At 35.7% G+C, this 72,089-nt stretch overlaps 5 protein-coding genes across 5 annotated transcripts; 3 read left to right on the forward strand and 2 right to left on the reverse strand.

Moving 5' to 3' along the window:
• Positions 1 to 4,778: 4,778 nt before the first annotated feature.
• Positions 4,779 to 6,981, forward strand: LOC122309000 (transcription factor MYB8-like). The gene is made up of 3 exons (XM_043122320.1): positions 4,779 to 5,009; positions 5,392 to 5,521; positions 6,055 to 6,981. Exons 1-3 carry the CDS (start codon positions 4,880 to 4,882, stop codon positions 6,527 to 6,529), a joined length of 735 nt encoding a protein of 244 aa, XP_042978254.1. The 5' UTR covers positions 4,779 to 4,879; the 3' UTR covers positions 6,530 to 6,981.
• Positions 6,982 to 13,108: 6,127 nt separating this feature from the next.
• Positions 13,109 to 16,939, forward strand: LOC122311032 (U-box domain-containing protein 11-like). Its single transcript, XM_043125377.1, has 4 exons — positions 13,109 to 13,563; positions 14,746 to 14,862; positions 14,933 to 15,382; positions 15,604 to 16,939. Exons 1-4 carry the CDS (start codon positions 13,234 to 13,236, stop codon positions 16,672 to 16,674), a joined length of 1,968 nt encoding a protein of 655 aa, XP_042981311.1. The 5' UTR covers positions 13,109 to 13,233; the 3' UTR covers positions 16,675 to 16,939.
• An 8,517-nt stretch (positions 16,940 to 25,456) lies between these two features.
• On the forward strand, positions 25,457 to 28,037 carry LOC122309366 (uncharacterized protein At1g66480-like). Its single transcript, XM_043122838.1, has 2 exons — positions 25,457 to 26,197; positions 27,757 to 28,037. The coding sequence occupies exons 1-2, from the start codon at positions 25,553 to 25,555 to the stop codon at positions 27,817 to 27,819; spliced, it is 708 nt and encodes a 235-aa protein (XP_042978772.1). The 5' UTR covers positions 25,457 to 25,552; the 3' UTR covers positions 27,820 to 28,037.
• Positions 28,038 to 30,153: 2,116 nt separating this feature from the next.
• LOC122311889 (putative 1-phosphatidylinositol-3-phosphate 5-kinase FAB1C) lies at positions 30,154 to 38,941 on the reverse strand. The gene is made up of 11 exons (XM_043126654.1): positions 37,254 to 38,941; positions 36,044 to 36,841; positions 35,781 to 35,934; positions 35,274 to 35,618; positions 34,346 to 35,077; positions 33,895 to 34,226; positions 33,675 to 33,801; positions 33,375 to 33,539; positions 31,700 to 33,238; positions 31,307 to 31,573; positions 30,154 to 30,610 (listed from the first exon to the last, which is right to left on the reverse strand). The coding sequence occupies exons 1-11, from the start codon at positions 37,844 to 37,846 to the stop codon at positions 30,356 to 30,358; spliced, it is 5,307 nt and encodes a 1,768-aa protein (XP_042982588.1). The 5' UTR covers positions 37,847 to 38,941; the 3' UTR covers positions 30,154 to 30,355.
• A 7,188-nt stretch (positions 38,942 to 46,129) lies between these two features.
• On the reverse strand, positions 46,130 to 54,829 carry LOC122310405 (nicotinate-nucleotide pyrophosphorylase [carboxylating], chloroplastic). Its single transcript, XM_043124298.1, has 8 exons — positions 54,771 to 54,829; positions 54,551 to 54,690; positions 54,239 to 54,372; positions 53,680 to 53,747; positions 53,559 to 53,593; positions 48,019 to 48,067; positions 46,664 to 46,748; positions 46,130 to 46,564 (listed from the first exon to the last, which is right to left on the reverse strand). Exons 1-8 carry the CDS (start codon positions 54,827 to 54,829, stop codon positions 46,346 to 46,348), a joined length of 789 nt encoding a protein of 262 aa, XP_042980232.1. The 3' UTR covers positions 46,130 to 46,345.
• Between the last annotated feature and the right edge of the window lie 17,260 nt (positions 54,830 to 72,089).

Genomic DNA, 72,089 nt, shown 5'->3' on the forward strand with positions numbered 1-72,089 from the left:
GGCACTGTCGCTTTCAATACAGCTTTTTAACATTCATCTTTCTCCATGGACGAGCTAGCTAGCCATGTTCATCAAACAGTCCAAGCTAGCTAGGTCAAAAAGTTCTTGTCAATTTCTTTGGTACTTCTTAATTTGTTCTTGTTCTTTCTTCAGAAGCTAGCTGCAGCATTTCTAGCTAGAAACTTAGAAAGTAAGTAATTATATACCATGGCTAGACATGAAGGCAACATAGAAGATTTGGCAGCTAGGTTAAAAAGTTCATGAGAAACATAGAAGATTTGGTAGCTAGGCAAATATGCATGTCGTCTGAGGTGGTCCATATCTAACCCATCCCACGTATAAAGTTTTCTCGTACGTTCTCTTTGAGTACTGATCAGTAGTACAGGACCACAGGCTGTAGGTTAATTTCTTGTCTTCTAGGTACAATAAAACCTCCCCTGCATACTGCAGCTAATTAGAACCTTAACAAAGTATTGAAGAGGTGCTGTCGGTTTTTGGTTCTTTAGTAGATGATGTAAAGTTTTTCTTTAATGGTAAATCTGATTGGAATATTCAGTTTGCTTACAGAGAAAAAAAGATAGTGGCACACACTTCAGCTAGTAAAGCTTAAACTTTGATAGAAAAAATAGTTTGAATAGAGGATGTACTTTGTAGCAAGGAGTCTGGAGATTGATAAAAGATCGATGTAATACGTGACTTTGATAAATGAAATATTGAGGAATTGTTTCCGAAAAAGAAAAAATATACAACCTTAACAAATTAAGACCCCGTCATGATATAATATATATATATATATATAGTAGTAACAAATGTTAGAATTCTTTAATTTTTATTTTTTTTTGTTAAGAGGTAGATGCAAGAGTTTGGCTAGAACTAGGTGATTAAGTTGATAAGTTTGGATAGAACTAAGTAACTAAGATGATAGACATCATCTTATGTGGGGTTTCATAATTTGGATGAATGTAAAATACTTTGACTTTATTTAAAGTTATTTTGATTTTATCTAAAAGTTGTTAGGAAGTGTTTTATGTAAGTCAAGAGTGCAAAAACTGAGTTTCAATGGTTCTATAATTATTTAGAGAAGAGTTTAAATGGAAAATTGCTAATGCGAAGAAGGTTAAGTGTACTCAAGACTCAGCATCCCGTCAAAAGAGTCTCTCACGACAAAGTCGCTCTGTCAGTAGAATCATACTGCAATTTGAACTGCTTTCATATTGTTTATTTGAGGGATTTTATTAGTTTAAATATGTAGAGATTCAATTATGGATATTTTTTAGAATAATTTTCTGATGTATATTTTGGTGAAGAAATTTTTTGAAGAATTTTTATATTATTTCTCTCAAAGTTGAGTGTAATTGTTGATCTAAGATTGAAATAGCGTGATCGTGATTTAGCCACTGAAATTTCAGTAGAGAAGTTAATGTTTGAAGATCGTCATAAGTTTGGTAGAGACAAACAAGCCGTTTGCCTAGTCAAGTAAGAGTGTCAATTGACAAAAATTTTGTAATTACAACTTGATTGTAATTAATTTTTAAATAATAAAATTGACATTTTTAGATTTGGCAGCCTTATAAGGATTTTCAATTTTGATGTTATGCAATTAATTTACTTTATATTATTTCTGATTTATTAAATAATTGCATGATTGAAGACTAATCAATTTGTTGAGTAAATTGGTAGATCTTTGTATTAATATTATGGGACATTTAGGTAATTTCAAGATGTAGTACATAATAAATTAGTCTTGAGTTTTGCAGTTTTATATCATTAATATATGAGAAATAATTTGGTCATAAATAAATTATATAAAAATAATTATGTAAATTGATATGATTTAATATGATTTATTAAATTATAAAATTATTTTTATTATAAAATAGATATAATGAAACATTTTAACCGGTCATTTTAAAGGTAAGGTTCAAGATGATTAGTCGAAGTTTACGTACATGTAGTACTTGATCCAATGTCAGCAAAGGGCAGATTAGATGGAAACGTTGAAGGAGTCCGTACACATTGTAACTTTATAGACGACATTTATATATTTATTTATATTATATATATAAATATTATATTCTAGTTTTGATAGATGTTGCTCATGAGATTTGATAAACTTGTCCGTACCCTCTTACGTATATACACACGTATGTTAACGGCTTATCTGTCCTAGGAAATAATCCCATAATAAATATTATGCCTGCAGCCCATTAATTAAGGGTATTAAATTGTGTTAACGGATTTGTTCGTGTTATGTTAAAATATATATATATTATATTATATAGCTCAACTCTAACAAGACTCGTTAAGTTTATCATATCAAAATTTCAAACCCTAACACGACTCATTAACATAATGGACCATATCGTGTCAATCTATTTTGATCTATTAGTAAATATTTTGAAATAGGTTAACACGATAATATATAATCCGTTTCAAATTATTTATATAAATAGATTGAATATGTCCGAATTAACTAATTTGACCTTATTAAATTTAGCATAATTTTATATAAATTTTAAAATCACAATATTTATAAAAATTATAAAACTAACTGCAAGTCTAAAATTACAATCCAAATAATAAAAATATCGAAATTGAAATTCTAACAATTTTACTTCTAAGTATAAGGGTATAATTATAATTTTAACTTTCTTAACGTGTCATAACGGGTTGACCTGCTATCAACCCGTTAAGCAATCGTATCTTAACGGGTCAATCCGTTTTGACCCTAACCCGTTAAGACTAAACTCTAACCCGCTATTATCGTATCGTGGTCGTATTGAATTAACGAATCGTGTAACATATTGCCACCCCTATCATTAATCGCCATGAGCAAAGCATGCAAGCACCACTTACTAGATCTGAAAGTTACATGCAGACAAGCCCCACTGTCGATATATGGGGGAGACGATACATACGATATTCGACAGATCATATATCGATTTTTTATCACTCGTGACATTAATTAAGAGTACTACCAGACTGATAGTACCCGAAAAGCCTGCATATATCCTATCTTGATTTTCTTACTCTATATATATATATATAAATATATGTGGTCCATATATTCTACATCTAGTACTATACCCTGGCTTGTTTATTTTTTTGGGTGATTATCTCTATTTTTGAGGTATATCAGTACATAAGAAAGTTCTTTTTTTTTTTTCTCCTTTTTCAAAGAATGGTTTACATAAATAATTGAACCACCCATCACGTACGGATCATGATGAGATTCAATTCTTTGCCAATGTCGATGCAGCTAGCTAGGTTTCCATTAATTAGATACAAAAATACTTAGTTATAAGCTGATGAAATAATATATATATATATATATATAGTTTAGATTATAACAAGAAAATCTCTCCAACTTTTTTATCATATGTCAACGTGTACTTACTCCTGATCAGCTTAATTCCATTAATAGTTAAATTATATTCAACGTCCAAATTAATAATTAAGTACTTCAAGTTAATTGCAAAACATATTTGAAAATGTGTGGAATTAACGTGAAAAAATTATAAGAGAGGTAGTAATGATGCCAGGTGATGATCAACTTATCCACTGACCGACAGGAGATCATGCATATACCGAAGAAGCTGACAATGCAAGATGAAATTATCATATGCGGCTTTTTTTTTTTTTTTTTTGTTTTATAAATTTGTTTTATTACATGCGAAATAGTTCTTAGAAGGAGTAGTATTTTGTCATAGACATTTACTAGAATCTTCATGATATTAGTGGTGGACGTTGGAGCGAGGTACGTAGCACATATCATTCAATTAATATATTTGTGGGGTCAAACGTCAAACGTACATATATATATATATATATGGCCAAACCAAGAGCTAGCACGGGAGGGGCATGCAGGAGGGCAGTTTGTTAAGTTTTCATGATAGGTAGTCATGATATTATAGATCTGACAAGTGTGGAAAACTATCAGTCAACGCAAAAGCATGTGATCTTAAATATTGTTGATCACTGAATAATTTCTTCATCTACTTTGATCTTCTCCCCCCAGTTTTTGCAATTCATATATCTATATATATATTGGGAAAATCAATACGAGTAAAAACTAAAAAACTCCATGGTTTTTGGTACATCATGCTGTAAAATGAGATAACACCGACACAAAAAAAAAAAAAAAAAAAAAAAAAAAAAAAAAAAAAAAAGAGGACAAACCGTAATAGTCCCTGTTCACCCTGTTTAATTTGTAACAATTAATTACTAATTAACGAGGGATAAGGAGTAGTAGTATTAATTATTATTGAGAAATATTAAATTTTACATTTTTTGTAGATAAGGTTTTGGACATGTTTATAAAGTTGGAGCAAATCTTTTTCTTTGAACCGGTTTTATAAGATGAGTTAGACCCATAAATTTTTTCATAATATCAGAGTCTGTACGTGAGAGAGAGTATTAAATAATAAATTTCACATTATTTATGAATAAGAGTTTAGACATGTTTATAAGATTAAAACAAATCTTTTTTTTAATTAATTTTATAAGATGAATTAGGCTTCTAAATTTCTTCAATTATTAGGTAATCATATAAATCACAAAAAGTTTTGTGTGTATATATATATATAAAAGTGGGGGCGGGGCAACTAACCTACGAGGCTTATACAACAATATTAATGTCAAAGTACTGTCCCGTGCATGATATGATATTCTCTCTCGGCCAAGTGCATGTATGTTCGTTCACGCATGGGCAAACCACCGGTCAAAGTCAACTTTGTTTTCTATGCACACTACCACCCTATATACTTGCGTTTCTCATCCCCAGCCACAATGTTCTTGGGCTCTCTCTCTCTCTCTCAGAATTTTTTAACGTCATTTCTCTTCCAAGCTGCTGCTTGTGAAGCAAAAGGGCTTCTGTATAATGAGGAAGCCTTGCTGTGATAAGCAAGACACAAATAAAGGAGCCTGGTCCAAGCAAGAAGACCAGAAGCTCATAGATTACATTCGAAAACATGGTGAAGGATGCTGGCGTACCCTCCCTCAGGCTGCAGGTATGTTTCCCAGCCATATCGATTAACAGCTCACGTACGTACAGCAAATATATATACATTATATATATGTATTACAAAAACAAGAACTTCCTCCCCCGGCCTTTAATTTGTTATTTCTCGTAGCTGCAGCAAACTAATTAAATTCATCTCGTACGAATCTTAGATTAAAATATTCTGAACCGTTCATGAGCATGAAGCGCGGTCCAGTACTTCTCTGTTTCTTTGTTTAATGAAAATCTAAATTTAGATGTCCCGTACTTCGTCGTTAGAGAGAGAGCGAAATGAACAATTAATTAATTATATGGGTATTTTTCATCAAATATATGCACATATTCAAGGTCTTGACTGTCGAGTTAATCTCCGTATAATTCATGTTGATCAGGCCTCCTTCGCTGCGGTAAAAGTTGCAGGCTGAGATGGATAAACTACTTACGGCCAGACCTTAAAAGAGGTAACTTTGCTGAAGATGAAGAAGATCTTATCATCAAGCTTCATGCACTCCTAGGCAACCGGTGCGATACAGATCTTCTACTTTGTCTTCATACGGCCCAATTTTGTTTCGATTTCTGCTCTTTTCGGCTTTTCATAATGGATCATAATGATAGTATCCCTCTTCATTTTCAACCCTCATACATTTAGTTTTTATTTTTATTTTTATTTTTTTTCTTACTATATAAAAAAAAATATATTAATATATTGATATTTTTTATTTTTTAAAATATTTAATTATGTTTAAAACATATTTAAAAAAAAATTACCTTAGAATTACACCAAATTGAGGGTTATATTATACATTAAATAAGTTTTTCATAATTGACGCAAATATTGCACCATATAGACATTGCAGTCCTGCAGAAGTACGTAACGTGTAAAAAAACTTGTACACTATTTTCTGACAAGAAAAAGAACGAGGAAAAAAACTTTCTCATGCTACTAATTACTATTTTTATTATTCCAAAAATATAACCATCTTCTACGAGTTATATATATATACACACACATGATTGAATCATGGGTTTGAATGGTGGTAAAATGTTTTGATCAGGTGGTCGCTTATAGCTGGAAGATTGCCGGGACGTACAGACAATGAAGTAAAGAACTACTGGAACTCTCACATAAGAAGAAAGCTGATAAACATGGGAATTGATCCAAACAATCATCGCTTGAGCCAAAATCTGCCTCGCCCTCAAAACCTGATCAGTACATCTTCTGATGCAAAATTATCTGGTTTGAAATCATGTGTTGCTGAGCCACCTGTCACGAAATCCCGAGGCTTCGACATCAATGATAATATTTTTGATCAAGTATCCGACGCTGGAAGTTGCTTGTTGGAGGATGATAATTCGTGTAGCTTGCCGGATTTAAACCTTGATCTGACAACCAGCATTCCTTTTACTCCAGTACTTATTGATCATGATGTCGAAGAGAGACAAAAACATAATCATGAGTCTAACGCATCAGAGCCAGATCAAGAAGATCTTCACTTCAGTCCCTCTCCTACGCTTCTTCTATTTCAATAATCCATCCCATTCTTTTCTGTCAAAGCTTTCAAGTACTTGGGATTTCAAATACGATTTATGGTTTCACTTCGAAACCAATTCTTTAGAAAGAGGCGCCATGCATATATAACGCGAAGCATTTGGCTGGAAAGGCCAGCAAACAAAGATACATGGCAGCTGCGAATTAAGCACCTGAAATGATCAGAGACAGCCCCATTAAGAATGATCGACGAAGCGCAGCGAGCTAGCTGCAGGCATATAATTCATGATCTCTTCCAATACTCTTAACAAATCCGTCCCATAATTTTCAGCCTGCAGCGCAAATGATTGTCGTGCACATAGGTCGACACGGGGTAATTAATAATAAATAATATTTTTGTATGTGTTCGTCGGTGTAATAATTATATGTACATGAGCCATTTAACTTATGTATTATATCTCATGTATCTGCATTAATTTTATGACTTTGATTATCTGATTCCGGCCACTACTGTGGATGGGGCTTCTAGCTCCTTTTATCATGCACTGATCTATAACTTAAATGAAATGATTGGACGTGATGGAAACAAGGTAATCACAACATGCAGGCCGATAGAAGAGTACTGATATTCATTGATCTAGCTAGTGATCAGTGTAGTATATACCATAGTATTCAAGTACAAATTTTATACAAACACAATACAATTAATATTAGATAAGCAATTACAAAAGCACGCCACTGAAAGCTGATAACATGACCTCGAGCTTGTCATAGTACTCTCATGGACCTCAAATATCCTCATCTCTTTTTGCCATAGGAAAAATAATTTGAACAGAATATATATTTATCCTTTTGGTGATTTCCAAAATCCATCAGCTCCACCATTTTTTATTTTTTAATTCAATTTGACCCTCAACTCAAGAGCTACTATAAGAGTTCATGTCTACATGCTGCAGCAGTAATTGCTCTTTAATTCTACCCTAAATTGTAGAGTCTGAGATCTTACTCAACCTGTACATGAACTTATGATTCAAAATCGGTCATGTAGTTCTATCTACTATATATGAAGTCTGCAATTGTCACTCATGACATGCTGCAGCTGAAACGACGTAAGCAGTCCTGTCAAAGGATTGCGCACCAACTCATGAAACCACTAGTCTTACGGTGGCCGGCCACTGATATCTTGATCCATGTAATAGTCTATTTCCCAAAAGAAATTACTTCAATCGTTCCAACTTTATTTTCCTGTTTTTTCTTTTAACATGATTCATTGGACTGAATGTTTTGGAAAGATTTTGGGATGTCAGCCCACATGATTTTTTCTGCCCTGGAATATTAATTCTTGAAAAAATGAACAAGCATGCTACACTGCCTTAAAAGTAAGTAGGACTTATATATTATTGTGTGTATGTGTGTATTTAAAGATGTATTTCATACAAGCAACTGCAACCCCGGCCTTAAATTGGGAGTTGTATATGAATGTGTGGGCCGGAAATTTGTCAATATATAGGCAGTTGCCTTGGAGATGAGGGAAATTACCTAACTACGTACGTACTAGAATATTCCGGCTTACCATCGATATTATTGTACGTTTCTAGGAGTGGCAGTTGCATATATACATACCGACTGATAATATGTTGATCATAGAGATCTGCTCTCATGCACCATGTTTTCTCACCTAAAAGTCTTCCACCAATTACACGTATGTAATTATAATGGCCGTTTGGTGTTCTTATATATACATGCAGGATATACGTACATGCAGCTAGCATATTACATACAGCTCCCAGATTTTTTTGAGTAGTACTCCTATTAATAATGGTGATGGGGGCATTAATTATAAGGAAATCTAGTTGCAAAATTCATATTGTAAGCAGGTGAACTTTATAGCACTGGGACGTAAGTAGGTGCATGGACATCATCATGCACAGATACACCAGTACTACTACTTGACAATTCATGTTTTGTTGTAGGGAAGAAGAAATTTGTGATCAGTGCTCATTCTAACTTATATATATTGACTTAGCTTGAACTTTTGATGGGCTTTTGTCCCAAAAGATCACATTTTAAGATGAAAATAAAATTTCATCCCTAAAAGTTAAATTTGTTGTAGTGCTCGACCATAAGTAGAAGGTTTGCCTTGCGTCTTGCTGCCCTAATTAAGTAGAAGTAATGCTAGATATAGTCTTAAGATGTGTAACTCTTGTGTACTTCATTTAAAAAAAAATAAAGTCTATTATTAAAAAAATAATTTTGTCATGTTGGTTCCAAATTTACAATTTTATAATATGTAAGTCTCGCACGCTTCTTTTAAAAAAATTGATAAATATAATATTTACATAAAAAAATAATTTTTTTAATAATAAGCTTTACTTTTCTTTTAAAGAAAATACACGTGATCTGCATACTTTAAAAAGACGGTATCTAGCTTTACTTTTTCTTAATTAAGTGGTGTTAATATTATATAATTAAATTTAACTCTTCATTAAAGGTGATTTTAATATGATGTCAGAACCATTAATTAAAGTGAATTTTGAAGGCGTGTTAAGAAATTTCACAAAAGTATCTATTCAACTGATATGATTTGCATTTAATTTTTACAAACTCCATATTTTTTTCATCAGCCTACCTAAATACCAATTTAACAAGCAAGAAAAAAAAAAAAAAATTGGTCGGAAAGCTTTGCGATGCAGAAACCATGGGCCAACCATCTCGTACAAGTTGATGACCCAATCTGAACCATTTCATCCATTGAGCCCGAAGAGCAGCCTGCCCCCATCTCCCACATGCAGCAAGACGAGGCCCACATGCGAATCCCACATGCATCTCATGTAATGTTTCCCGGTTTTGGGATTTTACCACAATCTGGTAAGATGAGTTGCATTTCATGTGAAGGAGAGATCATGCATTTTCAACATGACAAATATTCTCTGCCACGCCTTCAAATTTTATGTTACATTACGAGTATTAGGGGGTGACCTTGTGGCTTTGAAGGCAATAACATTGTCTTCAAACAAGGCTCCAAAAACAATTTGATTCAGGCTGACTCAATTTGAATTATTTGGAAACTGAACAGTTTTGGTTTATTTAAAAACTGCTTCAATTCACTGATTTAGATCAATTCTAACCGATTTCACGTTGATTCCAACTGATTACCTGATGGATCAGTTGAAGGCCATAAAAGTGAAACCATTTCATCTATCACTTCGAATAGTTTACAAAAAGATCGAGAACTGCTACATACACATACAAATAAATTATACAAAAAAATTATATAAAAGTAAATTTACAAACTGAAGTAGTTTCATATGATCCGTTAGATCTACTTTACAGTACTAAAAATAACTTTATAATCTGATGTACTGCATCAAGCTACGTCAATTTGTAGATTTATTTTTGTGTAATCCCTTTGTGTCTAAAGTATTTCTCTTACAAAATAGATGAAACCAATACTTCTTTATTTTTTTTTTTAAATTTAAGTTTTTTCTAAAGGACTGAATTAAAAGAATTTTGATGCACATATAGTAACAATATTTAGAATAAAACTAAATAAATATATAAAAGAGGCTTGAGTTAAATAAAACATTAAAAAAAACCTATATTTCTAAAAAAGACTTCTCATCAATCATATTAATGTTGGTTTGGCGGCCTGGTTTGTCATGATGAATATGATGTGGTTGGATGTTTTATTAATGGACATCCTCCGATCCAAGTCATCATGAAAAAGTGAATATATAATGCCAATAATTGCCGTCCAAGATGATAAGTAGCGGACAAACAATTCCGGTTGTTGAATCCAGTACGTCTCTCGTGCGCGATCGTCTAGTTTACATCCAGATCACATGTAATGCCGATCGATATTGTACAGGTTCATTATAATTATATATAATGAACATGAAAGTAATTAAGTACTACGTTGACAATGCCAAAAACATATCAACAACATTAATTGTATCTCCAAATATTGCATGAACAACTTATATATAATGAGGTTTATATAATATCTCAAATTGAGTACTATTATATGAAGGTTGTATGTGGCATCAAACTGATTTGTACAATCTTATAATATGCCAGCTCCACTTTCTTTTTGAAAAAAGTGAGTTTGGATTGGTTTAAATGGTAAAAATCTTAGTCTTGTTGATATGATTCCTTCAAGTCTAAAGTTTGACAAATTCTCTTGTGTGCAAATAATTAATTCTCAGGATCAATGAACTAGGTATTTGTCCCTTGAATTACCTAATGTACATTTACAGAAAACTCCTTGCCTAGAAATGTATCTATCGTTATCCTTGTATTTGAAAGAACAAAAATTCTATGTGCAGTCCTTTTTGTGCACTCGTTTGTGCACTCCAGTGATATGATTGGTTGGATATAAAAAAAAAATTAATCCAGCCAATCATATCAGTGGAGTGCGCAGGGAGTACGCAAAAGTGACTGTATGTAGCATTGCTCTTTGAAGAAATCCTTATCCTTTTTAATTTTTGGATTATGAAAGAAAGGGTAATGATTTATATAGTTACAGGGTGTGCAAACCGGCCTTATGCAATTAAATTTCTATAAACAATTGGAAAGATTTATAATTTACATAGAAAAAAAAATCACATATTAACGGTGATCTATGTTTTTTTAAAAGTGAATAGGCAAGATTTGCTTACCCTAAAACAATATTGAACTAGCATTACTCATTAATTTATGTATAATTATCTTTTAAGTGAAAAAGTTAAGGTAATCCCTAGCTACTTAGCTGGCTAGTCCCCTTTGATTCGGTCTCTAAAGTCCGAAAGATGTTTTGATTGCAAAACCAATATATGATAATACCCCATCTTAAAATGAAATTTATGTTATTGTTTTTAATTTCATGTTTCTTGCTAGTTAAGAGAAGAGATTCTTGAGAGTTATTTATGGATACAAATTTGAAAAAGGCTAGGTGCATGCATCCAACGATACATTCCTTAATCTTAGGCTAATTTGGTCTGACTTCTATCGATCATTGGAAGACGAGCGATTTAATTTATTTGAGGACGAAAATGATAGGAAAATATTAATTTATTTGATTTGCATCTTGTTATTGGAATAGAAAATAGCTTAAGGTATATACATAATTGAAATCGAACTTTGAATCAAGACCCAAAGTGAAGAAGAGGTCAAGAATCAAGACGTACCTAAAGTGTCACATAAAAAAAAAAAAAAAAAAAAAAAAAAGACCTAAAGTATCTAATTACATGCACTTAATATATGATCGTCTATTCACTGATTAATTAATACGTATGCACATAATCAATCGTGTCAGTTATTAAAATTGTGAAAATATTAAAATTTAGAAATTGTATTAAAAAAATTTGATAAAATGGACTGACACTACTCAAGCACATAAAATATTGTACATGAAATTGTACATATACGTAGTCGTAGTACTTCTCTTTTATCAAAGAAGATAACTTCCACCATCCACAAAGCTAATTAATTAATTTTTCTCTTAATAAATCTTCTGTTCGTATCGAATTGTTTAGGTTCTTCGTGTTTATTGATAAGGTACTACCATGAAAATAGCACATTGAAGGAGTCAACACGATGCGACTATAAAATAAAAATGGATGTGCATAATTATTTACGTAGTAATTGCATAATATATTCCTTTAAAAAAAAATGATATTTGCAATGTGCAAGTGTGTATATTTATTTTTTTATTTTAAATCATTAAATATAAGATTTATATGAATTATTTTTTTTAACGATAAACCCTATTTTTAGAAAAAAATGAATATGTTACGCTTACACAATCCATGAATGTATCTAATATTACTTTTTTGTTTTGTTTAGTAGACTCTATTTTTTTATTTATTTTTCATTGGAAAGATCATTGCTAAGCTGAAAAATAGTTGTGCAATTTGAATAATGAAATGATTTTAGATAAAAATTAAAAATTGAATAAAATATTGTTAAAATATTATTTTTTAGTATTATTATTATTTTGACTTTTGAAAAAGTTGAATTGTTTATTATATTTTGTGTGAAAATTTAAGAAAATTATAATAATGAAATGAGATAAAATACTTCTTATATCTAAATGGGACTTTAATTATAAGAGTAATATTATACACTACACTACCATCAAAGTATATAATACGTGATACATTTATCACTATTAGATGATAAAGAATCATATAATAAAAGATCATTCAATGATGATAAATATAACACATATTATATAAAAAAATGTAAGTGAGATTATAGTATGATATATAAAATATACTTAATTGTCAATATAATAACTAAAAATAAAATGCAGATTTGTAGGTTGCGTGAGCACCGTTACCAAATGTAGAAAACAATTAATATAAATTAAATAGATAATTCAATATTGATTTTACAGCCCGACAAAGGACTTAACAGCCAAAAATATTATAAATATTATTATTATTTTCTCCTTTCGGTTGTTTTTAACTTCTGAATCCAAAGAAAATTAAGTTCGTTGTAATACAATTCATAAGATTCCCTAAAATCCAACTGTATTTTTTTGTTTTCTTCCCCGAGAATCTCGCTGTCCTCATCAACTGACGTTCACTCGCTCTCTTTATCCGTGTAGCTCACTCTCTATCTTAAAACAAGCGTAGACTGTAGAGAGCCATAAGAGTGAGACCGCAAACGTGCAAGAACGTGTCCCATCTCTCAGTCGCACGCCAAAAACAGGTAGTACTGGGAGGTTCCGATTCCAGTCACCTGCGCCGCACTTGTCTTTAATATGGCCGGCAGCGGGATCTCCGGCGTGGTACTCCTCGACCTCTTGCGTGACGTCTTAACTGCTGGGCCCGCCGCTTCCGGCATTGCAGACGACGATGCATTGTTACTGTTCAGGAAGGACTGTACCGATCTGGTCCGTCGGATCGCGTTGCTCACGCATTTGCTCGAGGAGATCAGGGAATTCGACGGAGCCGGCGGCCTTTCTCCGCCGTTGGATGCGTCGACTTCTTCTTCCGCCTCCTCTTCGTGGTTATCAGATCTGGTGGTGGCTCTCCGGGTCACCAAGCACCTTTTGTTGCTCGCTGGAAACTTCCGCTCCAGTAGCTCTTCCGTGAGTTCAATTTCTTATTTGTGTTCTTTTTTTAAAAAACATCTGTTTGGTTGCTCGGAAAGTTGTTATAGCAGTATAAAATTGAAATTCGGAAACTTGGGAATGTAGTTCGGATGATGATAGTGTGTTCGGTCGATGTGGAATCTCGTGTTCTGAATTTTTGTTTGTTTGACTTTCCTACATTTCATCGGTAGCCGAACGAATCATTGCTGTAAGTTTCGTTCTGGGATACGTGGATCTATGCCATGCTGAAAAAAAAAAAAAATGTAGCTTGTGAAAGTAATAATGTGATTGGTATCCGCACGATCCTCTGGGAAAAAATAGTTTTGGATTGATAACAAGTTACTTGCACAGTTGCATATTCTGAGTTCTACTTTTTCTGTTGTTAAGATTATTTTTGTCGTGCCTTTTAATTGTTTAGATGAAACCATGTTTTTGGATCTTATGGATCACACTCTCCTGAGCTAAAGATAACACTCATGACTGTTGGTTTACGTAGTTGTCACGCATTTTTTGGAACCACTAATTATTGTCTGGGTTTCAGAGTGGCAACCTGGACTAGGACAAAATTGATTGTGTCTGTACTCGATCAAGGAAAAAAAGTAGAAACTATTTAATCATTTCTAATTTTGGGGAAAATTCTATAAGAAAGTATTGTTAGGTACCAGGGCAAATTCAAAATCCTTCGAATAAGAAAATATTGTTAGGTACCAGGGGAAATTCAAAATCCTTCGAAGAAGTGTTGTTGGTCCTGCTGACGTTAAGCTATATAACATGAAATTTCTAGCTGGCCGCCGTCTGCAGGTCAGTGGCTGGGTTAGAATCAACAAGTGAGGCACATAAACCAGGCGAATGTGTTGAAATAAAATGATCGGATGAAAAGGAATTGTTAAATCTTGGTCTGGCGGCTGTTACTGATGTAGTGTTTATTGACTGGGTGTTGAATTGATTTGGATAGACAAAAGAGGAATTTATTGGACATATGCTAATTCTGTGTATTTTACTGTAATGGGAATAAAATACTTACTTATCTTATAGTGAGTAGTTTTCATTGAAAAGGGGATGATGCTTCATTTGTCATGCAAATAAACCATTACTCTTGCTAAGACTGTATTGCTCTCACGTGTATCCTTGAGAGAATGTCAAGGTACCTCTCTGAACTTTGGTATATCATGATTTAAGGATGGAGCTGCCAGGAGAATTTCCTCCCAATTTCAATGTGTGACATGGAAATTGGAGAACACATTAAGCAGCATACCTTATGATCATTTTGGCATCTCAGAGGAAGTTCAAGAACAGGTAGGAGTTGAAAAATATATGGTGCTTTTTTATCAACTAGACTTGCACTTCATATTTTTCCTTTCACTAGGTGGAACTGGTGCGATCACAGCTGAGAAGAGCCACAGAAAGATACGGATCTTCAAATTCCAAAATGTTATCTCTGGCCTTAGCCCAGATGCTGGATGAAGAAATTTATCAGGGGCAATCAGTTGACAGGGTGATTGAAAGTTTACATATTCAGAAGAGTGGTAGTATTGATGACGATGTTATGACAAAGCTAGATGCTATTCCTGAAGGTAATGGTTCCAAAAGACGTCACGTGAAACTGATACATCAGAAATCTGAAAGGTTCAGAAACTCTTCTGATCCTTCTGAGGGCTTTCTAGCAAATAACGATGAAGCTGATGGACAAGACGATTTGGCTACTAACAATTTAGAGCTTATCAAGAAGCCTGATCCAGTTGTAATTCCTGAAGATTTTCTTTGCCCTATATCTTTGGAACTCATGAGGGATCCAGTTATTGTGGCTACCGGACAGGCATGATTCACATCAAATGCCTTTCCAACACATACTCGTTTAGAATAGATTACTCTCTCTCTCTCTCTCTCTCTCTCTCTCTCTCTCTCTCTCTCTCTCTCTCTCTCTCTCTCTCTATATATATATATATATAAAGTTTTAGAGGAGATTGGCTGAATTTATATAACTAAGTCATCTTTCTTATATCTGCCTCCTGATATGTCTTTCTCTGGATTCCGCAGACGTATGAGAGAGCTTTCATACAGAGATGGATAGATTCTGGGAATGCAACATGTCCAAAAACTCGGCAGAAGCTTGAAAATTTTACACTTACTCCTAATTATGTTCTGAGAAGTTTAATAACTCAGTGGTGTATTGACCACAATATTGAGCAGCCAACTGGACTAACAAATGGGAAGATTAAAAAGAGTGATGGATCATTTCGCGATGTTAGTGGGGACATAGCAGCCATTCAAGCTCTAGTCTGCAAGCTCTCTAGCCAGTCCACTGAGGAGCGTAGAGCAGCTGCAGCTGAAATAAGATCACTGTCCAAAAGAAGCACAGATAACAGAGTACTAATTGCAGAATCTGGAGCAATTCCAATCCTGGTCAACCTTTTAACAACAGAAGACGTGTTAACACAAGAAAATGCAGTTACTTCCATTCTTAACCTCTCTATATTTGAAAACAATAAGGGTCTTATAATGCTCGCCGGAGCTGTTCCTTCAATTGTACAAGTCCTTAGAAATGGAAGCATGGAAGCGAAAGAGAATGCAGCCGCTACTCTTTTTAGCTTGGCTCTTGCAGATGAGAACAAAATAATAATAGGTGCATCAGGTGCGATCCCAGCTTTGGTGGAATTGCTACAAACTGGTAGCTCTAGAGGGAAGAAGGACGCAGCAACGGCATTGTTCAATTTGTGCATTTACCAGGGGAACAAAGGCAGGGCCGTGAGGGCAGGAATCATCACAGCATTATTGAAGATGCTTACAGATTCAAGCATTTGTATGGTTGATGAAGCTCTAACTATAATGTCAGTTCTTGCTAGCCACCAAGAGGCAAAGGTTGCTATTGTAAGGGCTAGCACTATTCCCATTTTGATAGATCTTTTGAGAACAGGTCTACCTCGCAACAAAGAAAATGCGGCTGCAATTTTGCTTGCCTTGTGCAAGAGAGATACTGACAATCTTGCCTGCATAAGTAGGCTTGGTGCTGTCATCCCCTTGACAGAGGTTGCTACGAGTGGCACGGAGAGGGCCAAACGGAAGGCTACTTCATTGTTGGAGCATCTCCGAAAGTTACAACAGATCTAATAGGGATAGTTGTGCCTAAAGAAATTTTCATTTGTTTCATTGCTTCCAATTATTTAACAGATTGAACGTTGTTACATACGCATATTTCTTTTCAGGAGTGGAAACTGAGAATAGGGGCTTTGAGATAATAATGACTGTCTCATTGCCTCTGTGTATTTATTCCCTTGTGTACGAGTGTGTAAAGAATTCATTTGATACGAATTGATGTTTTTCACAGGATAATTCCTTTGAAATTACACTTTTTGTATTTGATCGTTTGTTTTCATTTGGAAATTTGCAGATTTGGATCACTTCTGATAATGGTTGTAGAGTGACTAAAATTGCAGATTTATGTGACTCTTTCATAATGGTCGAAAAGTGATTAAAGTCTTGATTAGGAATAATTAAGCAAAAGCAATCTGAAACGAATTTGATATTGTTATTGATTCATGGCAAGGGTATACTGGTGTCTTTGAATGTGGAATTTCAAGGACGCTGAGTAGTCTCTTTAAACATAAGCTATCACATATTTTTCGCTTTGCATTTCGAACTATCAAAACTTCAATTTTTGTCCTATACTACCCATGCATGCTCAATCAAAACACCGCCGGCTGACCGCGAATGTCCTCTAAGTACCCTTCATTGGATCTCAATTTTGGACCAAGTGCACTTCAAACATGACATCAAATACTAGTTATCTCCGGGGACGTGCTACGCCAACCGCTGCGGCTTCTCCTAGGCGATTTTTATTTTTTATTTTTTGTATTTTTTCACATCATTTTTTAAATATTTTTAAAAATAAAAAAATTAAAAAATTGTAATATTAGTAAATAATATTTTCTTAATCACTAAATAAAAAACTAAAACACAAAAAATTGGAGCAAGAAGCTCCAGCTGAACTCCCAGCATTTTCCCTTATCTCCAGATCTAACCCCACCCAATACAGATCCTTCAAATGTCTCGGGCTGTCCAACACCATTCGTACTCATTTGACTCTGTTGTGCCGCTTTTACGTACAGTTTGAATGAGCGGCATCAGTTCACACTTAAAAAACTTTTCTTCACGAAAGCTTAATTTGGTCATGTGTTTTGCTACGTATAAGCACAGTCACGTATTAATTTATGTATTAATATTGATTTATTTATATTTAAAATTTAAATTAACATTATTTTTAATAAAATCTACTTTTTGACTAATCACATCACATTAATACATAAATTAGTGCATAATTATGTTTGCAATTATATTTTTCCTTTGGTTATATATATTAAAACTATCCCATTTTATTTTATTTTATCTTATTATTATAATTTTTATATAAAGTATAATAAAAAATTCAATATTTTTAAATTTTAAAATAAAAAAAAATTAAAATATTATATTTTAATAATATTATATTATATTTTTAATTTCTATACTACTTTATCTCTTTTGTATAAACAAACGAGAGGTATGATACGATCAGTTTCTAAACAAAGACTCAACTTCTTTATCAACCCTTACTTAATTCTGTAAGCTAAAAGTATATTGTGGCAGTTCCGCTTGACCACTGAGAATTTTTAAATGAAAATTTTGAGTTTTAAGATTAAATATTAAAATATTATATTTTAATATTATTATTATTTTAGAATTTAAAAAAATTAAAAAAAAAATTGAATTGTTTATTATATTTTGTATGGAGATTTAAAAAAATTGTAATGATGAGATAGAATTTTATGTTTGAGATGAAAAATTTTATTGGCCAAACAGTATTAGTTGTTGGCCTGTGAGAGAGAGAGAGAGGGGAGCTTTTCGAGGAGAAAGTAGGATTAGGATTAAAAATCAACTCATTCAAAAAGCTGGAGCCTCTTTATTTGAATATAACTAAAAATGTGTTTCAAGTGTACCGATGGTGTCATGGCTGATCTAAGCTGAAGAAAAATAGGTTAAAAAGTTGCACAATCATGTGAATGATATTAGTATGAGATGAGGTTGTCAAAACAAAAACGCTTGGGAACAGTCCGTCCGTTACCAAGCCTTTAACAGCTTTCAATTAGATCTTGTCATGTCAGTAATTCTATACAAAAGTTATAAGAGTCATCACAACGAATAGAATTAGAGTCCTGCATTCTATCTTTGTTGAAATTTGGAGCCCCTTGCAACTTCCGGACCGCCGCACGACACTAGTTTCTTCGTCGTCACAACTGTACAACGGCATCACCCACCAAGGTCCGTCGTCGCAGGAGAATACAATAGTCATTTAGCCACCAAGTTCCATCGATTTTGAGTTCATTTTTTACAGTGTTGGTAGAGAGAGAGAGAGTGATCGTTTGAGGGTTTTGCCCTTTTTTTTCTCAAGTCATATTTAGTATTTTTCACCCTCTCCGGCAATATTTTTTTCCTTCTTTTTTCACAGTAGTTTACCATCTCTTACATATCTATATATTACAATATAAAATTCAAGAAGCGTAGATCAGCTCTTACATCTCTTACACAAGTACTTTCGATTGCAATTGCTTCGACACCCTTCATCTTTTTCTCTTCATATTCATGAATAAATTATGTAATTATTTCTTATTAAATAGCTTTAATTATCCTCCCATGAAGGACCAATCAAAATACATTACCAATTCCAATTATTTGTCATTTGTCCTCCCTATATATAAAAAAAAAAAATGATTATTCGCAACAAGATATTTGTAAAACAGACGATTATTTACGAGGAGAATGAGTCATTCTTCTTGCAAATGGTTATTTTCATCACAAATATCAAATTATAAATAATTATTTCTCTATTTTTTTTTTTTTTTTTTTTTGTAATATAATGTGAATATAGGTAATTAAGTCGTGATTCTACGTATATAAAGTTGAGGGAGAAGTTAAGAGTCATTAAAAAAATAGGAATTGCAGACTTCTGTGGCCGGCGATTAATCATGATTCCAATTAAACAGAGAACAATGTTGAAAAGCAAAGCACACAGCACGTACTATAGTGGAGATATATGTTTAAAATATTCCTGTTTTATAAAGAACTTTTCACCTAATTCTCTGGAAGTCATGAACCAGGGCAATCTGCTGGAACAACAGTACTAGTACATAATTAGTAGTCAGCGACTAGCAGCAAAACTATAAACTCTTTTTTCTAAGATCATGTTGAAAAACTAAAGGTCAGTGAACTTTCACAGCTTCGTCCAAGGTCGCATGTTGGAAAACCTATAAAGCTTCCAAATTGCTCAGCGGACTATCATTTTGGACCTGGTACGCCATTATTAATATTTAAAAGCAAGCTATATATTGAATTGCGCACGTGTTCATTCCCATTAATGCTAATCAAGAATTACGATTAACATGTCTACAGTAAATTAGAGATAAACACACATTAATAAACGTAAATGTTTTTCTATTAACATTGAAGCTAGGGTTAATAAATACTATAGATCAATCTATTTCACGTGTCTCTATCAATCACATGATAAAGTCTTTCAATTCGAGAAAAAACTTGAATAATTGTTTAATCATACCCAGTAGTGTGGTGTAAATTTTGATGTTCCAATCTAAATATATATATAACAAGCTGCAACAAGTCAAATTTATTGTTCATTTTGGTTGAAATATATGAACAAAAATGTCAATGGCGGACCTACCTTATGTCTAGGGGGGGGGGGGGGCAAGGTTTTTAAAAAATTAAAAATATGCCTTATATTTTATTTATAATTTTATAAATGTTATGATTCAAATCCGAATATACAATATAATCTCAAGGATCCCCAATACAGAAATCCAATCCAGTTTTTCAATATGACAATATATATACAGATTTAAAATAGAAACTAAATCAAGAATCTCAATATGATAAGATACTGATCAAAGCCGAAACTCAGTTGAGATTTACAGAAAATAAAGTAATAAGATCAAGATAACAAAATGACAAGATAAGCAAATAAACAAGAAAATATGCACGGAAATAAGAAAGAAGAAGATACAAACAGAGATTACGTGGTTCGGCCCTATATACCATTGTCTAGGTGATTGTTTTAAGCCATATAGAGATTTTTTAAGCAAACACACTTGATCAGAGTTAATATCTTTTGCAAACCCCTCAGGGGGTTGCATGTAAATTACCTATTCCAATTCTCCATGTAAAAAAGCAGTTTTTACATCCAATTGTTCTAAGTGCAAATCATTATATGCTATAAAGGATAAAAGCAATCTAATGGAACTATGTTTAACCACAGGAGAGAATATCTCATTAAAGTCTATTCCCTCTCTTTGAGTGAAACCTTTAGCCACTAATCTTGCCTTAAACCTAGTCCCTTCTACCCTTGGTATGCCTTCTTTCCTTTTAAAGATCCACTTGGATCCAACCAACTTAACCCCAGCAGGCTTTGTAACTAAATCCCAAGTTTTATTTTTATTTAAAGACTCCATTTCTTCTTGCATAGCAAGTATCCACTTAGTGGCATCCTGGCTTGCAATGGCCTCTTTATAAGTCCTTGGTTCTTGATAAATGACCTCATCAGCAATAGTCAAAGCAAAGGCAGTAAGCTCTGCATGACCATACCTAATGAGAGATCTTATAGTCCTTTTTTTCCTGTCTCTTACTAACATGTAAGAGTCAGGACCTGGTTTATCTAAGTCCTCTGAAATTGGGTCCTCAGAGTTACTGACTTCCCCAGTATTACTATCAGTTGAGGTTTTTCCTCTCTCTACCTCAACCTGTACATTTCCCTCTGTGTTTCCAAGTCTTTGTTCTATTTCTGTATTCTGTACCTGAGCCATTTGAGATTCATTAAAGATCACATCCCTGCTAATTATACATTTATTTCTACCAGGTTTGTCTATCCATAACTTATACCCCTTCACTCCCTCAGGGTATCCCACGAAAATGCATTTTAGTGCCTTAGGGTCTAACTTATCAGTTTTTGAATGTGCATAGGCTGTACACCCAAAAATTCTAAGGTAATCATACCTGGGAGGTTTCCTAGTCCACATTTCTTATGGTGTTTTAAAGTCTATGGCAGAAGATAGACACCTATTAATTAAATGGACAGCTGTGGCGGCAGCTTTAGCCCAGAATGTTTTAGGTAACCCAGCATTTGACAACATACATCTTACCCTCTCTAGAATGGTCCTGTTCATCATTTCAGCTAGACCATTCTGTTGAGGTGTTTCTCTAACAGTTTTGTGTCTTAGAATCCCTTCTTTTTGACAGAAATTATTAAACTCTGTTGACAGAAACTCTAACCCATTATCAGTTCTTAAGATTTTTAATTTCCTGTCTACCTGTTTTTCAACTAAGGATTTCCATTCCTTAAACTTTCCAAAAGTGTCACTCTTATGTTTAAGTATGTAAATCCACACATTTCTAGAGTAATCATCAATGATGGAGAGAAAATAATTCCCTCCACCATGAGAACTTACTCTAGAAGGTTCCCAAAGGTCAGCATGTACATAATCTAGAGTCTGAGTAGTCAGATGAGTTGCCCTTTTAAAACTAACCCTTTTAGCCTTTCCATAGACACAGTCTTCACAGAAAGGTAGATTGTCTAGGTCTGCCTTTTTCAGCAGACCCTATTTCTTAAGTTCTAAAAGCCCTCTTTGACTAACATGTCCTAACCTCCTGTGCCATAGCACAGATTTTTTCTCAACTTCATTATGTACAGGGGATGCTTCCCCTACAGTTGTTTTGCCAACTAAGGTGTAAAGGTCATTCTTTATAACCCCTTTCATAATTGTAAGTGAACCTTTAGTGATTCTAAGGGCCCCTGATTCAGACTTAAAAGAATAACCTGAGTTATCAAGCATACCAAGAGAAATTAAATTTCTCTTTAGGTCAGGTATAAATCTGACCTTCCTTAAAAGTCTCTCCATACCATCATGTAGTTTTAGTCTTACACACCCAATACCCATGATTTTACAGGATTTATTATTCCCTAGAATTACATGCCCACCATCCAATTCAGAAAAGTTTTCAAACCAGTCCCTATTAGGACACATGTGGAAAGAACAACCTGAATCTAATATCCACTCACTTTCATGGCCTATATCAAATATATTTAGTACCTCAACACTATCATACCCATCTAACACCACTGCTGCATCCCCTTCATCTTTGTTCTTGTATCCTATCTTAGTTTTTCTATCAGAACAATCTCTCTTGAAATGTCCTTCTTTGTGACACAGAAAACATTTTAACTGTTTTCCTTTAGACTTAGACCTATATTTCTTGTTTTCTGTTTTTCCTTTCTTGCCTCTCTTTTCTGGTCTTCCCCTAATAGACAAACCCTCGCCATGTTCTTGTTTGGTATTTTCTTGATTTTGTAATTATCTAGCATGAAGTACAGATTGCACTTCATCTAGAGATATTGCATCTATACCATACATCATGGTCTCCTTAAGGTTCCAGTATGAGGAGTCCAAAGAACTCAATAAGAGGATTGCTTGATCCTCATCATCCACCTTAATATCTATATTAGCTAGGTCTAATATAATCTTATTAAAGGTATCCAGATGTTCTCCTATCAAAGTTCCAGAAGACATCTTAAAAGTATATAGCCTAGTCTTTTTATATAATCTGTTTGCTAGGGATTTTGTCATATAGAGATGTTCAAGCTTTAACCAGATACCAGCAGCAGTTTCTTCACTAGCTACTTCCCTTAATACCTTGTCTCCTAGGGAAAGGATCAGAGCACTATGGGCCTTTTGGAGAATGTCCCTTTGGACATTCACCTTCCCTTCCTCTTTCGAGGAAGAGCCCATTTTATCACTGGTGAGGGCATCCTGCAAGCCCTGTTGGACTAGCAGAGCCCTCATCTTAATCCTCCACAAACCAAAATCGTTTTCCCCCGTGAACTTCTCAACATCAAATTTCGTGGTCCCCATAGAACTTGAGCTCGTGATAGCACTTGTTATGATTCAAATCCAAATATACAATATAATCTCAAGGATCCCCAATACAGAAATCCAATCCAGTTTTTCAATATGACAATATATATAGAGATTTAAAACAGAAACTAAACCAAGAATCTCAATATGATAAGATACTGATCAAAGTCGAAACTCAGTTGAGATTTACAGAAGATAAGGTAATAAGATCAAGATAACATGATGACAAGATAAGCAAACAAACAAGAAAATATGCACGGAAATAAGAAAGAAGAAGATACAAACAGAGATTACGTGGTTCGGCCCTAATGGCCTACATCCACGGCAGGAACAGCCTCAGAGATCATTCTTTATTGATGAATCTGTAAAGCCAAAGTTTCAGAGTACAAGATGAACCAATGTCAAGCCAAGAAAAGCCACAAGATTGGCTTTTCTTCTTCCTCGACAAAACCCTAACTCTCCCTTTCAGATTCACTCCCAAAATCACCCTGACGGCCACAATACACAAAAGCCCTCTCTCTCGGTTAACCCTAACACAGACAAGCAGGTATTTATATGAAGCATAGATTACATCAAGGATTAATCAGACGGCTCTTCTTCCCTTCCTCATTTACTTGATATGGCACCGTATAGAAACATGTGCTCTGCACGTGTTTGCATCACTTCATTTTAACCATAAATGCTGTTGCTTCAAAGCCACCGAAAACAGTTTAATTTCTGCATGGATCAGTTAGTAACAGAGTGAAATATAAAAGATTGACACAAATATCACAATAAATATATCTAATGGCCTCCCCAAAAAATATTACACTCTCTACATGTTCTTTAAAATTTTCTAAGATCTCAATATATTTAGAAATGTCTTTCTCCAATTTTTTTCCTAGAGTTATGAAATTTTGTATAATTTCTATATATTATTTATTTTCAAGGATGTGGCCTCACCAAAATTAAATTAAAACTAAATTTAGGAAAAATAATAAACTTATTAGTATATATGGATCTCCATTTTTTTTTTTTTTTGGGTTATATAATATAAGACTTCTTAATATGGAATTCAAAGTGAAAATATAAGAAAAATAATTTAAAGTCAATAATTTACATGAAAAATAATTGAGAGATTTTATCTTTTAGACTTCATTGAGTAAAAAAAATTTATTTGAAGTCTCAGTTATAACATTATATGCTTAATGTGATACGGAAATATCTAGATTTTGTATGAAACTTGATAAACTAGCTTACAAACTAGAATTAAAGATGACATTTTAAAAGATCACTTGATAGTTTCTAAAAATAAAATAAATTTTAAACACTTCATTATAAAAATAATAATTGTTTTTATAATATTATTCAATGAAATATTATCATCATAAATTTGAAACATATATTAAGTTGTGATTTTTAGAATTTTATTAATTCAATGTATGTGTAGCAAATTATTAAGATCTAATTATATATATAGTTATATTTTATATTTTTAAGTTTCTTTTTATATTAAATAAACGTATCATACAATAGAAAAGTTTGACCCTTCCTCGTAAAAGTTCTTGGTTCCGGCATTGAAAAATGTTGAAACCCCTCCGTGATCATCGCTAAGAATTATAGTCACGAAGAAGGAAACAAGTATGACTATGTAGTTATATATCATCTTCCCCCACAGATCACGGGCTTTTTTTTCTTTAGAAGAGGAGATATGAACGTTGCTGACATTACTATAGACGGCACAGCCTTATTGAAAGATAGGGGTAAAAAAAAAAAAAACAAGTTTGGTTTAGTCGTTTAAGTAGATTGAAAGCTTACATCTTGTCTTTGTCAAAACTGAGAGCCGATTTTCAAAACTTGCCTTCTTTGTTTGACCAATGACTCCCGACAAATAACTACCAATAAAACATTGTCTTTTTCTTTCCCACCCACCCTCGATTTTCTTTTTATCAGCCTTATCAACCAAGGAGATCGAGCTACCTCGCTTTTGTTTTCATTTCATACTCATAGAGCTAAAGAAGTCATTATTGGCTCTACTGAGAAAGATACTAGGCTCCATGGGCAACAGCTTGGGATCTAAGAAAACCGCGAAGGTCATTAAAATTAACGGTGAGACATTGAAGTTGAAGACACCGGTACAAGCTGGGGAAGTTGTGAAAGACTACCCAGGTCATGTTTTGTTGGATTCCGAGGCTGTCAAGCATTACGGCATTCGAGCAAAGCCTTTGGAACCGCACCAGCTGCTGGAGCCAAGGAGGCTCTATTTCCTAGTAGAGTTGCCGCAGCCTCCAAAAGAGACAGTTCCGAGAAGAGTTCGGTCGGGGATAAACATGAGCGCAAAGGACCGGTTGGAGAGCTTAATGCTGTCTCGAAGGTCGGTTTCTGACCTGTCCATCATGAAACCGACAAGCATTGCGCTCGAGGAGTCCAAAGAAGGGTCACAGAATGGAGCAGTGAGGTTGAAAATGAGGCTTCCGAAAGCAGAAGTGGAGAAGTTGATGAGGGAAAGCAAAGACGAGGCAGAGGCAGCTGAGAAGATTATGAATCTTTGTAGGGCGAGCAACGGCGATATTAAAGGTGGGCGTGAAGTTTCACCGAAGGGGAACGAGGCAGATCGAGAGATCATGGCCTTGGAGCGGAAACCGCGTTGGGAAGCTCGTGGCCACGGAAGAGTTGGAAGAAATACCATGAAAGGGCGTGAGGTATCTTTTCTATAAGCTAGACAATTTGATCCAGTTCTCCTGCATGTTCACCTTGACATTTTTTCCTTGTTTGTGCATGAACAAGTACTTGATTAATTGAGCCTTGGTTTCAAAAAAACTACTTTAGATACATGCGCAATTTGCTATGTTTTTTTTATGAGAAATGCTACACATTATCCTACACCAGACACTTTATATATTAAAATATTATTTTTTATTTTATTTTATTCTTATTAAACTAACTAAATTATTCTATTTATCATCCACACACTACATATTTATTATAAAAAAATAAAAAAAATTAAAATAAATATGGTATGTGAAATGTGAGGATGATAAGAAGATTTTTCTTTTTTTTCTTCAACTATATATTGCAGCTTCATGTTTTGGGGTTTGGGAGTATTGGCTTTGATCATGACTTCCAGCAACAATTCATCGAAACTACCGAACAAAGTTCTTTAAGAATTAACTCCGTCAAATTTTAATTTAAAGTAAATATCCTCTAAGTACTCATGTCAGTTCTCCATAATTTAACTAGCCATGCATGCATGCATATATCTCGTTATGATCAATATTTTTCTGCATAGAACATATATTGTGAGCTCGTTTAGATTTAAAAATGTGTTTTATTTAATCTCATCTCATCTCATTTCATCATTACAATTTTTCTAAATTCATACATAAAATATAATAAATAATTGAACTTTTTTTAATTTTAATTTTTATTTAAAACCAACTTATCTGATTTAAACGAGACATTAATTAGCAATATTATTCCCAAGTTGCCATAATTAAGTGCCATTAATTGCTGACCCGTGACATGAGGTAGGTATATATGGTTCTAATTAATTAATTGGAATCTTGCCATGCAGTTCGACCAATTAAGTGCCATTCTGGCCTGCATGTTAATATAATTAGTCAAACCGCCATAATAGTAGTAATTCTCCAATATTTATCAACGAAGTTTAAATCGACAACAGAGAAGAACAAAAGTTCAAGTTTACTTACTTTCTATAAATTCTTTCACACCAACACATGACGTGATCATTTGCGTAACCTCTAGTTTGTACGTCCAGTTTGACAATTTCTAAGGAGTAAACGAGCAAGAACGAGCTTAAGTATTCCAGAGTATATACATATTTATCGCTTGTACGTATGTGAATTCAATCCGGCTAAGAAGAAAAACATGGCCACCGCTTACCACATGCGGGCGTGGACTTATTGTACCTGTGTATTAGAAGGCAGAAGCCGTTTGAACACGACATACATTCACATTTAGTACCTCACCATTCAAAACAAGCAAGATCACGACGGCTTGACTGATCGATTTATTCTGTTTCTTTGGCCGTTCTTTTGGAATACTTGAAACCAGATGCTAATATTAATACACGTTAAATAACAATTCCTGTGTTTGTGTGGAATTTTCTTCCTAATGAAATATATATCATGAACGCATGATCGATCTGTGGATATATATATATATCAAAGCAAATGGCAGAAATTAACTTGACTGATCACTGATTCTGAATTAATTTGTTCGATCTGTTCTGGATTTGCAGAAGCGAGTGAGTTTCATGCCAATCAATGAAGGAGAGATTCAAATAGCTGTGGCAGCTTCTTAATAGTAAGCCATGAAGAGAGAATAGATCATGGCCTATATTGCTCCAACCAGATGATCAGGGGATAGTACTACGTACCTAACCAAAGACTTGGTGTGGTGTGTGATAGTTATGTAAATGAAACAAGTTGTTGGATGCTGAAATAAGACCATAATTGAAGTCATGATGATATTATATATTAATATTATGTAGAATTAAATATTACTTTTGCAAAAACTATATATAGAAGGACTCTAATTGCTTAACTAACTTTTCATTTTATTCTTAGGTCTAGCTTCTTAGGAAGGATACCTACTCACAGACTCACAGCCATAGCTTGGATAATTAGAGTACTGGAGATGAAATGGTAACAGAAAACATGATTTACATATATAGTAACATTTCATAGACCAAAATCAACCGGAAAATATAACAGGGAAAAACACACTCTGTATAGAGTATATGAACGAAGTGTAAAATCCACTTATATAATAATTCCAAATATTTTGCATTTAAAGGATGCAGGGAACAATAGCTAGCTAGTGAATAAGGTTCTAATAATATATGTATGTATATAAATATATAATATAACCAATATTTCATGTCTCCCCACCAGATTAGAACTTGCTTCAGAATCTCGAGATGCAAGGCAAAACAAAAAGATAAAAAAATGGAAATTAATCGAGGTCATGTCAAATCTGCATGTATTGTATATATTTCTTTAACTTCTGACAAAAAAGCTTCTTATAGAATCAAACCAACGATTAGAAATGCTTGGAAACATGGTTGAAGTGTGTGTGTGTGTGTGTGTGTATATATATATATATATATTTATATATATACGTATGTATGTTAATATGCAGTCGAATTAAGCATAATAGAAGACAAAAGTACTTCATCTGCCAGTAAGTCCTAAGTCAAAATTAAGAGTCATATTGTTCCCTTATAAGAATATACGATGTAAAAGGAGGAATATTAAGTACATAGTTTATCAATAATAATAATAACTCAAACAGTTATATTATTCCCTTATAAGAATATGATATAAAGGGAGGAATATTAACCATTAAGTGCATAGTGTATCAATAATAATTATAATTATTAACGATATGTTTCAGACACCGAGTATTGGCCTCAATTACCTGCAACATAAAGAAGGTGAGAGCTCGGTATTGAAGGGTTACCTCCGATGTCTAGGTTAATTTTCTATTCTCTTGGAGAGAATTTTAGTAAGCAAAAGAACGTAAGTCCCGAATTTTTACCTGTCAACCTGGTGCCCAGCCTTTAGACTACTTGTCGAGATGGTACTCTGCGTCCGGTGTCAGGTGCTCTTGTCTTCTGTATCGTCGTTGTCTTTAATATGTTATGGCCTCACCAGGTCACGCCCTTGTGGCAGGTATGTGGATGCGGCCACCTTCCATGGGCTTTCTCAGAGATAGAAGGTCTTGCCGTGATCTTTGTCCACATCCCGTATCCGATCCTTAAATGCTGCGTGGCCCTGTTATGATCGACAGGCATTTGCAAGGTGGTGTTTGGGTTGGCGGCGTCCTATTTTTCCACATCGTCCAATTCTCGTGCAAGTGGCCCTTCTCCTTAGGCAACTCATGGGCCGACCGGGCTGCTGACCAATAATGGGCCTCTAGGATAAGCTCGACCCAGCCTGGGAGGGGGGCAAATATCCCTTCCAGTTGGGCTCAGCCGGATCGGGGACACAAACATCCCTTTCAATAATAATAAACTCTTCCAGGCAGGCATCAAAGTTGTATTCAACGGGAACAATCAACTGTCCTGTATTAATTCAAAGATAGGCCAATTTCCTAGAAATAAGAATACGTGACTGGAACATGGGCATAAGATGGACTAGAAATGAAGTTTCAGCGCAAATATTTCTGCTTTAAAGCAACGAACTCGTGTAGAAACCGTCAAACACAACTTCAGCACTATGAAAAAGATCATGTGCAAAGTTCGAGCTCTTACAGGTGCTTCTTTTGATCTCCACATTTCTCTCATATATCATTAATACTTTACACTTATGGAACCCAGACCATGTACGCTACATGTGAATGAATAAAAGGATGTGTTCATGTAAACACACACACGTAGAACAAGGTTGGAGTTGTTGAGTTGGATGTTGCTTTTGAAGAAGGGGCCGTTTAAGTTAGTTTCATATTTTTTTCCTTTTTATGATAAAGTTATTATAACAGCTCCCCTTTCCTATAAGACAAAAACCATAAATAGATAAGAGGGAAGCATTACATTTTAGTTCTTGAACGATAAACTTTAGTTTTCCTATAAATATTTTTAAAAAAGGTATATGATTTATATCTAATTAAAAAGGGACATTTTCTGACGCAGAAGTAGCCATGAATAGCCAACTCTTCTTTACTCTTCGTGTTAAAACCACCTCTGGTTTGGGTTATTTGTCCCAATATACAAAATCTTTGAATGAAAAAAAATTGATATGGAGGGATATTACTTTCCATTCATCTGCAATTACAATCCCCCCGTTCGTTTATTGGTGAGCAGATAACTTATGGAGTACGAAAGATAGACAAAATCTTCAAGAAGACCATTGATCAGGTACAGTGAGAAAATAGGTAGTCATTGCCTTTCGGAACCTTTTCTTGTACTCTTTGGGGGAAATAATGGTAGGTGAAGCATTTTTCGGACCACCAAGAATCCCAGATGCCTTTACCCATGTCTCCAAATGCTTGTCCCAAGTATACTGTCTCATGAAGTCAATGATCCCTAAAACCAACTCTTTGCGCTCATCATCCACCCCAACCAGCAGTGAATAGTCCATAACATCCACGGACTGCAGAAACATGAGAAATAGTGAATAATCGCATTTAAAAGGGTCAATCACAGCAGAATTTCAAACCCATTTTCCTATTTTTTGGAATTCAAGCTAACTCCACCCTTAGTTTTGGTAAATTTAGAGTTAACCTCCCCCCTGTATATGAATTGACAATGGTCTCACCACAGACTTTGTACTGGCATTATCTTTAGCGGGTTTAACCTCCTTCCATAATAACTGAAATACTTAATTGCATTTTGAGGGGATTTTAATATTATTTGTTATCTCAATGATTTTTTGATAGGTAATTTATTATCTCAATGATTCGTGCAAGATCGTCTATTATTTTTCACATCACTTAATTTGTATAAGGATGTGACATTGTCCAAGCTACATAGGATGTCACTTGTCAGGAAGTAGAAACCTTTTTTTGATAAGCAAGCAAGGTTTCTAAAATCTAAAGAACAAGTTTCAGAAACTTAGGGAGGTCAACATACGCTACACCCACAATAAAATCACCCATGAAAAACAATAAAATATTTTGCTCTAATTTGTAAGCGAGGACCCATAATCGTTGCTCTAAAGTATTTAAAAGCTGAAATTTAGAACCTTGATGCATTCATAGCAATGAGAGAGAGAGAGAGAGAGGGAGAGAGAGAGAGAGAGAGAGAGAGAGAGAGAGAGAGAGAGAGAGAGAGAGAGAGAGAGACTTACTGCCAAAAATGATGTATCATTCCAGATGGCTCTTTCTAGGCTCCTCTTTGCCTTACTTCCAAGAAATATGGGTTTGGTACGCAATGTTTCCAACAAATTCATATCTAGTAGTACTTTGTTTGTTCCTGTTGTATCTGGATTATAACGGGATCGTGCCGAGCCCTTGAGATCATAGACCCTTGAGATATTCCTTTTGAAAAAGAGGTTCTCCATCACCATCAAATCCATTTTTGTTTCCTTGCCACCTTTCAGGTGTTTAACAGAGACCTGCCATCAAATACTAGAATTACAATTGCCAGAAAGTGTACTTCAATGCAAAATACACCCAGATTTACCACCAATCCACGTGCAGGGACACACAAACACCAACCAATAAATGGAGTGAGGCCTAACCTGATAAATACCGAGAATTTTGGCAAGGCAAGTTGGGCTTCCTGAGATAAGAGAATCAGTCAAATATTTAAAATACTCGGGTGCAAAATCCTCGAAGGAATCCAACTCAGTTTTTGTAACTTGTTTTATGATGAATCTTTCATCCAATGACTTAGCAAAATATACATTGCTTTTTCCCCCTTGTGCACTCCATCTCTGGCAGCGGTTCAAGGATCGCACAAAATCAACTCCACTAGGGCAGCATCTTTTCCTAAGAGAGTCAAACTGTTTCGCAAAATAACAAGTGACTGAAAACTTTGCTTTACCTCCAGCAGTTGATGACTCATCCTCAAAAGTAATCGTGAAATGTGGAGATCTTTTGGGATCCTTAAAAAGGGTACCCACAGATGATGAGGAATCTTCAGATCCATAACTACCATAATGGACATAATCGAACTCCAAAGAGCCAAAAGATTGCCAGGCAGAAATGGTGGAAGCTGAAGAATCTTCTCTACTGATATCATGTGGACTCCAGCTTCCCTCATGCTCATTCAATTTATCAGCAATCCAGTCATCATGCTCCTTTGAAATAAGGGCATATGAAATTATGCTGGTGGGTTCATTGTCATAAACCGCAATAACAATATCACTGCAGCCAGTTTGGGAAAGCAGCAATCGAGCTCCCTCAGCAATATGAGATGCAGAGGAAAGAAATGATGGTGTGTAACTCGTAATTAAATTTAATTTCTGTATCTCCTGTGGCAGAATTTGGGGGTAGGTTCTAATTACATTGGGAACAGGATCTCTCACCATACTCCTGTAATCTCCAGAAGCATGGAAAGATTTAAGATTCGACAAATGCAATGGGGAGGGAGGCAATCCTTTTAGGATTCTGTCTTGCACTCTTAATGCAGAATCAAAAGAATGAACTCTCTTAGGCAACATAAGCCTTCTAAAAGGAGGATTATCATTCTGACCAACCAGCCTTACAGATCCAGGTCGTAATCCATCTACTTGTGATGTATGAAGCGGTTCAGCTTTCATTGCAATTTGACTAGTCCCTGTCCAAGCAGAATCTATTCTCTCAGATAGGGTAGATTCATTGGGAGAGAAGCTTTCAATGGGAATCTTATTTACATTAACTTCTACATCTGAATGTATTTCCTCCTCTCTGTTATGATGACATGAGGTTAACATGGAGTCATCAGCAACACAGGGTTCAAAGGACAGGAAACTAGGCTTCTGCTCTGACTGCAAATCATTTCCGGGGGACTCCTGTAATCTTGAAGATTCAGACTTATTCCCTTCATGCCCAAAGTCAAGCTTGCCATGCTTAAAAGATGATTTTCTTTTCATCTCTTTCAGCTGGGCGTAAGACACATCCCCTTGGGGGACCTTAGAAATAGAACATTTTTTTAGTAAAGCATCCAATGAATAAAGCCGCCGATCCCAGACATGTGAACCAACTAAAAGAGAGCGTTTCAAGTGATTCAGTTCCAGAATGTCTATAGCCGTCCAGTCTGGCCGTGAAATCCCCATGATAGCCGGCTGTAGCAAATACTATTATAAAGGAGACTAATTAGAAGCAGAACAATTTATTTATAAAATCAAAGTAAGAAATTACACTACATGGTCTTTACATGGTTTTGTGGACTGAGAAACCTACTACAAAAAAGATTCATGCAGTGGCACATACATTGTAATCATTTCTTTCCTTTTTGAGCAGGCCGTTTAGCTCAACGATGCAGTCCTGTAGCTCACGTTTCTCTGACCATTCACTTCCAAAAGATTTACATTTTTCTTCCAAGCTATCAAGTACATCAGATATCTCTGCATACAAGGTTTCCATTTTACCGACAAGCTGTAGCAAAAGGCAGTAGGTTAATAAGATGGTGATTCCAAGAAACTGTAAAAGCTAGCATGTTAGATCTATGTTTACTTATTTGCATCAGTTCTACCAATCATGTCAATGGCAATTTAAGATTCTTAAAAGCACCTCTGCTGCCTCTTTTCTCATCCACTCATGTTGAGTATGACCGTTGAAGTCAAGCACTGATGGTGGCAAATGGACAGAGAGAATATCAATGGGGGAATACCGGAAAAATGCAACCATGCTCCCAAACCTGTTAAATAAAAATTTTCAACTTTCAACATCTCACCAACATGATATTCAACAATTGAAAACTTGACAATGAATGCCAAATCAGAGCATATACCCATAGTAACGGAGACAGTCCCTTTGCAATGAATGACCACAGGGCGCGACACGATTAGCAGTTGCATGGTTCGAAAAGCTAAGTTCTAAGAACTTTCCAAAAGAAAGTCCCCAGGCAGCATCCGACATAACAACTCTACGGGTTGCTGGTGGAACTCCATCTACATCAGGACACCTCAGGCATCGATGCCACATCCATATCTTGCCATCCTGTTCCCCAGGTAGCTTTAAAGAGGAGAGGCATCTAACATTGATCGTAAGATTTCCTTGTTGATGGGTGTAACATAGGACATGGGCCTCAGCTGGCTCTTTACATGATTGACAGCTAGATGTCTGGCAACAACAAGTTCTATTAACTAAATTCCATTTGATAACCAAGAGTTACAGGAAATAGTCCTAATATCGTAAATAATTAAAAGAAAGTGAGATCAGAGGAACCCCAAAAGTGTTACCTGATTAAAAAGGTTGTCACGAAGATATCTCCCTAGAGGCTTATCAAAACAGCCATAGAACTTTATGCGCTGGAGCCGAGAGCGTTCACATACAATTCCTTTCAGCACACAGTGGCTTGAAAATGATACCAATATGCTCTGGTGAGTTTCAGTGGCTGAAAAGTATTCACTGGAGACTTCATTTTCATCCGCCCTTGAAGACTTTGTCAATTCATTCATCTCCCCAAATTGTAGTTCTGACTGGGAAAAACTCCTCAGAACAGAAGGAATTGGAGTGGGCCCTTTTAGTTCTGTTGACTGATGTGATGTGCACGACTCCAAAACCTCACTAGATGCTAAATCATCATAGCATACATCAGATGGGGCATTTCTGACCCTACAGTTCATGGAACTAGTAGACAAAGGATGAACAGAATCAAGATGAGCAGACAATGACTCCAGTCCTTCAAGATCCAGACTGAGACTCACAATTTCTGCATCTTGGACTGATGGCTCAGCCACAGCTTGGCTACCGGTTGAAGCAAGAGAATTAGGGACTACGGAAATAACAGGATCAGCCATTGCTCTCCCTGGTACAGCAATTGAGGGTTGAAGTGACATTTTAGGCAGACTAGCACCCTCATCAGCAAGAAAGGATGTCTCAAGAGATAGATGATAGGCTGCAAACACTGCATATTGAACAACATGTTTAACTTTCTTTAGCTCATCACGGCATGTGCCCTTAAGCAAGACCTACAAACAACCACAAAAATAGGATAAGAAACAGAACCAAGTCTTTTCATTGTCAGACTAAACCAGTACATAGGATAACTGATCGTGAGATAATTACCAATATAAGTTAGGCAGGTGGAAATAGTGGGAGATAATCTCAATCCATTAAACAGAGATTAAAAAAGAACTATTCTATTTTATAAATAGAAAGCATTACCGTGGAACCTAAACGCCTTGGACAGCCTTCAAAAAACATCAATGTTTTAGATGGTTTTTTGTGGAACTGGTTTGCAGTCTCATGCTCCTCAGACACTCTCTCTGTCCGGAACAGTTCACATTGTCCCACCCGAGCTGTAGAAATACTATCAATGGATTGAGTAATAAGAGCACCAGTACACAGGGCTATACGCTCTAGTAACGGCCTCTTAACATTCAGCACTAAAGAGATTTCCTTTGCGAGCAGATAGTCTTGGGCATATGAAGATACACTTTTTTCTACTAGTAGAACATTTGGTCGAAGAGCCTCAATCTTTGAAATAATCATCTTGAAATGATCATTTTCCTGCCAAGAAAAAATCAATGCTTAGAAGTTCATCCTTAAGAAATGAATGACACTGAATAATTTTTTTTAATCAGTAAATAAGATTTTATTGATCGTAGGAATACACAAAAGCCCAAGTACATGGGCTGAATAAGTTAAAAGTTCAGTACATTAAAAGAGAACCTGCTCTAGTAACGTATCAAAAGATGCCAACTGGTTATGAACTTTCTGATATTCGAGTGCTCCTCCTAAAAGAAGCAATCTAGGATTTTTGTATTGTGAGGTCATGCGCTTGTGCTTTATATTTTTCGTACAAACTACTCCCTTTATGAGGGCGCTGCACAGAACAAATCCACAACTTAAAGATGAATGACATGGACCTGAACAAGAAAAGATCCGAACTATTTATAAAAAGGAGTGTCTGTAAAACCTAAAACACATCATACCTCTCACTTGGACTTCCTGACGCAATGCACTTAACCTTTACATAAGCACCAGGATCCATGCTGCCTCCTCGGCTAGTATCTGGTTTAACAAAATTTGCTGCTTGCCATGCTATTGTTGTAACTATGTCAAGCCAATCCTCAACACCATTCTCTTTGCCCACTTTAATACCCTCCCCCTGTAAGAGCTGGGACACAAGAGCCCTAAAATGCCCTTGTACCACAGCTCTAAGTGGTTCCTTATTACCCTCATTCTGTTTCTCCTTAGCTGGAAACATACAAGAAAGGCTGCTACTGGATGAGAACATCGCACCGGAGTCCCCAATATCATCATCTTCATCATCATATGAAAAAAAATTACTCTCCCCCTCATCATTTTCATCATCAGGAGGTGGGGGAAACCAGATATGACCACTGTTCTCAAAATCCAATGGCCGTTGAGACTTCTTGTACTGGTTTCTAAAAACTGACAAGTCATCGGAGCAATCATCATTGTTATATGGATCCTCAGAACCTAAATCAGGCTTTCCCAAAATAGCCATTGTTTCTTGATCAAAGGGAACATCATTCTGAGAAATAGGGCTTCCCTCTTGCCCCTGCTGTACAGAATGCCCAACTCTATTAGAAGTAAAATTAATCCTAGAGGGGCTGTCTAACGGACTAGATCCCACTGACCTAAAACTGTAAAACTCATTTCTAGCACTAAGACTACTCAAATCTGTGTCTGAGTTTTCATGACAATATTCACTGGATGGGATGAAAAATTGCTTTCCAGAATCCTCTGCCTCGTCTTCATCACTCCTACATTAGCAAATAGAGATTTATTGACACGTTGAAAAATTTACAAATGGGGAACCAAACAAAAAAGGAGGAAATACATTACAGCATGGGATTTTTTTGGCACATAAGAAAATTGTACATCAAAATTTAAGCTCAAAGACGTCAACACACCAGTTGATCATAAACATCAGAAATGTCAAACAAACTAATAAAGAAGCTAACATCCCGGGTACTCAAAAAGTACAATTATCTTTGTCAGTGCTCACTAATAAAGCAAACAACAATTCAAACTTACTTCCACTGAAGGTAAAACGTCAAAAATGTGGTATATCTCTAGGCAGTTTGTTGATACTTTGAAGTGGAATAATGAGAGAAATGTATAAATAAACTCTCTGAAGTGTAGAAAACCATGAACTATAGAAAAAGAGATTACCTGCAGGGAGAGTGACGAACAGATACAGGAGATGGGTGACCACTAAAAGAGGTCATGCGCCTGCGGGCCATTGCATGTGGAGAATACCCATATTCCCTGGTTTCAAAATAGTGAGCAAGGTGATCACTTCGAATCGATTCTCTATTCATGGAACAACCGATTCTTTCACCATCAAAACAAGACGGAGATGGTGGTTCCGGGCTTTCTCGAGGGCTTTCTTGGGGAGACGCAGAAGGATGCACTTTTTCACTAGACTTCCTCCCGCCTTCACGCCTTACACTAACATCAGAACAGAACCTGCAGCACTTGATAGTCCCCTCACCACCCTCAGCCTTACTCTTGAAACTATACGATTCAAAAACCGACAAGTCATAACCACGAATACATTTCCCACACATCCCCCTGCCACAGCTTTGGCAATGGTATCTATGAGAAATCCCAGCAAGATTTGTATTGCACTCACAACACATTTTGCAAGTGTTATCAGACATTTCAAATTCCCCGGACAAATATAGTTTATCGCTTGCTACCCAAGATACCCAAGATCTAACCTTCTTTATTAGATCTAGTAGTGAACTATCAGGTACTCCCATAGAATGTAATGACCCAATGAAAATCGTATAACTCCTCTTCCTTCTTCTTGATCTAAATTTAGAAACTATACTTCACAACATTGAACATAACATAATATCGCTAACCTCAGACCCAATCACCCCAACACTTCCTTATAGAAATATTTTGAAAAGAAAATTAACAAAAGTGAAAATTTGATAAACCCCCCACAATAAAAATGGTGGGTGATTCGGATGTGTTTTTTAGAATTTTTTTTTTTAACAAAAACAAAAACCCTTACAACTGACTCTGATATTTCTTTTCTTTTCTTTTCTTTTCTTTTTCCTCCCTTTTTCGATCTTCCGAAATGGGCTTAAAACTAGAAACAGAGCTTAAATCCTCCAAGAATCACAAAATACATTGGAGGAGGAAATCCACAACAACCTAACACCAAAAAAGCCCAAAGATTGCACAAATCTAATAATATTTTGTACAACAACAACATCAAAGAAACAAGAAATCCTTTTGATTAAATTAGCAACACAGAACAAACAGCAACCAGAAGCCGAAGCAGAAGACCGCAAAACCCTAAAAAGAATACCCCTCAACACCTAACCGATTCCAGAGTCGTCAAGAATGCATCCGGCGACCGATTCGAGCATCACAACAGTGACACACCCCAAGTATATCCCTCCACCATCAAGAAAAGACACAGACTCGCACAAGTCATAGATCAAAACAAGAAACAAGAAAGAAAGTAAGAAAGAAGAAGAATCAAATACTGGGGAGGATGAGAATGAGAATGAAAAGAAGGAGAAGAACGAGAACGGACAAGTTTCCCTTTTCCCCGGAGAAAACAACTCGCATCTGAACGAACAAGGTCACCCGCAACAATACTCCTTGCTTCTTCTTCTCCTCTTCCTTACTAACCAACACCATCTTTTTTCCGCTTTTCCTTTCCTTCACCTTTTTCTTTCCTTTCCCTCTCCTCCACCTTACTAATTATATTAATATAAAAATACACAGCCAACCCAGTAATGATTTCCAAAGAGCTTTTTTATTCTAACGAGCGTTTCCAAAGAGAGCACTCCACTTCCCCTTTTTTTCCTCTCTGTCTCTTCCCTTACGCATTAACTGCATATGATTCCTTTCCGATTTGCTGTAAAATATCAACTTTTTGTTTTTTTTTTTTTTTCCTTGTCTCAGACTCATCTATCGTTCAAACTTTACTTCGAGCAGAGTCAGCAACGATAGGTGGGATTTTCCGCCTACAAACACGCGTGATTACGGCGTGTGTAATACACGCTACGTTGACAAATCTGGATCCTGGTCTCGCTGTGGTGGGTCAGTGTCGGGTTTTTACGGGTTGATTTGATTATAGCCCGAAATACTGACCAAGTCTTCAAGTCTTTAAACCGTCTCTCGAGAATTCTAATTTCTAGTCCGATTCCTAGATTTCGTTTGGTTGACCCCCGAATCGGATATATTGGATTTACAAAACAAGCAACATCACCTATGGGCTATGGAAATTCTTTTTAATTCAATTAATATAATTCTATATATAATATAAAAATAACTATTTAAAATCATTCACGATTATGACTAGATTTATGATAATATCTTATTATCATTTTACAAACTAATAATACATAAAATAAAATTAATATTTTCATAAAATAAAATTACATATTAATAAAAAAATATCAATAACTTGAGATATTAAATGGTCAAATACTAATATGAATATTACATCTGATCAACAACAACAAAAAATGCATATAAAGCTAAACATTTATAAAATTTAAAAATAGAATTTATTGATATTATACGGGTTAATTTGTAATTGACCTATTTATTAATCATGTCTAATCGGGCAAACTCGTTTGAATTCAAATTCATTTATATAAATCTCAAATTTGCTAATTTTGTATTGTGTTCACGTTTGGTTCATAGGTCGTATCATGTATTGTCATTCTTAGGAACATACATGAGCGAGCCGTTTGATACGCATAGAGAATTTATAAAAAAGAAAAAAAATTATAAATACTAATATAGCATGTTATGGTATGTTAGATTATAATATAAAATAATCTAGTATTTGATATCTAACTACGTCAGTTTGTAAATTTTAATTTTATAAAATTTTTTTATGAACTTAGAGAGAGCAAGAAGAGATGGATGTTCTTGAATACCCAAAAGAAGAGATCAGAAATCTCTAGTTTTAAGATATATATTTCTTATAATGTATTGTGTTTGTTTGATTAGTTATTACGTACTTTAATTTCGTAGTGAAATTCGAACTCTATAATTAGGTTGAAAGAAAAAACTCTAAGAGATATTAATCTTTCTATTTTTTATTTTTTTTTTTAGATTGACATGGATTTTGAATTTTGACTTTAAGTAAGGCAATGGCTCTCTAATTTTAATGTCATCTAATCACATTATTTGGTTTCATGAGAGATGTTTTGACAATGGGATATGTAATAGAGAAACTCCATGTAACTTACATGTAAGCATGGTAGAGGGATTCTCAGGTATAAATCTCAAACCATCATTGCAAAATTATTTTTGAGTTTTGTTGGGTGCAAGTAAGTTCATGTATTAATTCGCACACTAATATTGATCTTTTTTATTTGAAAAAAATATAAAAAAAATTTATAAGAGAAGAAGAAAATTTCATATCTCATGAAATTTATTTTTATCTTCAATCTATATTGTTTCGTTAAACATATGTCTTACATATCAATATCAATGCGCGAATTGGTATACAAACTTTACTTGCAAGAAGATTTTTTCATTACTTTTATATAATTACATCAAATTGAGTCTCTATACGTGGAGAGATCTAGGTGGTTATATAATTACATCAAATTGAGTCTCTATACGTGGAGAGATCTAGGTGGGTTGCCGCCACTAAACCCCAACCAAGTCAAATAAAATTATAAATGTATGTTTATATTGCTGTTGAAACTTGCATATCTCTTTTGAGACAATCCAAAAAAGCAGGAATGAGCGCAGTACTCTTATCTCGATTATTTTTGGACAATCGATTCTAAGAGGCAAAGCATTCTTTCTCTTTTCAGACAGAAAGAGTAATGATCATGTTAACCCTGCAATGGATAATATCCCTCTCTTTATACATTGCCCAAAACAAATTAAAGTTTTCAAACACTAAAGGATTAATGATAATCGATCCATTTACTTTCCCATGTTATTAGCTTTGAATTTAACTCAAAAATCTTTTTTTTCCCCCAAATTTGAGTATACCCGGGCCCATGATATAGTCTGTTCCATTGAAGAAAGGCATTTATTATATGAAAATGCACATGATTTTTCTAAAACTTTCATAAGCTTTTAGAATCCTATGTTAATCGATGAAGATCCATTTGGATGTGGGCATTATTATCTCAAAAAATATATGTATCTCAAAAAAAAAAAGCCTAAATGCCCCACCCATGGGCTGCAAGAGTGGCACGAGATGGCGTGTCCCATGCAAACTGCATAATTTACAGGTAAGGTAAGAAGTATTTGGTAGCATTATTTGGGGCATTGTTTTGGTTCGGTGGGAGGACAACATCTGCAGATCAGGTGTGGTGCTGTCATGGTTGTGCCGAAAGATCGATGTAGCTTTCTCTCCATATTTTTCTTCTCCCTTGTTTTATGCTTTTATCTTCTTGGCGTTTTCTTTTGACAGATGTACTTTTTCTGAATACAACACCTAAAGCTAGCTCTCGTTCGAAGAAATTGGATCTCTCTCTCTCTCTAGATCTCCCTGATCATACATGAGTCTTATATGCATAAAAAGTTGCATCATTCCTACGCTATAACTAGTCATTAATCGATAAGAGAGCCGCCCTTTAGACATTTTTCTTCTTCTCCTTCGTCGTCATCATCACTCATGACTCATCTCCATGTGAGGGATATCTTATTTTGTTGAATTACTTTTGGTGGGTATGTAGAGAATCCATACCATTCTGCCTTTTTTAAAAATATATATTAAACCATGCTTGTCAAATTAGGGCTACATAGGCCCCCACATATTCATTTCTTCTGCCCTAAAAAAGGCATGCACCCCCCTACGTACCCTTTTCATTTTTCTATAATACATCCGTAATGTGTTTTTAATGCATGATACCATTAATTAATTAAGTCAAATATGTCTCATGCATATTTAAAAAAAAAAAAACAAAAATTTAAGGCGTCTATATATAATAATTACACTTTGTTTGGCTTACTACAAGCTATAGGTGCGGATAATTCTAATCCTACTTGATATTCTTTTGTCATTCTCGAGTCATCAGTGATGTTATGGTGTCAATGTCATTATCTAGTGGTAGTCTATCATGAACAGAATTAACCACATAGACTTGAACGATTAGGCACTAGAATATTCCAACTATGTGTGCTATTTTTTTAACATGAGCATCCTTCAGAAGCTGAGAAAATACTCTTTCATGTTCTTCTATTTTAATGATTTTTTTTCCTGAGTAAGAAGTTTCAACATCAGGTATAAAAAGAGTTTATATTCTAATGATTCATCCCAAGAAATTAGTGATATATAATAAACAAAACCTAAAAGGGTTTTCTGTTCTAATGATTCCTTAAAAGAAATATATATATACACACACACAGAGGAGGAGACATGTATTCTGTCGTGTATTTCCTTCTTTCTTCTATTTGGTCGGTTAGATTAACAGCCATCCCCACGACATGATGGATGGATGGACAACATGAACTCCCACTAACCTTTTTTTCTTTTTAAAATTTTCTGTGTCGAGTCGCATTCAATGTTATTTTCTTCTCTCTAATCGGTGGGTAAATATCTTAATCGTGGTATCACAGTTGTGAGATTTGATTAGGATTAGCTTTTTCCATTGCAAATTTACAGCGCGCAGTCGTTGAACTTGGCGCTCAGGTTAATGACAAAGTAAAGAGGAGAGAGATAATGGGGTAAAGAACTAAGATTAATCCTATTGGATAAAAGTGTGACATTAAGGTCGATCGGGATATATATATATATATATATATAGTTGCATTTTTGAACAGATTCAACCGGTCCACCTTTTTAACTACCAGTCATCAAAAAATTTATGCAGTTTCCTAGCTAGCTAGCTCCATAGCCATAGGTCCTCTCTTGACCTCATGACAAGTTGTACAATTTGGCTACAACTTTGCCACATCTAGGAATTGTATTTAGGATTCAAAAGTTGGTTTGAATTATGGTACTACCTAAAAAGTTTAGAGCACTGTACATAGGATTTTGACTCTAAGACTTTTATCCGACCCAATCTAGAACGTAACCCGCATATCCGAATACGTATGGGTGTTATTCGGTTTGAATATTTGAAATTTGGATCTTTGTACACAATGGAGAGTTTGAATGAATTGGGATTCTTCATCATCCAAAAAAAAGATAGTTTGATGGGAGCGGCTGTTATAAACATGCATGAATATTAGCAAGAGCAACTTCCTCTTGGATTTGGGCAATAATAATAATAATAATAATAATAATAAAGTTTGAATGAATTTGGATTTTTTAAGAAGTGTTGTTTGAAACTCAAAGTGAGCATATTTCTGTCCAAGGTCCCCCAATTCCCAGAGGAAAAATGATAAACATACAATTAACGTTTTTTCACATCACTTTACACAACTAAGTTTTAAAATGATGGATATTTTTATAAAACATCTTATAAAAATAACATCACTTTATAAAAATACCCTCATTTTAAAATATGTATTGTAAAATATATCATGAAATATATTGTATGGGTATCATTACTCATTTGCAAGACACTACCCAAACTTGTTATAGGTAGTTGTCATTCACGAGGTCTCAATCGTTGGTCCCAAAGATTAAGAATTCAATATGAGAACAAAAATTGGTTGGTGGGATGTTAAGCCCCCTTTTCCCTTAAAAGGCAGATGGTGAAAAATGTATGCAGTAATAACTTCATTGTTGATCTGGGTTTCAAGAAAAAGGGCCTTAAATCCCCCTTTATTATTTACTCTCTTAGGCATTTATCCATGGTAGTTGGGAATATCTACGTACTTACCAACAAAACCTCTACAAGTCGTTCACAACGCAGAAAAATCTTGTGGAAGTATGATATCTAATGTTAAGGGGTCAGGTACTAACTTCACAATTGAAGGCACTGAATGAAGAAAACGCTTTCCAAGGGGCGGCACTATAATGGACCAATGGTGTCACCGGCCGGGACCTAAAGAAACTAGTTATATATAGGTGGACCAGAACAGCAACTAGCTCATATTGCATGCAAGGTTGGCCAAACACATGAGTATTGGTCCTCTTTTCTTTCTTCACCGCCCCGCCTCCCTTTTTTTTTCACGATTAATTTGGGGCTAAAAAATTCGAGACACATCAAGGTGAGTCATGGTTGAATTAGAATATTGGGGTTGAAACAGTGGAGCCCGGCCCGCAGTTAGGAGCTATGATGCTTAACATATAAGTACTAAACAAAACGGCACTGGCGCGCCTTTCCCCTCTATATATATTTCCTTTTTCTCAAGCTCTAATAAAAACAAAAACCAAAAACCTAACTTCTTGTTTCTTCATCCACCAACTTGATTCTAATCCGGCGGCCTACTGCCTCTAGAGACCCTATATGTTCTCACATGCGCCATCTTTTGATTTCCCCAAAGACCATTTAAAAAATGATCCTATGTGAGGCTCACACTTTGCCATGCGGCCTCCATTGACTCCTCTAGCAACACGTGCAGGCAATACCAATGGACTTGATAACCTCAGAGTTGTCACACCCCTCTCCACCACCCTTAATGTGTGGACTCCACAAGCCGATACAACTGTGATGGAGTACTTTCTACAACCGGCTACTCAGACTGTCGAAAACTAGGTATCTTATGGAGGTACTTCTTGTGGATCCCAACCCCTCTTTGCCCATCTACATCCTTTAATTATGTAACAACCCGCAAGGTTAAATTGCAACTAAAGTGGTCATTACTCCTCACTCAAAACTACTCTCATTTTGGTAATCTGATTAATCGATACCAACCTGCTACAAAGTTGTTGTTGGATTGATCACCTGAGGGACCAAATTAGGCTAAGTTTGGTTTTAGAATCTATGTCCTAGTGGGTCTTGGCTAAATTAAAATCCGGACAGAATACCACTAAATTCACACACGTACAGGCATATCATGTATGTACCATAGTATTACCAGTAATATCTCTCTCCTTTCATTCAGGTGACTAGATCTGTTAAGACTATGAGATGAGAGAGCATATATTAGCCCCACTATGAGCCCTAGTATGGATAAATTTAAAAGAAAAAGAAGAGAGGAAAAAAGGATAAATTTCTAAGTAATTACTCTCTCTCTCTCTCTCTCTCTCTATATATATATATATATAGATATTTCTAACATAAACTAATCTCGGTCTAAACTGATAACAGTGTGAATTGGAATTTCAAAATATTACTGTGAGAACCAACTATAATATAACTTGAAATGAAATTAGACTTCTTAATTCAAATCTCATTGTGTGTATGAATACTTCACCTCTACAGGACTGTTCAAGGTTTGCCCTTATCATGTTTATGTGCAGGATGCTAAATGGGTTTCATTTCACTCTTGAAACGTTGAGAAATCTTCAATTTTCAAGGAGAAAATAGAAATGAGATTTTCTCTGGAAAATGAACTTCAAAGTTTTATTTGACCAGTATGTGTAGCATGATGCAGTAAATGCATAAAACATTATCTTATTTGATGGCCAATCCACAAAAGAAATGAATCAATCTCTTATTACGAGACAGAATGGTAAAATTTAGAGGCAGTTCAACTGATTGCATTAACAAGAGTAAAAGAATGTGATATGAAGGACAGTCGTGCTCGTTTCGTACACCTTCCACCCAGAAGGGCCAACTTTGTGTCAGTGCACCAAAAAAAAAAAAAAAAAAAAAAAAGCAGCAACCAGCTGAGGAGTGTTGATCATACTGGGAATATCGGTATTAATACTATTACTTGACTGTAAGTTAACAACAACTACTTCAAAGAACAAAATACTTTGAATTAAATAACTACTTAGGGTACAAATACCAGATGATTTTTTGAGAATGCTTTGTTCCGATCCATCAAGTTCAAGCGCCCCTTTGAATTTTCTCATTTGACCTCATTCAAATATTGGGCATTATCTTTTCAAATGCTAAATTTAATTCTAATATCTCATCTTCTACATTTTTTCATTATTTACCTACTTATTTCTTGGGTAATTAAACAACCATCCAAAAGCATTTGCATTGGTTATTTCAGGACTAAACAAAACCACAAGGTTCGGTTTCTCAACTCGGACCAGTTTTAGAAAACAAAAGCATTACATGCATGATTTTTGATAGACCCACATAAGTATACGGTTGATGCAATGTTTTTGGGTTCCATTTCCATTACATGTAGCAACAAGCTGTGTTTTAAAGAATGGAAATTTACAAGTGTTTGATAGACCAACAAGTGTTAAATTAAATGGTAATTTACATCAAGAAACATAAGGGCTATAAGATACTTGACAATTGTCACCTCAGCTTATAGATACTTGACAGACATCTAAACCATTGAGATTTTAGAAGTGGAGAAAGTACCTCAACCTCCATTTGAAGGTTCTTTTGCTCTAAATTCATGTCAACTGATTTAATGGCATTCTTGATGCCTCCAGCTATTGATATATGGTTATCTTTTATCAAGACCATATTGAGTAAACTCATTCTACGGTTCTGCTCTCCATCGATAAGGACCTATATAGAGAGAATATTAGAAGGTCAACCCAAAAACTTCATGTAAACAAATTATCGAGAATTACAGTTATTAAGTAAAAGCAAGGAAGTGATTTACACCACCCCCTTATTCACCAATCGTAGACCTGTAGCAGTTTTCCTCATCTCTAAAATACATGCAGGGTGTGCAGTGTCTGCCATTTTGCTAAAAACAAGAATCTCATCTTAAATTTCTCCACCAGGCAGCACATATTTGTCAATGTTAAGACAGAAAAATGTGCTGATTCAGGATAGTACTGTTGAGTCAACCCAAGTGTGAATGCAAATGATGTATAGCTGCTGCACATGTACCGTTTGGTGCTTTATTGTATTAGGCACCAACTGCAGCCACCAAATCACCCACACGATTTCTGCAGCAAATTTATGCACCGAAAGAAGCCTCCCTCTTGGTCAAAAGTTGTGGGAGTTTGTTCCCCATGGCTCCTCCTATAAAAGGAGGTTATTTGCTGAACATTAAGGTCATCTTCACTGCGATGAGAGATCAAAGGCAATGGGAAAAGAGAAAGAAAGAGGAACGTGAGGGAGAGATGAGAATTTGTAGATTTTTATAAATCTTGTACAAATTCTATAAAAGAGACTCCATTGGACGTAGGTAATTTGCTGAACCACTTTAAAATTGTTTTGTGTGATTTTCGGACTGGCCGGAGGCACAACAAGTACCACAACCTGTCCATAGAGGAATTTGTTCCTGCGCATAACGGCTCCAGCATTTGATTCTCCAGTACATACCTCCACACTAGTGCTCCAGCAGCTAACAAGGACTTTTCTCGTAACAAGAATGATGAGGTGGACCAATTACATTGTAATATATGTTGAGAAATTTGTCTATAAATGTCAGGCTACTATTAAGAAATTGTATTGAGGAAGAACAATTTTGTAGTGAAGTCTTAATGAAAAGTTCTCTTCTTTGAGTCCTTTTGTCGAGCACTTGTGTGGGTCTTGAATCATCTCTAATACTCAAGGACTGATAAGCATTTAGCTCAGTGTAGTGGACCTTAAACGACAACTGTAAATTGATAAATCTAGATTTTGTATAACATAATTCATCAATTTAAAGAACTAGAAAGAATACCATGTTCAGTCTTAGTCCCTCAACAAACATTGTGTGTTGATCATGCATATTGTCTAAATCATATATGCAGGTGTAGAGGCAGAGAATCAAGTAATTCTTCTCAAAATACAATGTGGCTATGCAAATTGATAGCCTCCCACACTTACAACAGTCAACAACCCCCCCTTCTTTCTTCATTTATGGGGAAGGTACCATAATTCGGCTACAAAAGGCTAGTGATTTTCCTATTCTCCCGATTTATAATTATCCACAATTATGCGTGCTCGAGTACACAACTTATATAAGCAGGACTAAAAATGCAGGTAAAGATTTATAGCAACTTTCAAACTATTGCAAAAGTGACACCTTTGTTAAAGTGGCTATTCCGCTCATTTTCTGCGTAAAGTTTAGGGTCAAATCTTAGATGAATTGAGGTTTTGATTTGTGAGGAAGGAATATGGAGACGAAAGCAGAATTGTTGAATTGGAAAAATGCTTGAATGAATATTAATTACAGAGTACTTTGACTATATTTATACAAGGCAAAGTAAGAAATAATAGACTAACTATATTAACTAACTTTTCTTCTCCTCTTCCAGTTTGACACGTGTAGCTTTAGATTTTAACTCCATTTGTTCAATCCGTGAGGCTATATTCCAATACTCCCCCTCAAGATGAACATGTATATTTAGGATGTTCATCTTGCGAAGAGTATGATGAAATGGAAGAGAGCCTAAAGACCTGGTTAAAATATCTGCTAGGTGTAATATTGAAAGGACATGAAAGAGCTTGATGATGTTTTGTTGCAGCTTCTCTCGAATAAGATGATAGTCTATCTGTATGTGCTTTGTTCTTTCGTGTTGGACTGGATTTGTTGCAATGGATAATGCTGATTTGCTGTCTGTATAAACCAAAGTTGGATGTTTGTGGTTAACATTTAGGTCCTGCAGTGCATAAAGGAGCCATTGAATCTCACAAGCTGTTGAAGCAAGGGCCCTATATTCTGCTTATGCAGAGGATCTGCTTATTGTAGCTTGCCTTTTACTCTTCCATGAAATTAATGAATCACCCAAAAAGATGGCAAAACCTGTTACACTCCTTCAAGTGTCAACACATCCTGCTCATTATTGTTTGAGAAAGCCTTGAGCTGCAATTCTGATGAAACTGTGAAGAATAATCCTTGTCCAGGAGTTGCCTTTAAATATCTGAGAACTCGAATGGCTGCTTGGTAATGACTAACAACTGGTCTGAATAGGCAAGGTCAGGTTGAGTTATTGATAAGTATAACAACCTCCCAACTAATCTTCTGTAGGCTGAAGGATCTTCATATAAATCAGCATCTGAAGCAGTGAGCTTCAAATTCGATTCCATTGGGAAAGCTGCAGGTTTTGCACCAAGAACTCCAGCTTGTTCAAGTATGTCTAGAGCATACTTCCTTTGGCATATTGATATGCCAGTTTTAGATCTTGCCACCTCCAATCCAAGAAAATATTTGAGTTCCCCCAAGTCTTTAATTGTAAACTTATCATATAGAAAAGTTTTGAGTAATTGTATTTCAAGCAAGTTGTCACTTGCTAAAAGAATATCATCTACATAGACTAGTAAGGCTATGAAGGATGATTCAGATTTCTTGATAAACAAAAAACAATCTGAAATACTTTGACTAAAGCCATAATCAAGCAATGCTGTGGACAGTTTAGCAAACCATTGCCTAGATGCTTGTTTCAAACCATAGAGAATCTTTAAAAACTTACAAACTTTATTTTCTCCTTTGACAACCAAACCAAGAGGCAACTCCATGTAAACTTCTTCATGCAATTCACCATGTAAAAATGCATTATTAACATCCAATTGGTGAATATGCAAATTTTTAATAGCAACTACAGCAAGCAGTAGCCGAATGGAAGTGATCTTTGTTACTGGAGAGAAAGTATCAAAGAAGTCCAATCCCTCTTGTTGAGTGTAGCCTTTAGCTACCAATCTGGTTTTGTGTATTTCTATAGTTCCATCTGCCTTATACTTGATTCGAAATACCCACTTACAACCTATGGTCTGTTTATTTTTAGGAAGAGTAACAAGTTTCCAAGTTTTATTTAACTCTAAGGCATTTATTTCATTTTGCATTGCAGCTTGCCATTCAGGAATTTTAGCAGCCAATTTATAACTTTTAGGCTCTTGAAAGGCTGAAAGAGATACTAGAAAAGTTTTATGAGAACTGGACAAACGATGTACAAAAAGGAAATCAGATATGGGATATAGAATACCTTTATTATGAGAGCAACCATCAATAGCAGATGAGTGAGTTGCATTTGGAACTTGTGAAGCAGTACCACAAGAATAATCCTGCAAGTAAATTGGCATTTGTTTAATTCTTGAGGATTTTCTAAGAGTTTGTGAAGCTATCTGAGGAACAGATTCATTTTCCAAAGATAGTTGAGTATTTGCAAGAGTTTGGTATGAAGATAGTTGAAGATTTGTATGATTCTGATCTGAGGTGAGACTAGGATCTGAGGTGATGTGAGTCTGGTCTGAATTAAGGTTTTTATCAGAATGAATATCAAAAGAATGAGAATAGGAATATGAAACAGACTTTGTTGGTAGAAATAGGAAGGTATGTGTTTCAGGATTGGATGGAAAAGCCTTGAAAGGAAAGACATTTCTAGAAAAGACTACATTTCTGAAAATTAATACCTTATTTGTGTTAAGATCCATTAATTTGTAGCCTTTTATGTCAGAAGGATAACCTAAGAATAGACATTTTGTAGCTCTTGGATCAAATTTATGTCTATGATTTATGAGAGTTGATGCAAAACAAAGACAGCCAAACACTTTGAGGTGAGAAAGATTAGGTGGTTTAACAAATAACATTTCGAATGGTGTTTTGTTTTTTAGAAGGGGAGTAGGAATTCTGTTTATAATGTGTGCTGTAGTTAACACACATTCACTCCAAAAGGTTAGAAGCAAGTTTGCTTGAAACATTAAAGCCCTTGCAATGCATAATAAATGTTGATATTTCCTTTTCACAACTCAATTTTGTTGTAGAGTTTCCACACAACTTCTTTGATGTATAATGCCATTATCATTATAGAATTGGGTCAAAAGGAATTCAGGTCCATTGTCTGACCTTACTGTTTTGATAGGAATACTAAACTGAGTTTCTATCATTTTACATAAATTTTTGAGGATAGAAGGAACTTCAGATTTCAGCTTGAGCATGTATATCCAAGTACAACGTGTATAGTCATCAACTATAGTAAGAAAGTATTTGAAACCAGAGTAGAAAACAACATTAAAGGGATCCCATATGTCACAATGGATCAAGTCAAACATTTTATTTAAACTAGTTTGAGATACAGGAAATGAAAGCTTTCTTTGCTTTGCTAACTGACATACATCACAGACATTGGTAGAATTGAAAAATATAGATGACTCTAACTGTCTAAGAAAAGGTAATCTTGAGTTAGAGACATGGCCTAATATGTAATGCCAAGTATCTAATTGATTTTGAATAATAGCTGAGACAAAAGATGAAGAATTAAACTTGGGTTTATTGCAGGTAACAGCTTTTGAAGTAGCTTGAGATAGGTGGTACAGTCCATGTTTCTCAAAGGCAATTCCAATCATCTTCTTTATTGATTGGTCCTGTAAAAGACAATAGGAGTCAAAGAAAGAGACACAAACATTAGACTGCTTTGTTAGTTCAGAAACTGAAAGTAAGTTGAATGAGAAACCGGGAACACATAACACATTATGCAAATATAATGTGTTTGTGAGACAAATATTGCCAATGTGTGAGGCTGGAACAGAGTTTCCATTTGGCAAATTTATAGAAGTATTGATTGACTTAGGTGGTGAGGAATATAATAGTGGTGAACAGATCATATGATCTGTTGCACTTGTATCTAGAATCCATGAAGATACACATTGTAAGGATGAAGAAACAGAATAGCAAAGGTTTGAAGTTTTACCAGAAAATTGAGAAGTAACAATGTTTACAACTGGTGCAGGTGTTTGAGTAGGTATTGGATTTGCAAGTGCTAGCAATTTATTGAATTTCTCAGAGGTTAAAGAAAACTTTTGATCCTCGTTACTGTTTTGAATATAGACCTCAGAGGTTGACATAGCAGCATGAGCAGTGGGTGAACTTCTCTTCCCTTTTGGTCCAGTTCAGCCAGGAGGGTAACCATGAAGTTGGAAGCATTTATCTATTGTATGTCCATTGTACCCACAATGAGTGCAATGTAAAGATGATCTCTTCTATTTGTCTTTGAGAAATTTCGATGGAATAGATGGCTGACTATTCTGTTTTGCAAGAAAAGCATGAGTTTCATTGCTGACAGAATTATTGAGTTGTTTCTGGCTTTTCTCTTGAAGTAGTAAAAAGATACTTTTGCCATACATGGCAATGGTGAAGCCATAAGCAACTGACTTCAAATTGAAGCATAAGAATCATTTAAGCTAACCAAGAATTTTAATACATAATCAGACTGCTATCTGGCAAGCAGAAAATCAAAAAAATTACAGGTACATGTTGCCATCTTTCCACAGCTACAAGTTGGAAATGGTTTGTAATTCACATACATATCCCATAAGGTCTTAAAAGAACTGAAATACTCAGTTATAGACAAAGAACCCTGAGTAATAGAACTTAGAGATTTTTCAAGATGAAAAACTCTAGGACCATCGCTTCTTAAGTATCTAGTTTTCAATTCTTTCCAAAGATCAACAGCAGATGCAACATAAAGAAGACTATTTCTTATTTCCTTTGAAATAGAATTCATTAACCATGAGAGAACCAAATTATTGGCACGCAGCCAAGCAGTGTGTAGAACACGCTGATTAACAGGAGGAGCAAGAATTGTACCATCAATGAATGCTGCTTTGTTCTTGACTGTTAGAGCAATGGTGATTGATCGACTCCATACGATGTAGTTGTCACCAGTAAAGATTTTTGAAACAAGTAATGCACTAGGATTGTCACTTGGATGCAAGAAGAATGGACTTGATGAATCGTCCGAAGGATTGATTGTGCGAGGAGAAGTATGAGAATTGATAGAATTTTCATCATCAGAAGTCGTTTCTGGAATTTCTCCAAGAACTGCAAGAACTGCTAGAAATGCAAGAAATAGAAAAAAGTATGTAGAAGAAAAAAGATTACAAAGATTTCAGAACAAAATCTTTGTGAGATCGCGGAAGCATAATGATTTTCAATTTGATACCATGTCCAAATCTTAGATGAATTGAGGCTTTGATTTGTGAGGAAGGAATATAGAGATGAAAGCAGAATTGTTGAATTGGAAAAATGCTTGAATGAATATTAATTACAGAGTACTTTGACTATATTTATACAAGGCAAAGTAAGAAATAATAGACTAACTATATTAACTAACTTTCTTCTCCTCTTCCAGGTTGACACGTAGCTTTAGATTTTAACTCCATCTGTTCAATCCGTGAGGCTATATTCTTGTTGACAAATTGTGCTTCTTTTTAGTCCCACACCGGTGGGTTATTAATTGAGGGGCAAATCTTAAGGTTACAAATAAGAGGCTTAACCTCTTAGTTTAAGTGCACCAGTCAAATGCTTAGCTAGTAACTTTTGACTTTAGTTAAATTTCTCTGTTGTCCATTTTTGTAAAATGGAAAAAGGTGTGAGTTAAAGTTTTTCTAGTGGAAAAAGCTTTGTGGGTGTGTTTGAGGTGAGAAGAGAAATTATGTGATTGTAATAATTTTTTACATAGTGTATTTTCTTTTCTGAGTCTAGTGGTTTTTCTCCTGTTTAGGAGTTTCTACGTAAAATCTTGTGTTATTATTATTTCTCTATTTTTCTTGTTATGCCTGCAAATGGTAGATCTTAGAAGGGGTGAATTTGGAAGGTCCAAATTTCCAACAATTTCAACATTTAGTTCTATCCTTTCGGCTTCAACAATGCTATCTGCCAGCCTACTGCCAGTCCTGCACATGAATAAGGATTAGAAACATCTCCCGATGGAATTCTAAATTGCTACAGTTAATTCAATTTTCTAGGCTTGTCGTAAACTTTTCCAAACTGCAGTCCTTTATGAGTGTAATCTCTATCTTTCCGAGACCACTCCACCTAAAATTAAAATGTATATGATATGCCACGTAAGTCAGACAAACTCAAAGCCGAACCCCAAGTATCAAAGAGTAAGGCTTGAACGTGTGCGGCATGCATGCAGCGAAGTTGGACGTACATGAAAAGACCTTGCAGTAGACTGGGTCATTGGCCTGTGAAGAAACGAGAAGATCACGCCCAGTGGTTTCGTTCGTTAGTACGTGTACTCTGTTTTCTGCATGTTATTTTCCTGTGCTCTGTTTTTCTGTTGTTACGTGTCTTTGTGCTTGCAATGGGTTTCGGTTACTAGCTATTAGCAGTTGCATTTTGTCATTTATTTCGGCATTCTTGTACGTGGCTTGCTTATTTAAGCAGCCAATAATTTATCAATAAGGATCAGAAAGCAAATTATGTTCAAGCATTAATCTGTAGCGAGACCTATCAGTATATTAATAATGTTCAAGCATGCAGACAACTCAAACAAAAAATGTTTGATTTTTGCAGTCCAGTACCTTTAGGGAAGGGTCAACCTCATGAAATACCATATCTGCAAGTGTAAGGCCAGTAATGACACTATCTTCCTTTGCCAAGAAATTAGCTTCCACTTCCATGTCAACAGCAATGGTGGCCATGATAGTCACATCCCCTGCAAAATAATGTGAACAAATTGTCAGATATTGTAAAATATTGAATGCTACTTAGAGGAGTCTTTCCTATGTTAAAAAGCATGAAAATCGTTACAAAGGAACTCTGCCTCGACTCAGCAACACAAACAAGACAAAATGAAACCATTTAGAAGAACTGGAAAAGAGGATAGATAATACGATAAGATAACCTTGACCCCAGGCATCCTAACTTGATGACTCCCTTCAAATCATAGGTCGGGTGCAAATGAGGCTTCAAAGCCATGGATTCAAATGACATTCTTGTATTTCTAGCAGTTGCAACCACTTTAACAATTCGTCTGCAATTTTCAGAGAATTAAATCATGGTGAACCACTGGATTTAGTAAATGTAATTCTTTGAGCATATTCATAGACAAACCTTGAGGACGTAGATATGCAAGGCACAACTAGTGGAGATATTGACTGGATCCCAGCCATTAATTTTTTTATTCTGAAGCTCTTAAGAAGTGTTCAATGTGCTGTTCAGCTTCTTTACTCTATACATCAAGCCTCTTCTATTATACATGCCACGAAAAAAGTGTGAATAAAATCCAATCACCACTTATGTTTCTTTTTGGATGAGTGACAAGAAAATCTCAAGTGGATATTGGACTAATTTATCTGACAAAGTCAGAGTTACCAAAAGGCATATGTAAGAAAAGTTTTTTCCTTTCAAGGAAAATACAACACCTGAAAATATTAATATATTATTTTCAGAACTCCTTCCCTATCCGAATGTTGTAGTATTGAATACTCATATGCATGAAAACTTAATGGCAATTCACCTCACTCGCATAAACAATGTGCCACCATACAAACACGTTACATATTTTTACAAGTAATTTATAGACATGCAAAAGTGTTGAACCCATAACTTTATCCTCAACCTTATCCTAAAAGGAGAGAATGTGCCCTTTGAGTTAAAGTTCATCCGTTAAATATTTTCCATGTTTTTTTAAAGGAAAGTTACACATGAAAATGAGAACTTTTGAACCCATGATCTCACCCTCACCTTGCTTTTACAAGAGAAGGAAATGCCATTTGAGTCAGAGTTCATTGACCAGCAATTACAAACTAATATCATAACATGATGTTTATATCTTGTCAACCATTCGGCTCAAAAGCTAAAAAACTTCACAGGCGAAGGACCCATGCAGCATTTCATCGACTCCCAACAAACTAGGGGTGCTACCCGCACCATATGATGTAGCCCCCTCCCCGCACCCCGCCCCGCACCATGCGGGGGTGGGATTTTCCTCCCCGCCACCCGCCCCCGCATCCCCGGGGCGGGGTACCCCACCCCACTAGGCGGGGTGCGGGGCGGATACCCAATCCGCCCCACCTTATTTTCACTTAAAATATTAACTATATTTTATTATTTTAAAAAATTATTTCTAGATCTAAAAGTGATAAAAAATATATTTTTAGATCTAAATTGTAAATTTAAATTTTGTAAATATGACTATAATTTAAAAATGATGTAATTTTTAAATTTACTAATGCATATTTTGTGTAAGTTGTAGTGTAGTAGTTTTTAAACTATATAGTTTTTAAATTTGTTAATGCATAATTTGTGAACAAGTCTAACAAATTATAATATATATTTATATATACACAATTTGTAAAATATAAATATATATTTATATATATAAACATATATTTATGTTTTTGTATATATAAATATTTATGTTTATATATATATATATATATAGGTGAGGGCGGGGCGGGGGAAATGCGGGGCGGGGTTGGGCCCTCCCCGCCCCCCGCCCCCGCTAGGGGGACTAGATGCGGGGCGGGGGCCCCCGCCCCGGCCCATGCGGGGCGGTGTACCCCGCCCCATCGTGCGGGGGCGGGGCGAACGGGGGCGGGGTAGCGGGGTGCGGGGCCCCGCTGCCCACCCCTACAACAAACTGGTCTAGGCACTAGGAAATTCTTGTGTACAAATGGTATATCGCAAGGCATAAAGCTTGAGAATCATGCTAGATTATCAACGTCGAATAACAACCTAGGAAGAATTACTGAATATATAATGACGAAAAACCAACCATACCAACCATACTAGCACCAAAAAAAGTTGAGAAAAGTGAATAATACTGAGAGTGATCATCTTGAAAAGAGATGTTACAAGCATTCGTAGGGGATGGATATTTTACTGATCAATGGAGATTGCAATCACATTAATTAGCCGATGCAGAGAATTACAAGAGATTATTTTTACGTACTTTGTCACGAGCAATTTAGATGATTTAACTTAAATTTCTTGTTATAAAAATTAAGATTGTCATTTTATCTGAGAAGAAGTTTTATCTTCTTTTCTTTTTCTTTTTTCTTTTTTTTTTTAAATATCTCCAAAATCAATAGAATTTGGAAAGCATAGCTGTAGAGAAGAAAAAGCAATGCCCACAATTCTTCACATTATCTTTCCTTTACTATAGTAAGTAATGACACAGGCACAACTATTTTTATAACCTTTTATATAATTGAGAAATTATATGTACAGTTATAAAATATACAAGCCTCATGCACTTTCTATTTAAAAAAATATAAAAAAAAAAATCTGGGATCCATACAAAAAAATTTATTTTTTAATAATTGACCTAATTTTTTTCAAAGAAAATCAACTGAGTTTGCATACTCTAGCATTACTATTACATAATCATAGTTTAAAATGAGAGTATTTATATAAAATGATGTTATTTTTATAAATTTTTTTATAAAAATATCCTTTATTTAAAATATAATTGTATAAAATATTATAAAAAAAATTATATATTTATGATTTTGCTTTTATTGAAGGTTTATGCAATCTACCAACTATGCAGAGAAACAAAGCGGGAGGGAGTCGGCTGCCAAAGGCCCATTTTCGTGCTAAAGAGTAAAAGACCTTATGTGTTAGGTGAGAATTTTCTACCCAAGCCCAACCCAGCTAAAGTTTTGCCTGCCGCCAACATCATAATAATTAGTAATATTTATGGTTGCTTGATTTTTATTTTTATTTTTTATTTTGTAGCACTTGATTATGATCGTTGATTCAGCGGGCATGCATCTCTTAGTGTCTCCATCACATATAATTTCTTAGAGCACTCCATTTGGTCCACTTAATATTTATAATTTGTGGGACACATGATGCATATGGCCAGTTAATTAAGATTAGATTTAAGTATATAAGTTTAGGAAAATGTTAGTGTACCTTATGAATTTGCTACCTCATTTTGACTATTAATATATGTTAATTTTTTTACTTAATGGTTAGGAAAGTAAAAAAAATTAAAAAATGACATTTAGTCTATGTGTCCAGCAGTGACCACTGGGCGTCAGAGTAGCATTACCCATAAGTTTATGGCAAACCTCTGAATGCCTTCAACTAATTATCTTACTTAGGACACTCAAAGAAATTGAGGGTATATTAATTTAACATCTTGTTCGTGAGCCTAATCCATTAAACGGGATCAAGATTATTACACATTTAATACTAAAATTATACACACTGTCAAAAATAAATTCTGATCTAACATCCTATCATGCATTTATCTATCTCTATCTACATTTTCTTTTTTTTTAATACAGGAGTGGAGAGTTTCAAACTCAGATTTTTTATTTAAAGAACTGGATTATATATTATCATGTTATTAGACTCTTGGTTATCTATCTCTATATTTAAAAAAAAAAAAAAAAAAAAAAAAAAAAACCTGTTAAGCCATCAAACTTGAATAGTAGAAAAGACGTGTTGAGACCAATTATGCTAAAATTAATCATGAGCCCCTCTATTTCTCTGTTGCACCCGATGATATTGGACAATGATCTTTCTTCTGTTCATACATATATATATGGGAAGACGATATGGGGTTGGTGGCAATTAATAGAAAAAAGGCCATAGTTTGAAAGCTGATTGGCTGTTTTCCAAAATGGCTGCTATTCAACAAAGAGAATTCAAACAGAATGATAAACTTTGATCACTTTAAAGCGCCCAATGTTTCTCGGCGTTGAAACTCACAAAGGCATTTGCGATTAAACATTCCTTTTTTAATTTTAGTCCAATATTACATTAAACAGCCTCTTGATTCTGTCTATATTCCTCGCACTCCTTCCACGTCTCTGAGTATACATATTTTTATATTTACACCATTTTCTCGCTTCTGATTCTATAAGTTCTGCTAATTTTACACCTTAATTTGGAGGACTGAAGAAGAAATATCGAGAAGCTTGCAACCATGTCATCATCATGTTGGGAAAGATCATTGATGGTTACAAGAGTTGTTTTTCTTCTGTTCTTTCTACTTCTGGCAACGGCTTTAAAGGGACAGTGCATCCGATCTCCGAAGGAGACAAGGTGGTTCAAAAGCAGGTTCCAAAGTCAGCTTCCCAGAGGGCCAGTGCCTCCTTCAGGACCTTCTCCTTGCCACAACAAGCTCAGCCCTTTCAAACACACCGACTCCTCCTTTCCTAATGATTATATTATTTGCCCATAACAATGGAAATTATTATTATTATTAATTTTTTGTATTTTCTCAACTTTGGATTAGGCAACTTTCATGTCTTTGTTCTTTCACCAATAAATAGCAATCGGCTCTAAAATTCTGTTTCTGGAACCGCATGAAATGGTCTGGCATGCACGATGCTTAATTTTTATATATACTTCACAAGGAATACTAGTTTCCATGTATGTTTCTGCAACAAGTATACCATTGCATATATGCATGCCTTTGTTTCATCTTCCTAATTATTGTTTTTCATTTCCTTTTCTTACCGATCGGCAACATGCCTTTGTTTCATCACTAGTTAAAAGAAACTAGAAAGGCAACAAAAAAAAAAAAATTGATCAAATTCCCTCGATCTCATGGTGGTGCGTTGGCCTCTTGCACCGCTAACAATGGAACTTCCCCCAGTGAGTTCATGTGCAACTGTACCAACTAAGTTCATAGTCGATTCATGCAAAAACTCAGCCCAAATCACAATCCATTTTAAGCCCATTTCTATAGATGGACGTTTTCCGGAATTGTAAGTGGACAAATGGATCGTGATATCATGTTTATCCTTTTGACCACATACCAAAACCCTATACGGTAATTACATCCCTAAACTCAACAAACCCAACATATATAAACAAAGCGACAAGCTTACGAGCAGTCAAAAAAAAAAAAAGAGAAGAAAAAAAAGCTGGTTGAACGTATCCCCATGTCACTACGACAAAAATTCATTTTTGGGACAATATTTGTTTGGGACAGAATGAAAATCATCTAAAAAATTGAGATATAGGGACACAATCCAAATGTCATTCCTAAAAAATGACGAAATGTATTTACCATTTAAATGGTATATGTTTCATTCCTGATAAAATAACTGTTCCAACATCTACAAAAAACGTTCGAACCAAATAAAATAAACATTCGAATAGATATTATATATGGTAGAATGAAAATTTGGTACGTTAAGTGACAAAATTTAGTAAGATATTGACTTATCGTTCGAACAACATACAACAATATTTGAACATCAAGGTTAATCAATATTCGAACATATATTATATATGATCAAACTGGAAATTGGTGGGTTAAGTCAATAAATTTAGCAAGACATTGACTTACCGTTCGAACAACATACAACGTTGAAACGTCAAAGATAATTAATATTTAAACACATATTATTTATGATCGAACGAGAAATTGGCAGGTTAAGTCAATAAATTTAGTGGGACACTGACTTAATATGCAAACATATTACCATACCGTTCGAACTAATACGTTAATCAATGTTCGATCGTAATAAAGTGTTTGAACATAGATTTATTGTAGAAATATTTAGAGGGAATGGAGAAATGTTCAAACATGATATTTTCCTTTTGAATGGTTACATAATTTTTACAATTATTGATGGCAACAAAATACTTTAATTATGGATAAATATTTAATTTATATAAAATTTAGCAATTAAATAACAGGAATAATAGAAATCAATAATTAATTTAGAAAAAGACAATAAGGATTTAATTCATAAGTAAATTAAATTTACAAAACACCAAATATTATCCATACCTAAAACAAAAAGAAATGTAAATAAAAGATAGAAACTACTAAGATTCCAACTCTCTGCACACATCCTCGATTGCAACTAGGCGTGTCTCTAGGCATGTCTCAAACATGACATCAATCTTTGTACTCAAGTCGGAGATAGCATTAATCTATGTACGTAAGTTAGACATGGCAATTCGGATCTCCGTATGCACTGCATCGATCACTGTTAATGTCTGTCTACTAATCTCTATACGCACTATATCATTCATCTCCTCAAGAGTAGTTGTGTGCGATGCCTCAACCTCCGTAGATGTCTCATCAACCGATGCTCCATGATCTCCCAGGTGTGCATCTTTTTGAATATCGACCAGGTCTGGAATAGGACCATGAAGACGAAGACTTGAGTGTCCCATGCTTTGTGATAGTGTGGAGTTGTTCATCGGTCCCATCGGCTCCCATATACGCTTGGCAATATCTAGCAGAACCCTTGCATATAGTAGAAATCGAGTGATCAGGATCCCAAATGGCAATATATCTGTCGTAATGTATTGGGATTGAATCATATTGAATATATCCCCCACTAGATCGATAGGAACGTCATGAGTGCACATATCACAAACTTTGTCTGATCCATGCCAACCTCTATCTTGTACTGTCGATGATCAATATTATTGGTAATGATCAAGTTTATGATCTTGTAGAAAGCAGATAGATCTACATGTTTGATGCTTTTCGTCCCATCATAAGGAGGAGCATCTGGACTAAAAAAAACTCCCTCACCTCATGATTAACGAGTCCATCGAGTTCATCTGTATAAGATCCCTCGTCCTCAGCTGTCTCCCCATCACTCCAAGCTGGAGACTCTCTGGAAACCATGTTTAGATATGCAATGTGCAATTTAGGAATACCAATAAAATCAACGAGGCTATCTGCTGAAAATATAACTAAAGCTCCTCAAATAGAGATCATGTATGCCCTTCCGTCATCTAGGCTGGCACCATCAAGCTCTTTATAGAACTTAGAGACGATATCAATATAAGAAACGAGGTCCCATGTTTCGTCCTTTTGGTCAAGGATTGATATCCAACCACGATCAATGAAGACTGCTATCAAAGAATGACCCTCCCAAATAAGAGTTAGAAAGTAAAAAATTTTCACTTGACACTCTAATAAAATAGTCATCTCTTAAATTGTTTTGATGGAAGGTTGTCCTGGTTTGCCACGCTTACATCCCTTATAAGACATTAGTCACGTTATCAACTCAAAATTTTAAAAGTTAAATATATATATGTGCAGCATTAGTTATAAAATATAATACATGAATATTCACAAAATTATATACTAACCCTCCTCATAGTACCCCCACGAATTTCTATCACAAAAGTGTGATGGGAATTCAAAATATCTTCGGAACACCATTCTCGGACATATACCTCGTGACCGTTCGCCTCATTATCCATGTTGGAGGGTTCTTAAGCTTCCAGCACCTTATTAATTTCCAAAGATTGGGCTTGATCTGACATCTCATCATGCTCCGCACAATGGATTGGTCTGTGCTTTTCACACATCCGTTATTGCCCTCTTCTTTCTGCTCAAATCTGCGCCAGTTGGGTTTCCCAAGGCCATTTGTTCTTGTCATCAATGCGTGTCGCCTCAATTCCTATATCTCCTTTTGACTTCCCAGCAGTTGATTTGACCAGTAGGGGTCTTGTCAAAACCCCAAGGCAGGAGGCCACGGGCCATGCCTTGACCAGCACCAGCCCATGCCAGAACAGCACGCCAGCAGCACTGTTGGCGTCGCTTGATTGCCCACAGACCGAGCCCTTGGTGAATGCTAGACCACGGTCACCCTCCATCAGGCAGTGAACAGTCGGCGCGCGCACGCAAGCGAGGTTGTCACACCACACTCAGCGCACGGCTAGACTGCACGCACGCCTAGTGCGCGTGCGCAGCGGGCACGCATGGGCTATGCGCACACACCGCGTGCATGTATGGGCCGTGCGTAGGCACAAGGCCCATGCATGGCCTAGGCACCCGCGCAGCGCACGCTTGCACACCCATCTTGGAATTGACGGTGCGGCTGCCCAGCAGGCCCACGCATGTTGGCATGCCGCTCAACGCCTTGGTCTTGACCAGGGCCATGCTGATCAACACCCTGGCTTTGGCCAGGGTCTTGCTGACCAACGCCCAGGCACCACAGCCTGGGCCATGCAGACCAACGCCCAGGCCCCACTGGCCTGGGCCATGCAGCAGCCTGCCATGCTTAAGCCAACCACGGTCCAACCCAGCGACTCATCAATGGTGCCCAGCCCACACAACCTGGGCCATACATGCAAGGACCATGGACCAGCCAAGGCTAGCCCGGCAGGCCAATCTGAAGACCCACGCATGCAAGCATGAAGCCTATGCTGTGAGTCATCCTGGCCACCCATGGGCCACTGACAGCATGAGGCCTTAACCAGGAGGCGTGGGCCCGAAACCATTTTCTCTTTGTAATCGTTTTAATTGCTTTCTAGTATAAGTGAGGCAATAGGCTATCACTTAGTTTTTATCTTTGAACATTTGGACGAATTTGGCTTGTAAGCCCCCATAGACACATTGGTGCTTTGTCACTTAGGCTCCATTGGGTGCAATCCGTGAATCCCAAAGGAGAAGGCTCACCCTGTGCAATTCGTGAATCAGGGTAACCGATTCATTTCATTGTTTTCCTTTGATTAATGCGTTGTTGAGGTATTTCAGCATTTTGGATTGTGTCTATTGCATTACATTCGCATTTGCTTGCTGAGTATTTTGAACCGTTCGAGTGGGGCATCGCTTAAGTTAGCCACGAGTTGCCATTGAAGGGCATCTGGTCTGCACCAGGCCACCCTGGTCGAATCTGGGGCAAGGTCAGGGACAAGCTGACAGTTACCACCCACCAGCCAAGCCACTCACCCAGCCCTTGCCACCTGTCTAGCCACAACCGCTCCCTACAAAGTAGGGGAGTAACCAACCATCCCTTAAACTGCTCAGCCATCACCCACTCGGCCAATCCACTTAAACCACCCTTAGCCACGTGTGCCTCATCATCAGAAGACACATGTGTGAGACTTGGTCAGCCCCCCAAGCAAGTGACACCTGTCCTTGACTTGGTCAGCCACTATCAGGAGACACCTGGTGCCTGACTGGGTCAGCCCACCAGCAGGAGCCACGTGTGCCTGACTTGGTCAGCCAGCCACTTAACCACCTGATCCCACTCACAACCGTTTTTGACGATTCAGCTCCTACACATGCATGCATGCACGCCCAGTCACTAGAATCTCGCCCACCATCAGCCACTGATCAACCATACGAACTCAGCCAACACCACCCATAACCATCACGGTCAAGCAAGTGGCAGCCCACATCGGTCATTGAGGAGCAAGAAGGGGCGCGACAGCTTGGTGTCTAGGATCTCGACCGAGGACCCTATCAGGTCTCCCATGTCTCGAGTCAAGCATTGGCTTGTGCTCCCCACCAGCTCAATGTGGCCACTCTCTCAGACTAAATCGCATCGATTGGAGTTCACGAGCTGTCCCGCTCGCGTCATCAATGTTAGGTGACACATCAACTCTCGTGCCTCTATTAGACACCTAAAGCTATACAAGGTTTATTTCTACTGTTCATTTCATCATTGATGTACCTACAGATCATATAGTTAATAGTAGAGATAAATTCCATCCCGAAAAGTCAGTTATAAGACATCAAAGAGTCGTAGCTGCAGGCGAAGCCGCTATACCTGTGTTTCTTTCTTTCTTTCTACCATTGGCCAGCCTCTCGAAGGTGACAACAACATTATTATTATGTTAAAATAGTTGCATGTGGAAATCGAATTGACACATGAACACGTACAACGTCTTGTGATCATTTTAGGTACAGACTTTACTTAATGGGTCTTAATTGGGGTATAGCCATCCATTGCATCCGAGCTTGAGCCCTACAACCACAACTATAAATTTTTCACATTTTTTGTCTCCAAATTTATTTAATTCAAAATTTTTAAAAATATTAAATAGAAAAAATCTATTCATCATGCATTTTTTCATTTTTTCATGATATGACATTAAATAATAGTTTTACAAATGAAATATAATAAATCATTTCCAATAATCTAATGTCATATCATATGATAATGAGTAGATTATGAGAATTGAGATAATGAATAATATTATTCAATAAATTAGGCATATTTAGATGGTGGTATTCTATGATATTTCCTACATCCAAATGTAATCTAGTGGTAGTTTGGCTTCAAAATTCATTTCAACTCATTTTATCTCATCTTATCTAATTATTATAGTTTTTATAAATTTTCATACGAAATACAATAAATAATTTAAAATTTTTAAATCTAAAAAATAAACTAATATTAAAAATAATATTCTAACAACACTTTATTTGATTTTAACTTTTATCTCATTTAATCTCATCTCAACTTACTATCATGCCAAAAGGCTATGACTTAGATGGTATGACACCCAGTCTCTATAAGAAAGGTTTTGGATTCGATCCCTTTCCCAAATCTCTCAATATCAAAAAGAAAGAAGAAAAAAGGAAAAAAAACAAAAAACTCACCATCCAAACCTCTACATTTCTTCTCTAACAGAGGTCATGATCTAAATGAAAGATCAATCTGAATTTTGACAGAATTTTTAGGGGTTGTTTGGATACAAGAAGCCTCTCAACTCATCTTATATAATCATTACGATTTTTTAAAACTCCCGCACCACAAAATACAATAAGTAATTTAACTTTTTCAAATTTTAAAATAAAAATAATAATAAAAATAATATTATAACAATATTTTATTCAACTTTTAACTTTCTCATTTCAACTAATAACTATCCAAACATCCTCTTAACTTCTATCTCATTTCCTAAATTTAATATTTTTCATTTATTTTATATGAGTAAGGAAAAATATAGTTGAAAGCACAATTATGCACTAATCTGTGCACTAATATGATATGATTTGTCAAAAAGTAGATTTTATTGAAAACAGTGTTAATTTAAATTTTAAGTATGAATGAATCAGTATTAGTACACAGATTAGTACACGACTGTGCTTGTATATAGCAAAACTCTCTGAGTAATACTACATACAGTTATTTTTTTCGTACTTCTTGTGTACTTCACTGAAATAATTAGTAAAATTAATTTTTTAATACATAATTAATTATATTATTAAAATATATAAAAAAATATATAAAAATAATTACACATAAAATTTTTAATATTTTTTATTATAGTTAGTGGAGTTTTCTCATTGAGAAACCAACCAACCACATTCAATTTGGATTTCTTTCTCCTTACTTTTTGGGTAAGGTGTCAGTGTAAGTACTACGAACTGTGACGTGAAGGGAAGAACATAAGTGATAAGAACGGAAAATCTTGTATAGATGTTTTACTCCTCCTGATTCTGTGGGAGAATTGGATAAAAAAGAAGCAAAAATAGTACATACAATGATACAAGTATATGACAAAGGTCAAAATGACAAATAAAAATTATAAAAATGACAACAAACTTGATAAAGTTTACCATTATGGCCTCCATGTTTACTGTCATCACGTAATAATATGATTTATTATTAAACAAAAATATAAACATAAAAAGAATAAAAATAATATAAGATTTTATTTTATTTTATTTTATTATAGTTTTAGACACGTCTATATTGAATATAATTTTTTTATAATAAAATTTGTATATGTGACACCATATGATAATGATACATCAAATATATTAGAACGATCTGAACAGTAAACTTTACATGGACCAGGATGATCATATATACAATTCAAAAGATAATGGGATATGGACCATGAAGAATTATATGTTTTTGTACTATATATAGTCCTGTGATGAGTCCCACTCTATTGGGTTGCATGCGTTACAGGCAGTAATGAACGGCTACAAGCATACCATCGTATATAATAATACCGGATCTTCGTACTCATTACATCAATCATTGCTAATATTTGTCTGCTGATTTCTGTATCAACTATATCAGTCATCTCCTCATGAGTAGTTGTGTGTGATGCCTTGGCCTCCGTAGATGTCTCAGCAGCCGATACCCCACGATCTCTTAAGTGTGCATGTCTTTGAGTATCGACTGGATCTAGAATAGGACCACAAAGACGAAGTCTTGCATGTCCCATGCTTCATGACAGTGTGGAGTTGTTCATTGGTCCCATCGGCTCCCAGACACGCTTGGCAATATCTGGCAGGACTCCAGTATGTAGTAGAAATCGAGTGATCAAGATCCCAAATGGCAATATATCCTTCGTAATGTACTAGACTTTTGATTGAATCCTATTGAATATATAACCCACTAGGTCGATAGGAACGCCATGAGTGACGCGTATCATAAACTTTGCTTGATCCATGCCAATCTCTGTCTTGTACTGTCGATGATCAATATTGTTGGCAACGATCAAGTTCATAATCTTGAAGAAAGCAGATAGATATGTATGTTTGATGCTTTTCGTCCGATCATAGAGAGGAGCATCTGGACTAAAAACCAACTCCCTCACCTTATGATTAACAAGTCCATCGAGTTCATCTATATAAGATCCCTCATCCTCAACTGTCTCCCCATCACTTGAAGTTGAAGACTCTCTAGGAACCACGTTCAGATATGCAGTGCACAATCTAGGAATACCAATAAAATCAACGAGTCTATCCGCTGAAAATATAATTAAAGCTCCTCAAATAGAGATCGTGTATGCCCTTCCGTCATCTAGGCTGGCACCACCAAGATTTTTATAGAGCTTAGAGACGATATTAATATAAGAAACGAGGTCCCATGTTTCGTCCTTCTGGTAGAGAATTGATGTCCAACCACAATCAAGACTGCTGTCAAGGAATGACCCTCCCAAACAAGAGTAGAAACTAAAAAATCTTCACTTGATGCTCTAATAAAATAGTCATCTCTCAAACTATTTTGATGGAAGGTTGTCCTGGTCTGCCATGCTTACATCCCTTATAAGATATTAGTCACATTATCAACTTGAAATTTTAAAAATTATATATATATATCTATGTAACATTAGTTATAAAATATAATACATGAATATTCACAAAATTATATACTAACCCTCCTCATAATATCCCACGAATTTCTATCACAAAGGTGTGATGGGAATTCAAAACATTTTTGGAATGCTATTCTCAGATGTGTACCTCGTGACTGTTCGCCTCATCATCCATGTTGGAGGGCTCTTAAGCTTACAGTGCCTTATTAATTTTGGAAGATTGAGCTCGATTCGCGTCTCATCACGCTCCACACAATGGATTGGTTCGTGCTTTTCACACATCCGTTATTGCCCTCTTATGTTTGCTCAAATCTATGCTGGTTGGGTTTCCTGAGGCCATTTGTTCTTGTCACCAATGCGTGTGTCGCCTCGATTCCTGTAGCCCCTTTGACTCCCCGATGGTTGATTTGACCAATAGGGGTATCCCACGTCCCGAGCCACACATTGGCTACTGCTCCCCACTCGCTCAATGTGGCCACTCTCTCTTGGACCTAATCGCATCGGTTGGGGTTCTCAAGCTGTCCCGCTCGCGTCATTAATGTCGGGTGACACCTCGACTTTCGTGCCCCTATTAGACACCCAACACTATATAAGGTTTCCTTCAACTCTTCCTCTCATCATAGATATACCTACAGATCATATAGTTAATAGTAGAGATAAATTCCATCCCAAAAAGTCAGTTATAAGACACCAGAGAGTCGTAGCTGTAGGCAAAGCCGCTATACTTGTTTTTCTTTCTTTCTTTCTTTCTTTCTGCCATTGGCCAGCCTCTCGAAGGTTACAACAACATTATTATGTTAAAATAGTTGCATGTGGAAATGGAATTGACATGTTGAACCCAAGGTTTCAAGTTTTATGTGATTATATATTTATACATGGATTTTGATGATAACAAATGAATTCAAAGAATAAAGAAATCTCAAGCTCAAGTTGTCTACACGATGGAGTCAAGCACATCAAGGAAACATGCATGAGCAAGAAGGGAATAAGTTCACATTAAAATTATAGAGTAATGTTGTAAATCTCTTCAAAATTTGAAATTAGGATTAATGCTCAAAATTAATATTTTATCATAAAGCATTAAAATACATTTTCCACATGTGCATGAATATTTTTGAAAATTAAATTTGAAAATTTTGAAAGATGATTGATTGTCATCTTTTGCATATGCATGCCTTGATTAAAGGGTTGAACTTTGAAAATATTAAAGATGATTGATTGTCATCTTTCACATGTGCATGTTTTATTTGAATATTTTCAAAAGTGATTGATGTTTTTTTTGACTTATAGAAAAGGTAGATGATTTTGTTTGAAAAATTTGAAAAGTAAAGTGTGCTCATTTTGTCATATGCAAAAAGTAAAAGATTAGGTTTGAATTTTTTTGAAAAGGAAAATGTGCTCATTTTGTTATATGCCAAAAGTAAAAGATTAGGTTTGATTTTTTTTGAAAAAGTGAATAATGTTGTCTTTGACAATTGAAAAAGAAGAACCTTTTATTTGAATTTTTTGAAAAAGTGAATGATGTTGTCTTTGACATGTGAATCTTTTTAAATTTGAATATGAAGTCTCATATGCCTATAAATAGATCATTTGAGAGCTTCACATTCACAACACCAAGAGCATACAACATTCATTCAAAACTTTCATTCTCTCTCCTCTAATCATTGAGCCTTAATCCTTGTTCATTTTGAGAGATATAGTTTGCGCTGTATTGTTCTTATTTCACTCATTGAGGAGTGTTTTCTGATAACCTACCCACTATCAGCTCTTGTATCAGAAAAAGGGTGTGTATAACTCTTGTGTGTGTAGAAAGTATTCTACACGGAGAATAGTTGAATCACCACGTGTAAGGTGATTGCAAGTGTAGAGGGTGTTCTACACGGATCCTTTGTAGCGGTGTTGTTCAAATGTGTAATAGGTTTCTATCTCCACCTGAAGGAGGTTGAATAGTGAATTTGAGAATCCTCAAGGGGTAGCTTGAGGCGAGGACGTAGACAGTGGGGCCGAACCTCGTTAACATACTGAGTTTGCTTCTCTCTTACCCTTACTCTTTATATTTATTGTTATTTCATATTTTGTTTATATTTTATATTATATATTTGATTTATAATTGTTATTTTTTTTTAATACAACTCAATTCACCCCCTCTCTTGTGTTAGTCATCTGGGCAACAATTGGTATCATAGCTAAGAGCTCTATTATAAAACTAACTATCTTTTGAGTTAAGATCTTATGGCTAACATTTCAGTTTCGTTTGGTGAAGGTCAATCTAGCAGTCGGCCTCCACTCTTTTGTGGAGATAATTACTCATTTTGGAAAGTTAGAATGAGAATATTCCTTCAAGCTCAAGGTCGAGAAATCTGGAAATGTATTGTAAATGGACTTTATATTCCAACAAAAGTGGTTGATGGAGTAAAGGTCAAAAAGGAAGAAAAAGAGTTTGATCGTGAAGACGATAGACTTTATACTTTGAATTTAACTGCTATGAATTTATTATTTAATGCTCTCAATGGAAATGAGTTTAATAGAATAATGACTTGTGCTACGGCAAAAGAAATTTGGGATAACTTGGAAGTTACTTATGAAGGAACTTCGCAAGTCAAGGAATCAAAAATTTATATTATTACTCATGAATATGAAATGTTTAAGATGAATGATGATGAATCTATTTCTAGTATGCACACTCGTTTTACTAACATCATAAACAGCTTGACAGCTCTTGGCAAAGTTTATTTCAAGGTAGAGATAGTAAGAAAAATTCTCAACTCTCTACCAAAATGCTGGGAATCAAAAGTGACAGCGATTTTTGAAGTTAGAGACCTCAAGAAGCTCGAAGTCAATGAACTCATCGGGTCACTTATCACCATGAGTACTGTGATGACCCGATTTTGATTGTATTTTCGCTGATGTGGTTGTTTTCATTTTAATTAATATACTAGTTATTTATTTTAATTTATTTGCGTTTTAAAATTAGTTTTTAATTTATTTGATGTTGTATTTTATTTCTTTTAGTTGTTTTGTGGTTTTTAATCTCTTTTTGGCGGTTTAGTTTTGCTTCCCGGAATGAGGATTAGATCTTCTATTTTCCCTACATCTCTTTTCCTTTTTCCTTTCTTTTTCTTTTTCCTTTTTCTCTTTTTCCTTCTTTTCTTTTTCTTTTCTTTTTCTTTTTTTTTTCCTCCTGCTTCCCGCGTCGTCCCTCCCCCCGAGCTCTCTCTCTCTCTCTTCTCTCTCCCTCACAGCCGAAACCTTCTCTCTGCCGGCCCACCGCCGCCCGGCCACCATTTGGCTCGCCACCGGTCTCATTCTCTTCGTCTCCCTCCGGCGCACCACCCCTCCGAAGCTCAGCCCCAACCGGCCGGCCGTTTGGCCGGAATAGCCCTCCAAAGCCTCCACGGATTTTGCTCCGATCCGCCGCCGTCGCTCCACCTCCGGCCACCATTTCTTCACCACTTCATCACCGGTCCCTTGCCGTCCTAACCCACCCATTTCCGGCCTCCAACCACCACCGGAACAGCTCCTACGAGCTTAGTTTCCGATTTGCATTTTCCGACCATTTCCGGCGATTCCGCCGCCACCCTCGGCCAACCACCACTTCCAATAGCTTCACAACCATCCCTAGACCATTCCCTATCAATTTCGTGTCCTAGTTTGCCCCCGTTCAAAAGTGGGTTTTTCAAACCCACGGCCACAGTGAATTTTCACTGTGACGTTGCTTTTTCGCCGCCGTTTGCAACGCCGCTTGTTTTCTAAAATTGCCATATAGCGCTGTAAGTATTTTCCAAACCCTATTTTCAGATTTAAATATATATCGCTCATTCAATTTATTTATTGTTGTTGGTTGTTGATTCCGGACTGAGTCCGAGGAGTTTCGGAGGTCGGATGGATGGAGGACGGAGTTGCCTGTTTAATTGTTTTATGTTGTTTGATTATTTTATTATGCATTGTTATGGCATTGCATGGTGCATGCACGTGTGTTTGTGGAATTGTGTGAAAAGCCTGTGTATTGGCTTAAGTGTATTACGGGTGCGTGTGTATCACGAGCCCAAACCGGGATGGGTTATTATCTCGGTGGAGCTCCTCTGGTCACTCGGGAGCGGAATAAACTGAGTGATGTCCCCTGAGTTGTCGCTAGACGACGGGAGTGGGACTAGGGGATGCTTGGCTACGAACGCGCTGGGCGTGGAACCGGGCATCGCCCTACTCACCGACTCCGTGGCCCTTCGCTGGCGAGGGCTAGAGGATGCTTGGCTACGCACGTGCGGGGCGCGGAACTGGGCATCGCTTGTTAGGTGTCACACGCGTGGTGGTACTCTGCGGTGTGGCACTGGAGCCAGGGTGTGCGGATGACCCCTAGGGGAGGTCATGGTGCATACAGTTAAAATTGGATAATAGTTTGAGAGGCCAAATGAGACTTTTGGCGTGGTATTGGGCCAAATGGACTTTTGGCGAGATATTGGGCCAAATGTGACTTTTGGCGTGTTAGTTAGAAGGATTGTGTGTTTTTGGGCCAAATGGGTTTTTGGCGTGTGTGGAAAACTTGTGTTTTATGGGCTTTGTGCATTGGGCATGTTTCATGCATCTTGTTTGAGTTTTATGTGTTTTTATCTGGTAGTGTTTGTATTTTACTTACCT

This window comes from Carya illinoinensis, chromosome 5 (genome assembly GCF_018687715.1).
Source record: "Carya illinoinensis cultivar Pawnee chromosome 5, C.illinoinensisPawnee_v1, whole genome shotgun sequence".
In the NCBI taxonomy this organism is placed as follows: Eukaryota; Viridiplantae; Streptophyta; class Magnoliopsida; order Fagales; family Juglandaceae; genus Carya; species Carya illinoinensis.

Bases quoted from the DNA above. Each gene is read 5' to 3' on its own strand.
- LOC122309000 (XM_043122320.1), top strand. From the start codon at position 4,880: ATGAGGAAGCCTTGCTGTGATAAGCAAGACACAAATAAAGGAGCCTGG. The intron at 5,010-5,391 runs GTATGTTTCCCA...CATGTTGATCAG, and splicing joins TACCCTCCCTCAGGCTGCAG to GCCTCCTTCGCTGCGGTAAA. The intron at 5,522-6,054 runs GTGCGATACAGA...TGTTTTGATCAG, and splicing joins CATGCACTCCTAGGCAACCG to GTGGTCGCTTATAGCTGGAA.
- LOC122311032 (XM_043125377.1), top strand. From the start codon at position 13,234: ATGGCCGGCAGCGGGATCTCCGGCGTGGTACTCCTCGACCTCTTGCGT. The intron at 14,863-14,932 runs GTAGGAGTTGAA...TCCTTTCACTAG, and splicing joins CAGAGGAAGTTCAAGAACAG to GTGGAACTGGTGCGATCACA. The intron at 15,383-15,603 runs GCATGATTCACA...TGGATTCCGCAG, and splicing joins TTATTGTGGCTACCGGACAG to ACGTATGAGAGAGCTTTCAT.
- LOC122309366 (XM_043122838.1), top strand. From the start codon at position 25,553: ATGGGCAACAGCTTGGGATCTAAGAAAACCGCGAAGGTCATTAAAATT. The intron at 26,198-27,756 runs GTATCTTTTCTA...CTGGATTTGCAG, and splicing joins ATACCATGAAAGGGCGTGAG to AAGCGAGTGAGTTTCATGCC.
- LOC122311889 (XM_043126654.1), bottom strand. From the start codon at position 37,846: ATGGGAGTACCTGATAGTTCACTACTAGATCTAATAAAGAAGGTTAGA. The intron at 35,935-36,043 runs GTATGATGTGTT...TGTTCTGTGCAG, and splicing joins TCAGGAAGTCCAAGTGAGAG to CGCCCTCATAAAGGGAGTAG. The intron at 35,619-35,780 runs GTTCTCTTTTAA...TTTTCTTGGCAG, and splicing joins TTGATACGTTACTAGAGCAG to GAAAATGATCATTTCAAGAT.
- LOC122310405 (XM_043124298.1), bottom strand. From the start codon at position 54,829: ATGGCTGGGATCCAGTCAATATCTCCACTAGTTGTGCCTTGCATATCT. The intron at 48,068-53,558 runs AACTAAATGTTG...TCTAAGATTTGA, and splicing joins TGTTGAAGCCGAAAGGATAG to CCCTAAACTTTACGCAGAAA. The intron at 46,749-48,018 runs GTCACTTTTGCA...TCTTGTTTTTAG, and splicing joins ATAGCCACTTTAACAAAGGT to CAAAATGGCAGACACTGCAC.